Source organism: Bombina bombina, chromosome 2 (genome assembly GCF_027579735.1).
Source record: "Bombina bombina isolate aBomBom1 chromosome 2, aBomBom1.pri, whole genome shotgun sequence".
Classification (NCBI taxonomy): Eukaryota; Metazoa; Chordata; class Amphibia; order Anura; family Bombinatoridae; genus Bombina; species Bombina bombina.
This window is the reverse complement of record NC_069500.1, coordinates 921,573,608-921,645,696: the sequence shown is the minus strand read 5'-3', so window position 1 is coordinate 921,645,696 and position 72,089 is coordinate 921,573,608.

Below are 72,089 nucleotides of genomic sequence, written 5' to 3'. Positions count from 1 at the left end.
AGGAACTCTCACAGCACACTAGTGTGCCGCGGCACACTGGTTGAAAAACACTGCACTGGATTATGAAGTAATATAACCATCTGTAATAATATGAATCATTTGCATGACTAGGCACCACAGTGATGTTTTCAGAGCTTCTATCGCCCTCATGACATCTACCTGTTGATTCTACTGAATATGAAAAATGTATTCCAAAGGAGCCCCTTTAGCCTAATGATGCACCTACATACATAACATTTGTCATATGAAAGTGAGATTATTCCTGTTTTACATGCCTCATTTCAGGTGCTTGATTCTTTTTTTTTATACAGGTCAGAGCACTATAAATATTACCCAATAGATAGCAATCACTAGCTAGGCTTGGTACACTAATCTTACTTTAATATCCATCAATCAAAAGATGAAAATGAGTTTAATTTGGACAATGAGCTCACTTATTTGCAATCCTAATTCATTAATCAGATTATCCACTCAGTATTGCCTCTCTTTTTTTTTTTACTTTAAATATCAGGGAAGCACGTTTATGAGTACAAAAGAGCATGGAATTAAGATGCCAAAATATGCTGAGAAAAGAAAATCTTTTGTCTGTCATTAAGGTAAGTGGATTTTAAATTTAATTATTGAGAGTTTTTATTACATTTCAAATGTAATTATATTGTTTAATGTGCTTCATTCTCTTGCTATCCTTTGTTGAAAAAACAGCAATGCACACGGGTGAGCCAATAACAAGAGACATTCATTTGCAGCCACCAAATTTAGCAGCTCCTGAGCCTACCTAGGTATGCTTTTTAAAAAAAGGATACAAAGAGAACAAAACAAATTAGATAACTGAAGTCAACTGGAAAGTTGTTTAAAATTGCATGCTCTCTCTGAATCATGAAAGGAAAAAAAATTAGGGTTTTATGTCCCTTTAAACGGGGTTCATGAGGTGTAGAATTTTAAAAGAGCTAGTTTGATTAAGGGGGTATCTTATGATGGGTTGTAAAAGCTTATCTTGGTTGGGGATTGTGGTCGGTTAATTAAATTGAAGCATCTAGTTATTTTGTTGAGGAGTCATTGTGTTGGGGGACAATGCCCATAACTTGCCCAGCATCCTAAACCTTAACACCTAGATTTAGAGTTTGGCGTTAGCCGTCAAAAGCAGCGTTAAGGGGTCCAAACGCAGCTTTTTACTGCCCGCTGGTATTTAGAGTCAGGCAGGAAAGGGTCTTCCGCTCACTTCCCTACCGCGACTCCAGGCTACCGCAGATCCCCTTACGTCAATTGCGTATCCTATCTTTTCAATGGGATCTGCCTAACGCCGGTATTTGGAGTCTTGGAAGAAGTGAGTGGTAGACCCTCTACCGTCAAGACTCCTACCGACAAAAAAGTCAGTAGTTAAGAGCTTTATGGGCTAACGCGTGAATATAAAGCTCTTAACTACTGTGCTACAAAGTACGCTAACACCCATAAACTACCTATGTACCCCTTAACCGAGGCCCCCCCCACATCGCCGCAACTATAATAAAAATGTTTAACCCTTAATCTGCCGACCGGACACCGCCGCCACCTACATTATACCTATAAACCCCTAATCTGCTGCCCATAATATCGCCGACCCCTATATTATATTTATTAACCCCTAATCTGCCCCCCAACGTCGCCGCCACCTACCTACACTTATTAACCCCTAATCTCCCGACCGGACCTCGCCGCTACTATAATAAAGTTATTAACCCCTAAACCTAACTCTAACTCTAACCCTAACACTCCCCTAACATAAATATAATTTAAATTAAACAAAATAATATTCCTAAAATTAACTAAATTAATCCTATTGAAAACTAAGTACTTACCTAGAAAATAAACCCTAATATAGCTACAATATAACTAATAATTACATTGTAGCTATTTTAGGATTTATATTTATTTTACAGGCAACTTTGTATTTATTTTAACTAGGTACAATAGCTATTAAATAGTTAATAACTATTTAATAGCTTCCTTGTTAAAATAAGTACAAAATTACCTGTAAAATAAATCCTAACCTAAGGTACAAATACACCTAACACTACACTATCATTAAACTAATTAAATAAATTACCTACAATTAGCTAAACTAAAATACAATAAAATAAACTATTCTATAATACAAAAAACAAACACAGAATTGCAAGAAGTTTAAACTAATTACACCTAATCGAAGCCCCCTAATAAAATTAAAAAGCCCCCCAAAATAAAAAATTCCCTACCCTATTCTAAACTACCAAAGTAATCAGCTCTTTTACCAGCCCTTAAAAGGGCTTTTTGTGGGGCATTGCCCCAAAGTAATCAGCTCTTTTACCTGTAAATAAAAATACAATACCCCCCCCCCACATTACAACCCACCACCCACATACCCCTACTCTAACCCACCCAAACCCACTTAAAAAAACCTATCGCTAACCCCCTGAAGATCAACCTACCTTGAGTCGTCTTCACTCAGCCGAGCCAAATTCTTCATCCAAGGTGCGCAGAGGAGGTCCTTGATTCGGTAGAAGTCTTCATCCAAGCGGGGCAAGAAGAGGTCCTCCATCTGGTAGAAGTGTTCATCCAGGCGGCGTCTTCAATCTTCATCCATCCGGAGTGGAGCCATCTTCAACTGAGCCAACGCAGAGCCATCCTCTTCAACTGACGACTTCCCGACGAATGAAGGTTCCTTTAAGGGACGTCATCCAAGATGGCGTCCCTTCAATTCCGATTGGCTGATAGAATTCTATCAGCCAATCGGAATTAAGGTAGAAAAAATCTGATTGGCTGATGCAATCAGCCAATCAGATTGAAGTTCAATCCGATAGGCTGATCCAATCAGCAAATCGTATTGAACTCGCATTCTATTGGCTGATCGGAACATTTAATTTAAATTATATTTATTTTAGGGGGGTGTTAGGGTTAGAGTTAGGTTTAGGGGTTAATAACTTTATTATAGTAGCGGCGACGGTGCGGGCGGGAGATTAGGGGTTAATAATTCTAGGTAGATGGTGGCGATGTTAGGGAGGGCAGATTAGGGGTTAATTACATTTATTCTAATGTTTGCGAGGCGGGAGTGCGGCGGTTTAGGGGTTAATACATTTATTATAGTGGCGGGCGAGGTCCGGTCAGCAGATTAGGGGTTAATAAATATGATATAGGGGTCGGCGGTGTTAGGGGCAGCAGATTAGGGGTTCATAGGAATAATGTAGGTTGCGGCGGTGTCCGGAGCGGCAGATTAGGGGTTAATAATATAATGCAGGTGTCAGCGATAGCGGGGGCGGCAGGCTAGGGGTTAATAAGTGCAAGATTAGGGGTGTTTAGACTCGGGGTTCATGTTAGGGTGTTAGGTGCAGACTTTGAGAGTGTTTCCCCATAGGAAACAATGTGGCTGCGTTAGGAGCTGAACGCTGCTTTTTCGCAGGTGTTAGTTTTTTTTTCAGCCCAAACTGCCCCATTGTTTCCTATGGGGATATCTGGACGAGCACGTTTTTCCAGCTTACCGCTACCGTAAGCAATGCTGGTATTGAGGGTTGAAGTGGAGCTAAATTAGGCTCAACGCACCCTTTTTTTAGCCTAACGCAGCCCCTCAGACAACTCTAAATACCAGCGTTGCTTGAAGGGTGCGCTGGGAAAAAAAGCAGTGTTAGCTACGCGGGTTTTTACCGATAAAACTCTAAATCTAGCGGTAAGACTTTCTACTGTTAAATGATTATCTGCAAAGGCACTAAGTAAATGCGCTCATCTTCAGGAAGTGCAAAGTCCTGGGTCTTCAGGTCTCATTTCTCTGTTTTTAGTGATGCTATGAACCTCTGTGGGTACAAACAAATGACTTACCCTTAAACCTTCACAAGTTAAGGATAAAATGAATGCTGACTGTAAGAGGATTATTGAGTAAAATCCAAACAATTAAGTTGTATGTCAATAGGGGTACTTAAGTATGGTGTCAGTGTTTCCCTTACACATCAATCTGGTGCCATCATCATAAAGCAATTCTATTAATTTACAACTTAATTACCTAAAGAAATAATTTACAGGTAACAGTCCCATTTATCTTTGTAAGTGTTGGGGGGGGGGGGGGGATAGTTATTATTACCTATAGTGGTTGAATCACAGTTCCATATTATTCAGATGTAGAGTGGTTAGTTTTAATGGGCTATGATATAGATGCAGCTAATTAAGAAGCTTTCTGGTAGCTGGCTATATATGAGTGGATTACACTATTACTTAGTTACAATGTGCCAAATAAATATTGTATATAGCTGGCTGCGGTAAACAGGCCTGTAAGAAGCATCTGACTCATCCTCAATGACGCTAGAACCTAAAGGATGTTGGTGTTAGAAGTACAGTAACATTAAGTGAACCTTTTACCAGTATAATAAACCTTAAATGTTACCTTCAATCACAAAAATACCCTGATTCTGATTACCTGTTAAAAAATAGCCCTGGTTCCCAACTGCAACTAGCCTCAAACTGCAATAAACTTTAATTGCAAACCAACATCTCTGCACAATAAACCTTTAACCATGTCCCCTTAATACATAATCAAATACTAGCTACAAAGGTAAGAATAAGGATATGGAGGTCCATTTATCATTGTGCGGACAGACATGATCCGCTATAGCGAACAATGTCCGCTGCACATCGATAGCGTATGCTGAAGCATATGCCGTCGGCATTTATCATTGCACCAGCAGTTCTTGTGAACTGCTGGTGCAACGCCACCCCCTGCAGATTCACGGCCATCAGCAGGGGGTGTCAATCAACCCGATCATATTCGATCGGGTTGATTTCCGGTGATGTCTGTCTGCATGCATCAGAGCAGGCGGACAAGTTATGGAGCAGCGCTCTTTAGACCTGAAGGCTCGCCAGAAACACAGGGCATCAAGCTCCATTCGGAGCTTGATAAATAAACCCCATGAAGTGCAAAATAATATTAACAAGTCCAAGAATGTGTAACCATGTAATGAGTGCTCATACTAAGGAGGTAGTGATATAAGATAATGTGTGACTTGTCATATTTTTGGGGAATCAAATCAATAATGACAATCTGGTCTGGTTTTAGGGTGTTGGGGTGGGAGGGTGTAAAATATGTGTTTATTTCTAATGGAACTTAATTTGCAAGCATTGATCTGCTGTGCCGTATGAGCTTAGGTTGTGAGTTAATAGAGAGTTTCAAACAGGGCTGCCATCAGGGGGTGAAAGAGGGCACTGGCTTAAGGGGAACCATGGGCATGAGCCCTCACTGCCCACTAGAGTAGCGCACAGTTTGATCTTTATTGTGAATTTGTTTCCCACCCGCCATTTCAGATGTGTGTTGGGAAACCTTGTTGCCACTATAAATCACCTTAATTGTAACGAATGGGTGAAGAAAGTGACAGCCCATGCTATTCCCTCTCTGTAAGCACATTTGATTAGGGACAGTCTCAATGTGTGCTACAATCCCAAAATAGTAATATCAAATTAAACAAAAGCAAGGTAGGAGCCATTGGCGCTCTACAAATAACCGATAATAATAATAATAGGAAGACATTTTTCACATTTCTGCAGTATATAATCACATTTCAGCAGTATATAATTAAGGCTATCCATGAGCTGAAGCTCATTTGAGGACAGATTATCTTAAGCTCTATGGAAATGTTGCCTGAATAATTAAGCCCCTGTCTTAATTCTCACATTTTTTACATTAAGAACAATGTGTCTCACAATGGCAGATTTCCTGCATTTAAATACGTGAAAGCGATGCATACATTATAATAGGACTCATAAAAAATATATAATATAAAATTAATAAATTAAATATTGAAATAAAAATATGCAGTAAGAAATTGTATGGTTACCACTCTTATTTTATTTTGGGTCTATGGCTGGCTGGCCGGCCATTGCTTAAATAATGAATGATGTCAGTGTATGTACAAAATGCATCAGAATGTTATTCTACTTTTCCCAGCATATAATGTTTTACATTTTTCAATAAATCAAGTGTATTTAATTTTCCCAGCCCCTGGAGGGCCAGAATTATTTGTGTCTTTATTAAAAAATTGTATTGTTAAATCATACTAAGAAATAGGGTATCAAGATCCCAAATACATTTTGCCTCTTTATATAGTAAATTTCTAATTCTATCACCACCCCTTATTTTCTTGTTTACCTGGTCAAGAACCATTAATCTACAAATAACAACAAATTATTGTTAAAAAACAAGCAATTAAATAAAAACAAAAACAAGGATGCTTCAAGGATATGTGAGAAATGTTGTGGATCAGTCCCAATCAGAGGTAATGTTGATAACTTCCAGGGATTTCACCTCAAAGAAAACAAACAAATGCTGCAAATGGTAAAGTCCTTTTATAAATTCAGGTAGGAAATATATGTAAGCAATATACTCACATATTCTAGATCTTCACATCAAGCTCTAGATATAAATGCCCATTGGAGACTCCTAATGGAAATATTAAAGTGAAGGCTGGATATTCATAAAACAATACCCTTGTATTAAAACAATCACAAGGCTTATGGGAGGACAAACCAAGCAAAGAACCTCAACTAATATAGCATTTATATCTAGAGCTATATGTGAAGCTCTGGAATATGTGAGTATATTGCTTACATATATTTCCTACCTGAATTTATAACAGGACTTCATCATTTGCAGCATTTGTTTGTTTTTTCTGTGGTGCAATCTCTGGAAGTTATCAACATTACCTCTGATTGGGACTGATCCCCAACATTTCTAACATATCCATGAATCTAAGTTGACTAACTTAATGTCCCATTTATGAAAGTGAGCAGAGACAGGCAGATGTCTAAATTCTCGGTTTCTAATGTTGGATTTGTGTTGGCCTATGCGGTTTTTCATGTTTTTTGTCGTCTCTCCAAGATAAAGTGACCCGCATATGCAATTTAACGCATGCACCACATATGTGGAGTTGAATGTAAAGTATCCCTTGATTTTAAATTTATTCCTGGTATAAGGGTGACTAATCTTCCCTCCTTTAATCACACTATGACAATGTACACATCCAAGGAATGGGAAAGTGCCATCTTTTGGTTTGCCAAATAAAGGTTATTAGATAGTACTTCTCCTCTAACCAATCTCTTACGATAAGTGGAACCTTTACGGTAAGTGGCCATTAGTAATTGTCTAAATTAATCAATGTCAGGACAAGTCTCTTAATATACCAATTTATTTTTAAGATCTTATAAATATCATTACTAAATGTATTGTAAGTGCTGACAAACAACTTTATTTTACAAATATTCTCATTGTGACCCTGTCTTTTACACAGGACATTTTTAATGTGTTCCAGTTTATCTCTGTTGTATCCTTTTTCTTCAAATTTGCATTGCATTTCTTAGATCCTAATGTTTTTGTACAGGATCAGAAACTATAATTTCAACTCAAAGAGCTGGGACTTTGGAATACTTATAAAAACCCTAGGTGGGTGGAAACTCTCTTTTTTTCTAAATAAATATCGCCTAGATTTAGAGTTCTGCATTAGCCGTCAAAACCAGCGTTAAGGGGTCCTAACGCTGGTTTTGTCTGCCCGCTGGTATTTAGAGTCAGTCAGGAAAGGGTCTAACGCTCACTTTCCAGCCGCGACTTTTCCATACTGCAGATCCCCTTACGCCAATTGCGTATCCTATCTTTTCAATGGGATCTTCCTAATGCCGGTATTTAGAGTCTTGGCTGAAGTGAGCGTTAGAACTCTAACGACAAAACTCCTACCACCTATGGAAAGGCTGTAGTTAAGAGCTTTATGGGCTAACGCCGGTTTATAAAGCTCTTAACTACTGTGCTCTAAAGTACACTAACACAAATAAACTACCTATGTACCCCTAAACCGAGGTACCCCCACATTGCTGCCACTCTAATAAAAAAATGTAACCCCTAATCTGCCGACCGCACACCGCCGCCACATACATTATCCCTATGTACCCCTAATCTGCTGCCCCTAACACCGCCGACCCCTATATTATATTTATTAACCCCTAATCTGCCCCCCCCCATGTTGCCGACACCTACCTTCACTTATTAACCCCTAATCTGCCGACCGGACCTCGCTGCTACTCTAATAAATGTATTAACCCCTAAAGCTAAGTCTAACCCTAACCCTAACACCCCCAATAACAATATAATTTAAATCTAACAAAATAAATTATTTCTTATTAAATAAATTAATCCTATTTAAAGCTAAATACTTACCTGTAAAATAAACCATAATATAGCTACAATATAACGAATAATTATATTGTAGCTATTTTAGGATTTATATTTATTTTACAGGCAACTTTGTATTTATTTTAACTAGGTACAATAGCTATTAAATAGTTATTTACTATTTAATAGCTACCTAGTTAAAATAATTACAAAATTACCTGTAAAATAAATCCTAACCTAAGTTACAATTAAACCTAACACTACACTATCAATAAATATTGGCTGTTCCGATCAGCCAATAGAATGCGAGCTCAATCTGATTGGCTGATTGGATCAGCCAATCCGATTGAACTTGAATCTGATTGGCTGATTCAATCAGCCAATCAGATTTTTCCTACCTTAATTCCGATTGGCTGATAGAATCCTATCAGCCAATCGGAATTCGAGGGACGCCATCTTGGATGACGTCATTTAAAGGAACCTTCATTTGGACTTAGGACATCGTTAGAAGAAGATGGATCCGCGCCGGCTGCTTCAAGATGGACCCGCTCCGGATGTAAGAAGATAGAAGATGCCGCATGGATGAAGACTTTGGGCCCTCTGGAGGACTTCTTCTTGCCGGATAGGATGAAGACTTCGGACCCTCTGGAGGACATCTTCTTGCCGGATAGAATGAAGACTTCGGACCCTCTTCTGGACGGATCGGTGATACCCTGCTGGGTTAATACAAGGTAGGGAGATCTTCAGGGGCTTAGTGTTAGGTTTTTTAAGGGGGGTTTGGGTGGGTTATATTAGGGGTATATGGGTGGTGGGTTGTAATGTTGGGGGGGTATTGTATGTTTTTTTTACAGGCAAAAGAGCTGATTTATTTGGGGCATGCCCCGCAAAAAGCCCTTTTAAGGGCTGGTAAGGTAATAGAAATGTTTTTTTTATTTTGGGTTTTTTTTTATTTTTTTAGGGGGCTTAGAGTAGGTGTAATTAGTTTAAAATGCTTGTAATCTTTTTTTTTTTTTTTTTTTTTATTAATATTTTTATTGAGGCGATAAAACCATACACAAAACAATTACATGCTGAAGGGCAGCAACACAAGTACAGTAATGCAAGATACATTGATTACATAGTTAAATATCCCCAGTACTAGGAAATTACATCTCGCCTAGTCGGTTCCAAATTTTACCCTGCAACATTTCACCTCATTTTATTGATAAATCTTCATGGCATCCTCAATGGAACAGAGATCCACACAAGGGATCTGAAATCTAGGATATAGTCGAGGACACATTATTAATATAATAGCATCGTATGGAAAGTCAGGAAAAACTACGGACTCAAACTGATCCCGGCTAAGCATCTACAGTAAAAGTTAAACATAACACAGTATAACAAGATAACATGCATGATCTATAAGTAGTATAATGGTACAAGTTGGTCCTGCATGGGTGTCATGAATTAATCTGAGTACTAAAATAGTTGACAATAGAGTTATTCACTTTACCATTACTGTATCAGGCACAGAGTAACAAAAAAGGAATCTTGACCATCACAGCCTCAGCTCATATATTATAGTGAATAGATAGATAGGGTAAAAGTTATGTTGTAAATTAAGAGTTATAGGGATAGACAAGCTTCAGGTATTGAGACACGTAGGAGTATTCATAGTGGAATTATCAGTAATAAGATCCGGCGAGCCATCTGCACACTACTATAAGTACAAGCTAAGACCAAGGCTCTACGGACAGAGCAGAGAATACTTCACTCTGCCAAAAGGGAGTATGGGGGACAAATTATTTATCCCTTACCACACAAATGTGTGGGGGGGCGGATCCAGACCTGTTAATGACTATCCCTTCATTAAAGAGGTTGTACAAATTAAGATACTTATATCATAAATATGCTCTCTCACAAATTAACAAATATATATTTTCTGGAGGGGACTACAGTAGTGCCAAGGGAACATTCTCATTTACCATCGCATATAGCCGAGAGCTTCAAAATGTCACTTAAAATTAACTTTAGGGACATTAAATCTAGTATATGGCTATTTGTGCATAATAGTAGTTGGTTGGAATGCTAGCTAAATGTAATATAAACTACGTACGGGACATATCGCTTAAAGAGTTAAATACACATCTCTATTTAATTCCTAAACACCCTATTTGTATGGTCCACTTAATATATATTAGAGTATACAATAATCCAGTCAGTGTCCCCGTTAATGCACTGATATTAGAAAACTTTCTAACATAGGATAGGTAGCTTTTACATATTAAGTAGGTAAAACTATTTTAGGGCTGCAAGTAAGCAAGACACATACAAAGGATGGGTACAAATTCTACATAGACTCAAATAGTTCCCCACCTAAGTGCAGGGTCCCCAATGTAAAACTTATTAGTTAACACATAACTACCAAAGACATGGTGCAGTAACAAGAAGACATATGATACTGAAAAGTCACTGAATGTTCATCAAGTGTTGATCACTCTCCTGATCTCAAGCTCCTCACAGAAGCTCCTTCTCAGTGTCTCGGAAAGCAGTGTTATTTAAAGTCAGGAGAGTGGGAGAAACAATCTGTTCTGGTGGTGTATGTGGTGTCAAAAAACCAGAGAATTTATCCCTAGAGTGTTCAAGTAGTTAATTCTTAAATTTACTGTTACGGTACCAACAGGATACCAAGGTTAATACCAGATGAACAATGTCCTGCATAGGGAATCAGCAATTCACAACCCAGCCAGTTTCAGGTTTAAAACAGAATGACATTTATTAAAGGCTAGATGCCTAGTATTTATACAGGTTTGACACCCCCCCCCCAGATGGGGGTTGAAAGACTGTTGTACATTACATGGAGGGAACAAGCCCTTTGACATGATACAATAGAATTATATTACTTAAACACTTCAACCACAAGACACTCTTGGCCCTTCTTATCACTTAGGCGTTTTCTCTCTGGAGGTGATCAAACAATAGAATGCTTAGCACTAATTAGATTATAGCTGGAGCCAGCAACTCTGTCTTTAGAAATTAGTTTCTTAGCTAAACACAATTAACTCCTTCAATCCTGACAGAAGGGTCTGTCACATATCTCCCCCGTTGTGGAACACTCCGGCAGACCCGGCTTGACCCTTTGGCGGGTCAACCTGGGGATGACCGGACTAGGAGGTGGTAGGCATGTCAGTTTGCCAGGACAATCCATCTGTATTCCCGTTATGAGAGAGAATTCCTGTCCATACAAAGAAGGGTTCAACTTCCTCAGTGCCCAGACTAGGGCTAAACAGTCCTTCAAAATCCCATCAGCTTCTTTACGAGTTTTCTGTACCTGCTCTTTATAGGTATCCACAATCCCTTCATACTGACATAGGGTGCCCTTGAGTTGCTGCACCTCACTATGAGCCAGCGTCAGCTTCTCCTCAAGTGTCGCTAAGTTTGTCTTTAAGGTTTCATATCCCACTCTCAAGCTGGTGTTTTCTGCAGTCTGTCGGTGCAGCTTGTCTAGCAGAGATTCACGTTCTAAACGTGCTTTTTCCTCTGCGCTCCTCTTCTCCTTCATCAGCGCATTGTAACGGGACCTCCACATATCAATAGCGGATAGAGATTTACTGAGCTCAGCGTCCTGGGGCTTAGCAGCAGGTGGGTCAGTCTCTGCTGCACGGATCTGGGCACGGGTAGTCACAGAGTTAACATCAGCGGGACCCATAGGAGCGTAGGCAGAAACAAGGGGGGCCAAGTCATTTCCAAGAAGAACATCAGCAGGTAAGTCCTTCTTGACCCCCACATTCACAGGTCTAGCGCCCACTCCCCAATCCAAATGTACCCTGGCAACAGGTAGGCTGAACACATCGCCCCTTGCTACCCTCACAGCCACAGTGTCTCCAGTGTACTGTTTCTCAGACACCAAGTTCTTTTGAAGCAAGGTCATGGTAGCACCAGTATCCCGTAGACCACTGACCTTCTTCCCATTCACTTTAACCAGTTGCTGGTTATTCCGGTGGGCAGCTTGCACAAGGTCTGCCTCATGTAGGATGCTCCAGCATTCTTGCGCCTCTACGTAGCGGGCCGCAGGCTGAGGATTACGTGGGATTCCGCCGGCAGGTCTTCTCCAGGACTGCGCTTGGTTCGCTGCGTTTAGGGGACACTCTGGTCTTTTGTGCCCTAGTTGCTTACATTCAAAGCATCGAATCGGTTGTGAGTAGCCCCGCAAATTGAACAGGGCTCTCTGAGGGTAGTTCGTGGCCGGAGGCCGTGTGGTATATCGGTGCGCCGGGGTTTGGTAACTGGCAGCTGCTGGGGTGACTGGGGGTCTGTACTCCACTCTAGCAGGGGGCTTAGTGGTAGCAGTGTCCAGTTTGCGGGCATCCATATACTCATCTGCCAAGCGAGCCGCTTCCTGCAGGGTGGAGGGTTTACGGTCCCGAACCCACTCTCGAACTCCTGCGGGTAACTTGTCGAAGCAATGTTCCAACAGGAATAGCTGCAGCACCTCTTCCCCAGATATGGCTTGGCACCCCGCTATCCAGTGAGCTGCTGTGCGGTGCACCTTACATGCCCACTCAAGGTAGGAATCTCCAGCTAATTTTACAGTGTCTCTGAACCGCCTCCGGTATGCCTCCGGTGTAACCGCATACCTGGAGAGCAGAGCCTCTTTTACCGTATTATAATCCCTGACTTCCTCATCTGGAATGGCCCGAAAAGCCTCTCTGGCCCGGCCGGATAATTTTCCAGATAATATCGTGACCCAGTCCTCTGCGGGTACCTTGTGTAGTGCACATTGCCTCTCAAAATCCGCAAGGTACCCATCAATCTCTCCTTCTGTTTCCAGGAAGTTTTTAAAAGCTGCAAAATTTACTTTTCTCTTTTCCATCTTAGTCAGTATTGTAATAATCCCCCTCTTCCTGAGGTTACTGGCTTGTGTAGTTGCTCTTCTGGGCGATAAGGTTCATTCCGTCGCTTGCCACCAATTGTTACGGTACCAACAGGATACCAAGGTTAATACCAGATGAACAATGTCCTGCATAGGGAATCAGCAATTCACAACCCAGCCAGTTTCAGGTTTAAAACAGAATGACATTTATTAAAGGCTAGATGCCTAGTATTTATACAGGTTTGACACCCCCCCCCCCAGATGGGGGTTGAAAGACTGTTGTACATTACATGGAGGGAACAAGCCCTTTGACATGATACAATAGAATTATATTACTTAAACACTTCAACCACAAGACACTCTTGGCCCTTCTTATCACTTAGGCGTTTTCTCTCTGGAGGTGATCAAACAATAGAATGCTTAGCACTAATTAGATTATAGCTGGAGCCAGCAACTCTGTCTTTAGAAATTAGTTTCTTAGCTAAACACAATTAACTCCTTCAATCCTGACAGAAGGGTCTGTCACATTTACAAACATATTTTAAAATATAGACTAGGCCTCTGGCCTAGTCTTTGTCTAAGAAGGACACTCCCATATAGCCTTTTGATTGGTGAATGGTAGGACACACCTTAAGTGAATTAAGTATACAATGGGAGCCAACAGTTAGTATACACACTTTTTTTATCTTCCTCACCTCCTGGAAGCAACTGATGAGAGAGAGAGCATTGGAGGACTGAACTGGCTGAGTATATTAGCATTCTTATACATTTACTTTGGGATAAATTCTCTTGTTCACTATGTTTAGTTAATATTGCTTAATCTGGGTTTGTTTAAAATAGAGTTGCCCCATATAATTAGGACTGTAATTTATGTTTGTAGCTCTTGGTATTTCTTGAGACTTGTTTTATATTTTGTAGCCTATAGATAATTGTTAATCTTCATACCTATATTATTTGTCTTCCAATAAAATAATTTTAAAAAGTGGACAACCCCTTTGGTTTTATATTCTGGTAATTATTACCACCACAGTGTACATTGCGTGAGATTTGTTGCCTGCATTCTCGCAAGGTGCGAGGAAAGCTAGCCTACTCCAGTTTTCCTATAGGGGAGGCCCTGAGTAAGTGTGGCCCACTAATCCCTCCCCAGCCCCTGGGAAACAATACATGCATATGAACAGCAAAGCGGGTACCCTGGAAATCAGCAGAACGGTGGGAAGAATGAGGCCATCTGGTATGGTAAGAACGCCACAGTGACAGATCAATCAGATGCGCAATAAGGTGGCTGCACTGCAGATCTAGGTAGCGGCAGCAAGGGGCCCATTTTGCAAGATAGCCTGCCTCTGCAGTCGCAGTCATCTGTGCTGACAGAGCCCTGGACCTTTCTCCAGTCCCCTCTGTGACCTCCGGTGTGGCTCCTCTCTCATCTTTTTCTTTGTGTGCTAGTGCCGCTTCTGAGGAACAGGCTAACTCCAACAGAGGATGGTGAGCTGGAGTCTCCTGATTAACCTCCACGTGTGTGTCGGGTGTCGCCACCATATGCTTACAGGGTTCAGCACTGTCCTCTTCCACCTCCCGGTGTCCAACAGCCAAGATAAGCCGATCCAGTTTACTTATCAATGCATGGTGGTGGTCCTCAAAAAGGGCTAAGATAGGCCGCACCAGCTGCCCCGACAGTGGGCTGTGTAGACGCTACCAGAGCTTTCACAAATCTTTATAGCAGTGTTATAGGCAAGGGTTTAGAGTAGTTCTCCCACTCTCCATAGGATATCAGGTCAGAAGCACCTCTTAAATATCTGATAAAGCCGGGAGCTATTGTAGTGTGCGACTAGTTCCTTCAGCGGTTAGCTCCACCCCCCCTTGTAATCTTTTTTTATTTTTTGTAATTTAGTGGGTTTTTTTTTTTTGTAATTTAGTTTAGTTGATTTACTTGTAGGTAATTGTAGGTAGTTTAGTTAATTAATTTATTGATAGTGTAGTGTTAGGTTTAATTGTAACTTAGGTTAGGATTTATTTTACAGGTAATTTTGTAATTATTTTAACTAGGTAGCTATTAAATAGTAAATAACTATTTAATAGCTATTGTACCTAGTTAAAATAAATACAAAGTTGCCTGTAAAATAAATATAAATCCTAAAATAGCTACAATATAATTATTCGTTATATTGTAGCTATATTATGGTTTATTTTACATGTAAGTATTTAGCTTTAAATAGGATTAATTTATTTAATAAGAAATAATTTATTTTGTTAGATTTAAATTATATTTAACTTAGGGGGGTGTTAGGGTTAGACTTAGCTTTAGGGGTTAATACATTTATTAGAGTAGCGGCGAGGTCTGGTCGGCAGATTAGGGGTTAATAAGTGTAGGTAAGTGTCGGCGACGTTGGGGGGGGCAGATTAGGGGTTAAAAAATATAATATAGGGGTCGGCGGTGTTTGGGGCAGCAGATTAGGGGTTCATAGGGATAACGTAGGTTGCGGCGGTGTCCGGAGCGGAAGATTAGGGGTTAATAATATAATGCAGGGGTCAGCGATCACGGGGGCGGCAGATTAGGGGTTAATAAGTGTAAGGTTAGGGGTGTTTAGAGGTTCATGTTAGGGTGTTAGGTGCAGACTTAGGAAGTGTTTCCCCAAAGGAAACAATGGGGCTGCGTTAGGAGCTGAACACTGCTTTTTTGCAGGTGTTAGGTTTTTTTTCAGCTCAAACTGCCCCATTGTTTACTATGGGGAAATCGTGCACAAGCACGTTTTTTCAAGCTGGCCGCTACCATTAGCAAAGCTGGCGGTAAATTATGCTCTACGCTCCCTTTTTGGAGCCTAACGCAGCCCTTCAGAGAACTCTAAATACCAGCGTTATTTAAAAGGTGCGGAAAAAAAAACATGCATAGCTAATGCACCCCTTTGGCCGCAAAACTCTAAATCTAGGTGTTAGTTTTTAAAACATTACCTTGTTTGATGACTACAGTATCTAAAATTAAATCTCATTCTTATCACATTTAGAGGTAAATTTTGTTTAAAGTTTGTTCAATATTTGTTTTAAGTTCATTTAATAGCATTAAAGGACCTCGCCACAAGATAAACAAATCCACTATGAAGTGGGGCCAGGCAATACAATGTTGTGCAAAATATGGATGTTTATACACTACACTTTCCTCAACATTGTCCATAACAGACATGCATATGATGGAACCACATTGTTTTGGAGGAAAAATGCCCCATTAAAAATAAAGTAATTAGAAGCAAGGATAATTTCGAACAGATCTATCATAAATGAAACCTACTGCATCTCATATTTTCCACAGGATACCAGATATTTTTTGATAACCTCAATGCCTATATCATGGGGATGAACAAGGCACATCCCAGGTGACCAATGGGATATCAATATTAATATCAGTAATGGTTTTAATTATATCAAAAAAATCATCTGTATCTTTAATATAGAATTTGCCCTTCCTATATCACTTTGTGCAAGAATTTAGCTGCATTGCTCAAAATGGAGTCAATTCCAGCTACTATAGGGAAACCATGTGTTTTCTTGGAGCTATTTATGTATTTTAGGGTTGACATAAAAAGCTTTCCAAAGTCATATCCAAAGATACTCAAGGAATTACCTACTAATAATGATATTCTTAAGGGCATGGTCTAACAAGGTCTGAAACTTTTTTTTTATTGAACCAGTAGGATCATACATATTTTTTTTCATAAATTAAACCATTCTGCAGTTGCCAGTTTACCTCAGTCTTATATGCTGAGGTTTCCATAATTAAGAAGATAATTTAATACCCCGTTCACAGCTCTAGTAAGATTGCATTTAGTATAGTGTGTTTAGTGATAATTGTCTTTATTAATCAAATTTTTAAACTGGTGTTCAACAACCTTAAAGGGACACTGAACCCAAAATTGTTCTTTCATGATTCAGATAGAGCATGCAATTTTAAGCAATTTACTAATTTACTCCTATTATCATTTTTTCTTCGTTCTCTTGCTATCATTATTTGAAAAATAAGGCATCTAAGCTTTTTTTCTTTTAGTTCAGTACTCTGGACAGCACTTTTTTATTGGTGGATGAATTTATCCACCAATCAGCAAGGACAACTCAGGTTGTTCACCAAAAATGGGCCGGCATCTAAACTTACATTCTTGCATTTCAAATAAAGATACCAAGAGAATAAAGAAAATTTGATAGTAGGAGTAAATTAGAAAGTTGCTTAAAATTTCATGCTCTATCTGAATCACAAAAGAAAAAATTTGGGTTCAGTGTCCCTTTAACCCCTTAACGACCGACGACGTATGCCATACGTCCTCAAAAAAAAAGCACTTAACGACCGAGGACGTATGGCATACGTCGTCGGTTTAACAGAGCACTGGAAGCGATCGAAATCGCTTCCAGCTGCTCTAACAGTATTGCAGGCTTGCCTTGAGGTCTAGGCATCCTGCAATACTGTTCCCGAGTGCCGGGACCGGATTGATCACTCCCCCACGAGTGATCACTTCCGGTTTCGCTCCACGTGGAGCCCGGCAGTGTTTCAGAGCATCGGAAGCGATCGGACACGCTTCCGATGCTCTGCTTGTGTGCTAAGTGCCTCGGTGGGTCGAAGCACTTAGTTGGTTATTAAATAAAATTAAAAATAAAAAAAAATAAAAACGAATTAAATAAAAAAAAAGCCCTAAATAGCCCCCCCCTCCCCCTTCACTAGGCATCCAAGATGGCGATGCCCAGTGCATCATGGGGCCTCTGGGGGTGTCCCTAGCCTGCATCATCATAGGGGCAAGCTAGGGTCACCCAATCTGAGCCTCCCACCCTAAAAAAAAAAATAATAATAAAATACCCCATTTGTCTGATCATGTCAATATTTGTAAATATTGACTATGATCAGTGTGGATCTCCCTCCCTCTCCTCACTTGCCATTTTGTTGGAGAGAGAGAGAGAGACCTGTATTTAGCAGAGAGAGAGATTTATTTCTTTTATTTGTTAAAAAATATAGAACCAAAGGCTCTTTTCAGAGCCATTAACCCCTAGCTTGCCAGTGATCACTATATATCACTGGCAGTAACATAGGTGCACTTTTTTTTGCTGCATTTTGCTGTCTGTGCATTTTTTTAGGGGTTAATTTTGTTGTTGTAATTTTTTAAAAACCCAAAGGCTCTTTTCAGAAACATTTAGTTAATTTAATTTAATTTTCAGAGCCATTAACCCCTAGCTTGCCAGTGATCGCTATAAATCACTGGCAGTTGCATAGCTGTACTTTTTTGCTGTCTGCGCATTTTTTTAGGGGTTAATTTTGTTGTTGTAATTTTTTAAAAACCCAAAGGCTCTTTTCAGAAACATTTAGTTAATTTAATTTAATTTTCAGAGCCATTAACCCCTAGCTTGCCAGTGATCACTATATATCACTGGCAGTAGCATAGGTACACTTTTTTTTGCTGCATTTTGCTGTCTGTGCATTTTTTTAGGGGTTAATTTTGTTGTTGTAATTTTTTAAAAACCCAAAGGCTCTTTTCAGAAACATTTAGTTAATTTAATTTAATTTTCAGAGCCATTAACCCCTAGCTTGCCAGTGATCGCTATAAATCACTGGCAGTTGCATAGCTGTACTTTTTTGCTGTCTGCGCATTTTTTTAGGGGTTAATTTTGTTGTTGTAATTTTTTAAAAACCCAAAGGCTCTTTTCAGAAACATTTAGTTAATTTAATTTAATTTTCAGAGCCATTAACCCCTAGCTTGCCAGTGATCGCTATAAATCACTGGCAGTAGCATAGCTGTACTTTTTTGCTAGTTAATTTAGTAAATTAATTTAGTTAATTTAATTTAATTTTCAGAACCATTAACCCCTAGCTTGCCAGTGATCGCAATAAATCACTGGCAGTTACATAGCTGTACTTTTTTGCTGTCTGTGCATTTTTTTAGGGGTTAATTTTGTTGTTGTAATTTTTTAAAAACCCAAAGGCTCTTTTCAGAAACATTTAGTTAATTTAATTTAATTTTCAGAGCCATTAACCCCTAGCTTGCCAGTGATCGCTATAAATCACTGGCAGTAGCATAGCTGTACTTTTTTGCTAGTTAATTTAGTTAATACATTTAGTTAATTTAATTTTTTTTAGTAATTGTTTTCTGTGACAGATACAAAAATGTCACAGAAAAGATATAGTGCTGAGGAGGCGTATGCCATCCTTGCGTCAGAGTCAGATGCCTCTATTTCTGACTCAGACCCCAATTTTGACCCTGCCATGTGCTCAGATACATCACTAGATGCAGTCTCAACTGATAGTGATGTATCTGTGGCTGCTAGCCCCCCTGCCAGCCCCCCTGCTACCCCCCCTGCCAGCACCCCTGCCAGAAGGAGGCGTGTTGCTGCCATTGCTGCTGAAGAGTGGGTAACGCCTCATCTCCAGAGGCCAGATATCCCACCCTTCACAGCAAATGCTGGCATAAATATAGATGTGGCAGGTTTTAGCCCCCAGCAGTTTCTGGAAGTGTTTCTGGGCGATGATATATTGGGGAACATTGTCGCCCAAACTAATTTATATGCCCATCAGTTCCGTGCTGCAAAGCCTGGAACATATTTGGCAAAGCAGCAATGGGCCCCCATCAATGTGCCAGAATTCAAAAAATTCTGGGCATTGACTATGCTGATGGGCATCATAAAGAAACCCTCCATTCGCTCCTACTGGAGTACTAGCCCCATCTGCTCTACCCCCATTTTCTCCCAGACTATGTCGAGGAAGAGGTATGAAATGATTCTGCATTTCATGCACTTTAGCGACAACAGCCTGTGCCCCCCTAGGGAGCATCCCCAATTTGACAGGCTGTATAAAATCCGCCCCCTGATAACCCACTTTTCTGCCAGGTTTGCAGAGGCTTATACACCTGGAAGGAATATATGCGTTGATGAATCCCTAATGAAGTATAAGGGAAGGCTGGGATTCAAGCAGTATATTCCTTCCAAACGCTCCAGATATGGGGTAAAGGTGTATAAGCTCTGTGACAGCGAGACTGGGTATACTCAGGCCTTCCGGGTGTATGAGGGAAAGGATAGCCACCTTGACCCTCCAGGTTGCCCAGAACATATGGGAACCACTGGCAAGATTGTCTGGGACCTGATATTACCCCTAATGAACAAAGGGTATCACTTGTACTTAGACAATTTTTATACAAGTGTCCTTTTGTTCAAGCTACTGTATTGCTTTGATACAGTAGCTTGCGGTACAATTAAAAAGAACCGCGCAGGTTTCCCAGGACAGCTTGTACGCACCCGGCTACGAAGGGGGGAGACCTCAGCTCTGCGCCAAGAGGAGCTGTTGGCACTGAAGTACAGAGACAAGAAGGATGTATACCTTCTTACCACCATCCACACAGAGAGGACGGTGGCGGTTTCTGTACGTGGCAGAGCTGAGATCATAAGGAAGCCAGTGTGCATCAAGTCTTATAACCGGCATATGGGTGGGGTTGATCTGGCTGATCAGCTGCTGCAGCCCTACCTAATTATGCGGAAGACAAGGGCCTGGTACAAAAAGGTTGCAATTTACCTAATGCAGATTGCAACCCACAACGCTTTTTTGTTGTTCAAAAAAGCAAACCCCAGAGTTAAAAAGACTTTTTTACAGTTTCAGCTCCAGATTATTACGGGGATTTTGTACCATGATGCACCTGCTCCCCGGGCGGTGATGGGAGAGAGCAGAGTTGGGGCTACCCATTTTATTTTTAAAATCCCCCCTACTGCCACAAAGCAGAAACCACAAAAAAAATGCAGAGTCTGTACCAAGAGGGGGAAGAGAAGGGACACCATATATTACTGTCCTGATTGCCCTGGACAGCCTGCACTCTGCATTGGGGACTGCTTCAAGCGGTACCATACAATGGTCAATTTTTAAAAAAATAAATACATTTGCTGTTACATATATATATTTTTTTTTTGGTTATGTTTACAGTTAGATGTTTTTTTGTTTTTTTTACTTTTACTGTGCCAGATTTTTACATTTCACTACTCTATTTTTTTCTAAAATTGGGCCTGTTTTTTTTTTTAACCAAAACCCCTGTCAAACCTATGCATGGGGGACATAGGTGTTCTCAGGGTGCCTTGCAGAAAACAACCTGAAGTATGTTTTTGTAATAACTTACAACAGTCTCTCCTAAATTATAGTCAAAAAGCAATGTGTCTGTAAAAATGAAAATTGAAAAATTACCACCATACACTTTCTCCAATTTTTTGGGCTAAAACGGTTGCTTCAAAGGCATCAAAGCACACCATATACAATACCTTGGGGTGTCAACATTTAAAAAATATACACTTTGAATGCAATAAATAAAAGTGGGGTATGCGATAGGCCCCAAACTAAAGATAGGCCTATCAGAAGAAATACTCTCATTTTTAATAACTAAAATCACAAGTCATAAAATTGTAACATAACCTTCCCAAAATCCTGGCAAACCTATGCATGGGGGGCATAGGTGTACTCAGGGTGCCTTGCAGAAAACAACCTGAAGTATTCTTTTGCAATAACTTACAACAATCTCTCCTAAATCATAGTCAAAAAGCAATGTGTCTGTAAAAATGAAAATTGAAAAATTACCACCATATACTTTCTCCAATTTTTTTGGCTAAAACGGTTGCTTCAAAGGCATCAAAGCACACCATATACAATACCTTGGGGTGTCAACATTTAAAAAATATACACTTTGAATGCAATAAATAAAAGTGGGGTATGTGATAGGCCCCAAACTAAAGATAGGCCTATCAGAAGAAATACTCTCATTTTTAATAACTAAAATCATGTAACATAACCTTCCCAAAATCCTGGCAAACCTATGCATGGGGGGCATTGGTGTACTCAGGGTGCCTTGCAGAAAACAACCTGAAGTATTCTTTTGCAATAACTTACAACAATCTCTCCTAAATCATAGTAAAAAAGCAATGTGTCTGTAACAATGAAAATTGAAAAATTACCACCATATACTTTCTCCAATTTTTTGGGCTAAAACGGTTGCTTCAAAGGCATCAAAGCACACCATATACAATACCTTGGGGTGTCAACATTTAAAAAATATACACTTTGAATGCAATAAATAAAAGTGGGGTATGTGATAGGCCCCAAACTAAAGATAGGCCTATCAGAAGAAATACTCTCATTTTTAATAACTAAAATCACAAGTCATAAAATTGTAACATAACCTTCCCAAAATCCTGGCAAACCTATGCATGGGGGGCATAGGTGTACTCAGGGTGCCTTGCAGAAAACAACCTGAAGTATTCTTTTGCAATAACTTACAACAGTCTCTCCTAAATCATAGTAAAAAAGCAATGTGTCTGTAACAATGAAAATTGAAAAATTATCACCATATACTTTCTCCAATTTTTTGGGCTAAAACGGTTGCATCAAAGTCATCAAACCACTCCATGTATAATACCTTGGGGGGTCAACTTTTTAAATATAATCACATTTATGGAAAACAAATAAATTGGGGTATGTTAAAAGACCCCCAAAAAAAGACGATAGGCAAAGAAAATATGTTAAATGTGAAAAAAAATCACAAACACATGTCAGACATTTGGCATTCCACCGCCCAAACAAGCCACCAAACCTATGCATAGGTGGTATCACTGAACTCAGGAGATGTTGGTGACCACATATTGGTGTCTTCTTTGGTAGTAACACATAACAGGAGCTGTGAATCCATGTCTAAAGTACAATGTATGTGAAAAATAACACAAAGAAATGAATGCCCAATAGTTTGACAAAGACTAGTGGTTGAATTAGTGTATGGAAAGTGTTAAAACACCTGCATTTGAAATACCCTAGGATGTCTACTTTTCAAAAATATATGGTTTTATGGGGGTAAATTACATTGGCCGGCTTCAGAAATGTCTTAAATAGAACATGGGTGCATGGGATGTGAAAATGGGAAGTGTAAAAAATGGAATGCGCTTCCTAAAAATAAGGCCTTCTAGCCCCCAGAGAACCCAACACACCTATACATGGGTGGTATCACTGTACTCAGGGGGTGTTGTTGAACACATATTGAGGTGTTTTTTGGCAGTAAACACATAACAGGAACTGAGAATCCATGCCTAAAGTACAATGTGTGTGAAAAATAACACAAAAAAATGACTACCCAAAAGTTTGACAAAGACTGGTGGTTAAATAAGTTCATGGAAAGTGTGAAAATACCAGCATTTCAAATACCCTAGGGGGTCTACTTCTCAAAAATATATGGTTTTATGGGGGTAAATTTCATTGACCAGCTTCAGAAATGTCCCAAATAGGACATGGGTGCATGATGACCGATGTGAAAATTCCAAGTTGAAAAACTGGAATGCGCTTCCTAAAAATAAGGCCTTCTAGCCCCCAGAGAACCCAACACACCTATACATGGGTGGTATCACTGTACTCAGGAGATGTTGTTGAACACATATTGAGGTGTTTTTTGGCAGTAACACATAACAGGAACTGAGAATCCATGCCTAAAGTACAATGTGTGTGAAAAATAACACAAAAAAATGACTACCCAAAAGTTTGACAAAGACTGGTGGTTGAATTAGTGCATGGAAAGTGTTAAAATACCAGCATTTGAAATACCCTAGGGTGTCTACTTTTCAAAAATATATGGTTTGATGGGGGTAAATTCCATTGGCCAGCTTCAGAAATGTCCCAAATAGGACATGGGTGCATGATGACCGATGTGAAAATTCCAAGTTGAAAAACTGGAATGCGCTTCCTAAAATTAAGGCCTTTTAGCCCCCAGAGAACCTGACACACCTATACATGGGTGGTATCACTGTACTCAGGAGATGTTGTTGAACACATATTGAGGGTTTTTTTTGGCAGTAACACATAACAGGAACTGAGAATCCATGCCTAAAGTACAATGTGTGTGAAAAATAACACAAAATAATGACTACCCAAAAGTTTGACAAAGACTGGTGGTTGAATTAGTGCATGGAAAGTGTTAAAATACAAGCATTTGAAATACCCTAGGGTGTCTACTTTTCAAAAATATATGGATTGATGGGGGTAAATTCCATTGACCAGCTTCAGAAATGTCCCAAATAGGACATGGGTGCATGATGACCGATGTGAAAATTCCAAGTTGAAAAACTGGAATGCGCTTCCTAAAATTAAGGCCTTTTAGCCCCCAGAGAACCCGACACACCTATACAAGGGTGGTATCACTGTACTCAGGAGATGTTGTTGAACACATATTGAGGTTTTTTTTGGCAGTAACACATAACAAGAACTGAGAATCCATGCCTAAAGTACAATGTGTGTGAAAAATAACACAAAATAATGACTACCCAAAAGTTTGACAAAGACTGGTGGTTGAATTAGTGCATGGAAAGTGTTAAAATACAAGCATTTGAAATACCCTAGGGTGTCTACTTTTCAAAAATATATGGTTTGATGGGGGTAAATTCCATTGACCAGCTTCAGAAATGTCCCAAATAGGACATGGGTGCATGATGACCGATGTGAAAATTCCAAGTTGAAAAACTGGAATGCGCTTCCTAAAATTAAGGCCTTTTAGCCCCCAGAGAACCCGACACACCTATACATGGGTGGTATCACTGTACTCAGGAGATGTTGTTGAACACATATTGAGGGTTTTTTTGGCAGTAACACATAACAGGAACTCAGAATCCATGCCTAAAGTACAATGTGTGTGAAAAATAACACAAAATAATGACTACCCAAAAGTTTGACAAAGACTGGTGGTTGAATTAGTGCATGGAAAGTGTTAAAATACAAGCATTTGAAATACCCTAGGGTGTCTACTTTTCAAAAATATATGGTTTGATGGGGGTAAATTCCATTGACCAGCTTCAGAAATGTCCCAAATAGGACATGGGTGCATGATGACCGATGTGAAAATTCCAAGTTGAAAAACTGGAATGCGCTTCCTAAAATTAAGGCCTTTTAGCCCCCAGAGAACCCGACACACCTATACATGGGTGGTATCACTGTACTCAGGAGATGTTGTTGAACACATATTGAGGGTTTTTTTGGCAGTAACACATAACAGGAACTGAGAATCCATGCCTAAAGTACAATGTGTGTGAAAAATAACACAAAATAATGACTACCCAAAAGTTTGACAAAGACTGGTGGTTGAATTAGTGCATGGAAAGTGTTAAAATACAAGCATTTGAAATACCCTAGGGTGTCTACTTTTCAAAAATATATGGTTTGATGGGGGAAAATTCCATTGACCAGCTTCAGAAATGTCCCAAATAGGACATGGGTGCATGATGACCGATGTGAAAATTCCAAGTTGAAAAACTGGAATGCGCTTCCTAAAATTAAGGCCTTTTAGCCCCCAGAGAACCCGACACACCTATACATGGGTGGTATCACTGTACTCAGGAGATGTTGTTGAACACATATTGAGGTGTTTTTTGGCAGTAACACATAACAGGAACTGAGAATCCATGCCTAAAGTACAATGTGTGTGAAAAATAACACAAAATAATGACTACCCAAAAGCTTGACAAAGACTGGTGGTTGAATTAGTGCATGGAAAGTGTTAAAATACAAGCATTTGAAATACCCTAGGGTGTCTACTTTTCAAAAATATATGGTTTGATGGGGGTAAATTCCATTGACCAGCTTCAGAAATGTCCCAAATAGGACATGGGTGCATGATGACCGATGTGAAAATTCCAAGTTGAAAAACTGGAATGCGCTCCCTAAAAATAAGAGCTTTTAGCCCCCTGAGAACCCGACACACCTATACATGGGTGGTATCACTGTACCCAGGAGATGCTGCTGAAGACATATGAGGGTGTTATTTGGCAGTAACCCTTAATATTATCAGTAAATGTATTCTTAAATTGCTATTTTGTCAAAAAATCAAATTATTTTTTCCCCCCCCCCAAACTTTGGCATAGATTGGTGGTAAAATGGTTGCATGAAAAAAGTCAAAATACCCCAAGTTTAATACCTTAGGTTGTCATCTTTTAAAAAATATATACATTTGAAGGGTTATTCAGGGGTTCATGACAGATATTGGTGTTACAATGTAACTATCGCCAATTTTGAAAATACATGGTTTTGAAATAGCAAAGTGCTACTTGTACTTATTGCCCTATAACTTGCAAAAAAAGCAAAGAACATGTAAACATTGGGTATTTATAAACTCAGGACAAAATTTAGAAACTGTTTAGCATTGGTATTTTATGGTGGTTGTAGATGTGTAAGAGATTTTGGGGCTCAAAGTTAGAAAAAGTGCATTTTTTTTAATTTTTTCCTCATATTTTATATTTTTTTTTATAGTAAATTATAAGATATGATGAAAATAATCATATCTTTAGAAAGTCCATTTAGAGGCGAGAAAAACAGTATATAATATGTGTGGGTACAGTAAATGAGTAAGAGGAAAATTACAGTTAAACACAAACATCGCAGAAATGCAAAAATAGCCTTGGTCCCAGATGGTCAACAAATTGAAAAGTGGTCTGGTCACTAAGGGGTTAATAAAAGTTTTTTTCCTTATATCATTATGTGGAGGACAAAAGTAACTTTTTTGATAGAGTCTAAAGTCCTTAATGTTCAATGTGTTAACATAAGGGTCATGACTTGGTTCACAAACAATATTAGCGGTGTTAGGTTCAGACATCTGATGTCCAAAAAATGCTTTTAATCTCAACAGTCTGGTAAACTGTGCCAAGTCAACTTGCAATTAGAACGAATTAGGCCATTCAGTGGGGCAAAATGAAAGTCCCTTATTCAAAACTTGGATCTCAAACTCATTCGAGGATATAGATTAATCACATTTACCTCCTCTTTCTGAGCCGGGAGCACAATTTTGTTTTGGTGTTTCACCTCCACCGGCTATGCAGCGTTGTCCTCCTTTTCCTGTTACCATTTAACTAGTGCATGGAGCGTATGTGAGGGGAACGTCATAAGGGAGGGGCTGCTTGGAGAGAACAAAGGGTGATCTAGGTGTGCCAGGTGTGGGGGTTGAGGCAGAGATAAGGAGAGCAGGCATTGGTCAGGAGTAGAGACAGGGGTGGAGCTGGAGGTAAAGGTGTTATAAGGAAGGGGACTGCAGGAAGGAGTCACTAACCTTTTTTCTTTGTTGCAGAGAAGAAGTTTCAAGATGACCGCAAGGAACAGGAGAATCCCAAGGAGATACTTGGATGAAGGTGAGACAGTCTGGAAGACCAGGGCGATCCAGGCTCAGAAGAAGATCAAGAGGATGGAGAAAAGCAGGAAGGAGCAGCAGACAGTCCAAGGAGGTACGGTGGAGGTTGGTGCGGTGTCGGCCGTACAGGTAAGCCAGGAGGGGGTTAGCACCCCATGCAGGGGGAGCACAGGAGCAGTTACAGGGCCGCTGGCCAGTGTTTCTAGTTCGGTGGAGGGACTAGGCGTATCCCCTGGGGGTAGCGGGGGTAGTCCATGGTTGTTCAGGGGGAGTCCCGCATCTAGCGCCATGTCCATTCCGCTGGGACAAGGGGGCGGCTGCAGCACACACATTTTTCCTGCAGTCATTAGGGACGCAAGCGAGCCTCATAGCCCCATAATTGTAGTGCAGCGAGCAGGCCCAATTGACGTCACCGTGGCTAGGAGGGGCCCCGGTGACGATAGGTTAAGGGGTGGTCACATGGGTCGCGACGTACGCGCGTGTGCACCCGGCGAGCGTGGGGTGGAAGTTCCTCAATGGGGGCGGCCATCTTGGGAACAGGGTGTATTGGGCGGTGGCGCTTACGCGGCGGGTGGTAACGGGTGGGGCAGAGGCCCATTCTCAATGGGAGCAGCACAGCAGGGATACGGGTGGGGGGGATACAGGACAGAGGAAGATTTTGGCGGTCCCGGTGGGCCGAGGGAGCACCTGTGGGGGATAAGAAACGGGCCAAGGGAGTGGAGGGAGGGAGCATGGGAAAACTGGGGGCAGGGGAATAACTGGAGACAGGGAGCTGAGAGGGGAGCATGGGCAGCGAGGGGGGGCTATGGGGAGCCCAGTAGGATAGAGGTATTTAGGAGAGGGGGGGAGGAAGGCATTAGGCCACAGAAGAGAGCTAGAGGAATGGGGGGGGAGCCATGGGAGACAGGAGGGTGATCAGGGGGAATAGCTATAGGTTAGTAGAGGAGGAGGCAGAAATAAGGGAGATGGAAATGGGAGAGGGACAAATGAGGGAGGCAGAAAGAGGGAGGGGGGTCAGGGGGCAGGACGAGGTAGGAATTTCTGACGCCAGTAGGAATTAGAGAATGGTACAAGCACCGGGAGCACAGGAAGAAAGAAGGAATATTAATGTTTCTATGTTATCCCCACATGGCACCAAAAAGGAGGTATGCCTACCGGAGCGAGCATGGCAGCAGGAGCCAACGGAAGTACCCAGCAGCAATGCGGGGGAAAACGTTGTGGTAGCAGAAACAACCCCAGTAAGGGAACTGGAAACAGGAGCAGCAAAACAGGTGGCAGCAACTGGTGCAGCAAGCGGTGAACAAGGGGCAAAGCAAGGTAAGAAACTATTGTGCTTGAACAGTTATGTGTCAGATAGTTCATCTGAGTTTGACTCGGAAGATGAGAATGTAAAAGGGGAAGGGGAGAAGTGGATATTAAAGATAGTAAGGAAAATATATGCAAAGCAAGGAAAAGGCGCAAGGAAGGGGCTAACAGAGCAAGAGCAGGAGGAGACAGGAGAAGTGTTTAATGGATGATGAGGTAACGGGAACATTGTTAATGCCACTAACAACGCATTTAAAAGCAAACATAATTGCCAGGGCGCAGAAAGGGAAATATGTGGACATATTCGAAATTACTAGGGACGCAGCGGCTGTTAAATCCAGGGGCGAGGATGGTAAAGGGAAGAAGGGGAAGCAAACATTTACAGAGTGGGTGAAAGGGATACTCATATACGCAGAGTGTTTTTTAACTGCCAACCCGGGGAAAGTGAAGGGCATGTTAAGGTACATCCATTTTATTGCAGAATGTTACACGACATATGGGGGGTTTGCATGGAAGGACTACGACACAGAGTTTAGAAAGGGTAACCTGCAATTAGGAGACAAAGGAAGGAGGGACTTTGGTATAAAGATATTAGACCTATACACCAGGGTAATGAGGGTACAGGATGGCCCCCACGGGGTGCGGGGCGCAACGTTTAATACAAATAAGAGCGGGAGAACTGACAACAAAGAGTGCTGGGCATACAATGAGAAAAAGGGGGGGCGCATGCAGGTTCAGGCACATTTGCAGATACTGTGGCGGGGCGCACCCTGGGGTAGACTGCAGAAAAAACGGGGGTAACATCGAGTATGGGAAGCAGTCCTTTCGGAGCCAAGGAAACGCGGGTGGAGGACAAGTTGGGGGGATTAGCGCCAACCCCTCTGAGAATAGATAGACTGGTTCGCGAGTTGCAAGCATACCCTATCATAGAGGATAGAGATTTATTAATTGAAGGGTTAAGTAAAGGTTTTACAGTTCCAGTAAAAGGGGTGGTAGCGGGTGCGATGAAAGCTAGAAACCTAAAGTCAGCAGCGGAACTCCCGGGGGTACTGAAGGAGAAGCTAGGGAAGGAGGTAGAATGTGGGAGGATGGCGGGGCCATTCGCAGAAAAGCCAATAGCAGAGCTAGTCATTTCCCCCTTGGGGGTGGTGCCCAAGAAGGAGGAAGGGAAATATCACATGATACATCACTTATCATACCCAAAGGGTAGGTCGGTAAATGATGCTATCGATAAAGTGGAAGCAGCGGTGCAGTACCAATCGTTTGACAGTGCAGTGCAGTTGGTAAGGAATGCGGGGAGAGGGGCCATGATGGCAAAAATAGACATTGAATCAGCTTTTTGGCTACTGCCGCTTAATCCTGATAGTTTTAAACTGATGGGGTGCAAATTCGAAGGGCAGTTCTATGTGGATAAATGCCTTCCAATGGGGTGCTCTATATCATGCTAATTTTTTGAGAAGTTTAGCACTTTTCTGCACTGGTTAGCGGTAGCAAGGCAAAAGAGAGACTCAATAGTCCACTACCTGGACGATTTCATGGTAGTAGGGAGGGCGGGCACTGACAGGTGCGAAAGCATGAAAAAGGGACTGATAGGTTTGTTCGAAGAAATGGGGGTCCCGGTGGCAGACAAAAAGATGGAGGGCCCTTGTGCGAGACTTGCTTTCCTAGGCATAACAATAGATTCGCTGAAAGGGCAATGTGAGCTACCCGAGGATAAGGTAGAAAAAGCTAGGGAGATGATAGCATGGATGGCGACGCATAAAAAAGTAACACTAAGGGAGATGCAGAAAACTTTGGGGGTATTAAACTTTGCATGTAAGGTAATACCAGTAGGGAGGATTTTCAAAAGGCGATTGGAAATTAGCACAAAGGGCGCAAAAAGGCCGGAGCATATGATTAGGGTAACAAAGGAGATGAGGGACGACCTGAAAGTATGGGACCAGTTTTTGCAGAAATTCAATGGGGTACGCATATGGCAGGAGGTAGCGTCCGCGGTAGATTTGGAACTATACACGGACGCGGCAGGGGGAAAGGGTTACGGAGCATATTTCCAAGGGAGGTGGTGTGCAGGAGAATGGCCAGAGAGCTGGAAGGAAATGGGGTGGGTTAAGAATTTGGTGCTGCTGGAACTATTTCCCATAGTGGTGGCCATGGAGCTATGGGGTGGGGAGCTAGCGAATAGGACAATAATATGCTGGTCCGACAGCATGGGGGTGGTCGAAATCATCAATCAGCTATCAGCATCATCAATGCCAGTAGTTAGGTACCTAAGGTACTTGGTTTTGAAATGTTTAAAGCATAATATATGTGTCAGAGCCAAGCATATTCTGGGGTTCAGAAACATAGTTACTGACGCGCTATCCCGTTTTAAGTGGAAGGAGTTTAGGGAGCTTGCACCCAATGCCAGACAGGAAGGTGAATGTTGCCCTATGCTTCTTTGGCAGATTGGCAGCGGATAGAAGGAATCGAGGAACTGGTAGAGAAAGCCTTGGCACCAAGCACATGGGCAGTGTACAGGAAATATTGGGGACAATGGTGCAAGCATAGGGAGGAGGCGAAAGGAGGGGAGGAAGGAAGATTTTTAGAATGGTTGATGGCGCTGCGGAGGGAAGGTGTAAAAAAGGGGAGATTGAACGCAGTGTTAGCAGGGATTTCATACTGTTCGCAGCTATACGGGGGAGTAGATTGGTCCAGGAAGTTTATAGTAAAGAAAATCGCAAGGGCATGGGGAAGAGGGGAAGAGAAGGAAGTGGATAAAAGGGAACCAATAACTGAGGTCAGATTACAGAAAATGATAGGGGCACTAGAAGGGGTATGTGCAAACAGGGACGAGGCGCTTATTTTCAGAACAGCTTTTGTAGTGGCATTTCACGGAGCAATAAGGATAGGGGAGCTGTTACCAAAAAACAGAAAAATAGGTAAAGGGGGTGTAGAGACAGGGGATGCAAGATGGGGTGAAGAAGCCATGCTAATATTGGTAAGACGATCTAAAATAGACAAGGAAGGAAAAGGGGCATGGCTAAATATGGCTAAAACAGGGGGAGCACTGTGCCCGGTGGCCTGTGTTAAAGAGTACCTGATAGCAAGGAGGAAAGGGGGCCGCACATTTCTGAGGCATGCAGATGGCTCGGATGTAACAATCTTGCAGTTTAAAAGCATAATACAAAGGGTAGTTAAGAAATTGGGGTGGAAAGATGCACACCTCGCGCTGCATTCGTTCAGAATAGGAGCAGCGACCGCCGCAGCGGGTAGGGGTTGTTCAGAGGAACAAATTAAAAAATTAGGGAGATGGAAATCCGCAGCGTACAAATCATACATAAGAGTGCAAAAGGAGTAAGGCCTCAATAAAAATGTTCTAACGGTTTAATTGTTTTTTTGTTTTACAGGCAAAGCGTTAAGGGTGTGGATAGTAGGGCATTCCTACGTCTATTGGGCACAGGTTAGGGCAGCAGCATCGGCGCAGGGAGTAAATTTGGGGCTATCGCACAAGGAAGTTAGCATTAGATGGGTAGGAAAAAGAGGCATGATGTGGGACGAGTTAGTGCCAACAATACAGCAGGCAAGGAGAAGATGGGGGTGTCCGGACACCATAATTATACATCTGGGGGGGAACGACATAGGCGCTTACACACTTAGAGAGCTAGAAGAGAAAGTTGCAGGAACAATGAGATGGTTGAAGGTGGCATGGCCATCAGTGAGGGCGATATGGTCCAATATAGTTTCAAGGATATACTGGCGGAACTCGTACACGAGCAAACCAGGATATAGATCGAGGAGAAAAGTGAACCAGGTAGCAGCAAAGGTTATGAAGGAAATAGGGGGTAGAGTGGTGGAGCACCCACTGATAGCAGCGAAAAAGGAGGAGCTATTCAGACGGGATGGAGTGCACCTAACGGATGAGGGGAATGACCAGCTGCTGGTGGACATCAGAGGGATGTGCCAAGAGTTGGTAAAGGTAAGGAAAGGTCACGAATGGTGGAAAGAGTTGGCCAAAAGAGGGGCTCTTTTTGGTGGCGGTGAAGTTTGTGCACGACACGTGGGCGGGGCAGAAGGGGAGGTGGGAGGATCCCGCGGCATACCCAGCCCTGAGGAGTGATCCGGTGGTCTATCTAGGGGGAGGGCTATGCCGTGGGTTCTCCCTTCTCCAAGCTGCCCTGCCAGGGGGGGGGGGGGGTAGTTGTTACACCCCCCTAGGCGTGGTTCCCAAAATTCTTGTTTTAATGCAAGGGCATTATTTGGTGTTTATTTTGAGTTGATTTATGGCTGAATTTTGCAAGATATAGTTTAAAGGTGGCAAAATTCAATTAAGTAATAAAATCGTGACCTTTCCACATTTCGCCATAACTACTGTGTCTGTGTTTTTATTTTAGATAAGAATTAGATAAGAGAAATGGGGATCGGGGGGTTATGGTTTTTTGGGTGTTATACATGTATTGGGCAAGGGAATGCAGCCTCCTCACCTTAAACTAGTGCATGGAGCGTATGTGAGGGGAACGTCATAAGGGAGGGGCTGCTGGGAGAGAACAAAGGGTGATCTAGGTGTGCCAGGTGTGGGGGTTGAGGCAGAGATAAGGAGAGCAGGCATTGGTCAAGAGTAGAGACAGGGGTGGAGCTGGAGGTAAAGGTGTTATAAGGAAGGGGACTGCAGGAAGGAGTCACTAACCTTTTTTCTTTGTTTCCCACCCTCCCACCCTAGACGCAGCAGAGCACGATGCAATAACCGGAGAGGTCACGTGAGAAGGCAGTACTTGCACGGCTAAGGGCAGGACGTTGACTAATTGGTTGAGTCGCAGTAAGACAGCCCGTGCTCCTCAATAAGGGGAAGAACACAGCGCAACCGAAGGGCAGCAGGTGACCTGGCGGTCTACGCTGACTGGAGGATAGAAAACAGCAGCTGTTTTTGACATAGTATTGAGCATACAATCGCAGCAAGCGGTGAAGTTTGTGCACGACAAGTGGGCGGGGCAGAAGGGGAGGTGGGAGGATCCCGCGGCATACCCAGCCCTGAGGGGTGATCCGGTGGTCTATCTAGGGGGAGGGCTATGCCGTGGGTTCTCCCTTCTCCAAGCTGCCCTGCCAGGGGGGGGGGGGGGATAGTTGTTACACCCCCCTAGGCGTGGTTCCCAAAATTCTGGTTTTAATGCACGGGCATTATTTGGTGTTTATTTTGAGTTGATTTATGGCTGAATTTTGCAAGATATAGTTTAAAGGTGGCAAAATTCAATTAAGTAATAAAATTGTGACCTTTCCACATTTCGCCATAACTACTGTGTCTGTGTTTTTATTTTAGATAAGAATTAGATAAGAGAAATGGGGATCGGGGGGGTTATGGTTTTTTGGGTGTTATACATGTATTGGGCAAGGGAATGCAGCCTCCTCACCTTATGATTTGTGTTAAAAAAAGAGGCGGGGTCACCGGCATGTCTAGCAGAGGTGGAGTGATCAAACACAGTAGATGATCATGGGTCTGAATCAGAATCGTGGGGTCTTACCTGGATTACAGCTCACATTAATGCCACACACATTAAATTTTCTACTGCAGTTCCAGCAGTAAACCTTACCAACCGTATAATCTTTTTAATCACACCTAAAATTGCGGTGCTTTTGGTCCTCCACATCTTTTTTAAAATTGTCCACACCATCTTTAATTTTTTGAGTGTTGTATTGAACGATTGGCAAACTTTATACAAAATCAAACTTTCCATTGAACTCTTCCTATTTCCTAATATTTTGTGCAGAACTTTGCAACATCAGAACAAAACAGTTGGCTGTAATGCATCCCCCTTAGGATGAGTTTAACTCTGTAGTTTTCTGCCAAAGTGGAGGAATGGAAGGTAGATTTACCTGCCTTTGCATCAATTTCTCTATCTCCCTTCTTTGGAAGTCCTTGTCTGGGGCAGTGAGAAATTCTCTGGAGCCCAATGTGAAAATAACAGTTTGTGCATCTTCTTCGTCTGTAAATTAAAACAGACCTGTTTAATTTGCCATAGTGTACATAATATGAGTTCATATAAAAAAGGATCAAAGAGTCCCCATAGAGGTGCGCTTGTGTGGAACAAACAATCTTCAGACGAATACAATAAGTTCAGGCCGCACTTCCATAGAAATATCCCAGATGGACTCCTGTGTACAATGGAGAGAAAAGAAGAGAGGTGCCAACCATAAAATAGTATTGTTGGGATTCTTAAGGCGCAGCTAGAGCCCTCTCCCCACAAAAGCAGTATACTCACAAACGGAGCGGCACGATCAGAGTGCCCGAAATAACGAGTCGGGACTGATAGGGGTTGCCCGACAGACACGCTGTGGCCAAATATGTCACAGAGATTCCTCCAATCGATGCATACGCTGCTCCAGAATACCTGGCTGCAGGATCTCAATATGTGGCTACAAAGTTGTATAACCAGATACAACTAACTTACATGTAAAATAATGATGGTGATATATAAAATCACAGAGCAAGCGTAGGTGTAAAAATAGCAAATAGTTTTATTAGATAAACAACAGCAACGCGTTTCTCGGCTGGTGGCCGTTTCATCAGACTGTACATCACATAACATTTGCTCACACTAAATACCCTATGCTCACCTATCAGAAGGCACCTATCAGAAGGCGGTCTCAATTACACACCTATCTGACGAGGATGGAATTTAACTGTTTAGGGGATCAACCTCCATTCAGAGCTTGATGAATCGGCCCCTTTTGAGTGCAGTTAGCAGGAGAGCAAAAAAACTATTTAGGGCGCCACTTTCAATCTGGCCCTAAGCCAATAACATATTTTTTTAACCTTTACTTGTAATATCTATTGAAAATGAATTAAGCAAATATTAAGCAACTGTATATTTTTAAAATAAAGTATATTTGGTGCAGAAAAAAGTTTGTTACAACATTTACAGAAAAAAACTGTAAATCCTAGTTTAATCCAACTTAGATGAATGTGTCTCTTTTAAAAATAGTGATTCATACATCAACTGAAATGTGAATAGGAAAGAAAAAAAGAATTAGTACAAAACAAATATATATAACAAAAAAATAAGATTTTCTTAAGTATTACTGCAAAAATCAATCAATATAAAACCGAAGAACTTGGTTTTATTCCTGCTTTATAACTAAAAAATAAAACAATTTTTTATTTTATTTTATTCCTTTTGAGAGTTGTGTGCAGGCTTAGCATGATAACACTTTGGAATCAAAGTATATCACAGATGTCAATGCTTCCTTGTTCTGAAAATAATTGTAAAGGTGCATTCAAAGACTGTTTATCAGTCTGGTCTGGTCGGGTCTCGCTTTTAAACCCTGCTTGATTTATTTATCGTAATGATACTGTCAAATGTAACAAACAAATATCAACTTCATACTTATTAAAAAGTAAATTACTAAACATATTAATCTGAGTATGTATATATATATATATATATATATATATATATATATATATATATATATATATAAATCAATGTATATATTTGCATAGAAAATTAGTACATCTAAGCAAGTATCCCCGCTTGCTTTTCCCCAGAAATTCTTAATATGCAATGTTTCCAATGCACAAGAGAATTGTGGGTAAGATATGCAAATTAGGTATGCAAATTCTCAAAAAATACTGTTTTAACACAGCGATACTGTTTTAACACAGTATTTCTCAAAAATACTGTTTTAACACAGCGATCCTTTTAAACAGGAATATGACAGCAAACCAGATATCACTCACTATACAAGCCTGTTTCGTTCTTTTTAGAACTCATCAGTAGGAGATAGATTTCTGGTTGCTGTATTGGAAAAGCTATTTTCATGGTTAAACCAAAATTCATTAAAATTATGGGGGGGGGGGGGAGATAAAAAACTGAAATTAAAATCCTCCATGTCTCAAAATTAAATCAATGTATATATTTGCATAGGAAATTACTACATCTAAGCAAGTATCCCCGCTTGCTTTCCCCCAGAAATTCTTAATATGCAATGTTTCCAATGCACAAGAGATTTGTGGGTAAGATATGCAAATTAGGTATGAAAATTCTCAGTTTTTTTTGCTTCAAAAATACTGTTTTAACACAGCGATCCTTTTAAACAGGAATATGACAGCAAACCAGAAATCACTCACTATACAAGCCTGTTTCGTTCTTTTTAGAACTCATCAGTAGGAGATAGATTTCTGGTTGCTGTATTGGAAAAGCTATTTTCATGGTTAAACCAAAATTCATTAAAATTATGGGGGGGAGATAAAAAACTGAAATTAAAATCCTCCATGTCTCAAAATTAAATCAATGTATATATTTGCTTAGGAAATTAGTACATCTAAGCAAGTATCCCCGCTTGCTTTCCCCCAGAAATTCTTAATATGCAATGTTTCCAATGCACAAGAGAATTGTGGGTAAGATATGCAAATTAGGTATGCAAATTCTCAGTTTTTTTGCTTCAAAGATACTGTTTTAACACAGTGATTTTTTTAAACAGGAATATGACAGCAAACCAGAAATCACTCACTATACAAGCCTGTTTTGTTCTTTTTAGAACTCATCAGTAGGAGATAGATTTCTGGTTGCTGTATTGGAAAAGCTATTTTCATGGTTAAACCAAAATTCATTAAAATTATGGGGGGGGGGGGAGATAAAAAACTGAAATTAAAATCCTCCATGTCTCAAAATTAAATCAATGTATATATTTGAATAGGAAATTAGTACATCTAAGCAAAGTATCCCCGCTTGCTTTCCCCCAGAAATTCTTAATATGCAATGTTTCCAATGCACAAGAGAATTGTGGGTAAGATATGCAAATTAGGTATGCAAATTCTCAGTTTTTTGCTTCAAAAATACTGTTTTAACACAGCGATCCTTTTAAACAGGAATATGACAGCAAACCAGAAATCACTCACTATACAAGCCTGTTTCGTTCTTTTTAGAACTCATCAGTAGGAGATAGATTCATATTCCTGTTTAAAAGAACGAAACAGGCTTGTATAGTGAGTGATTTCTGGTTTGCTGTCATATTCCTGTTTAAAAGGATCACTGTGTTAAAACAGTATTTTTGAAGCAAAAACACTGAGAATTTGCATACCTAATTTGCATATCTTACCCACAATTCTCTTGTGCATTGGAAACATTGCATATTAAGAATTTCTGGGGGAAAGCAAGCGGGGATACTTGCTTAGATGTACTAATTTCCTATGCAAATATATACATTGATTTAATTTTGAGACATGGAGGATTTTAATTTCAGTTTTTTATCTCCCCCCCCCCATAATTGTAATGAATTTTATATATATATATATACAGTATATATATATTTACAATTTTAGGTACCATATGATACACATTTGCTATCACAATTAACCACATACGAACTAATGTGGTACAAGTAGTAACGGATAATAATGTATCCATTATTTAATGGTATTATTTAATGGTATCACTCAATAAATAATACATATCTATAATGATTTATAGTACATTCACCAATAATATATATACTGAAAGTTATGTTTACTAATGTAATACTAACACAGAAATATAACTTTTACTTACCAATAAGTACCAATACACAGTAAGTTTATCTCTAAAGCCTACTCCAAATAAAACATATTCGGCTAGATTACAAGTTTTGCGTTAGGCTTAAAAAGCAGCGTTAGCCGGTCCTAACACTGCTTTTTAATGCCCGCTGGTATTACGAGTCTTGCAGGTACAGGTGTACCTCTCACTTTTTTGGCCAGACTTGGAAATACCGCAAATCCACTTACGTAAATTGCGTATCCTCTTTTTTCAATGGGACTTGCATAGCGCCGGTATTACGAGTCTGCCAAAAAGTGAGCGGTACACCCTCTCCTGTCAAGACTGGTACCGCATTTTAAAGTCAGTATTTAAGAGTTTTACACTACAAAGCTGTAGCATAAAACTCTTAACTAAAGTGCTAAAAAGTACACTAACACCCATAAACTACCTATTAACCCCTAAACCAAGGCCCTCCCACATCGCAAACACTAAAAGAAAATGTTTAACCCCTAATCTGCCGAACCGAATATCGCCGCCACTATAATAAATATATTAACCCCTAAACCGCCTCACTCCCGTCTCGCAAAAACACTAGTTAAATATTATTAACCCCTAATCTGCCGTCCCTAACATCGCCGCCACCTACCTGCATTTATTAACCCCTAATCAGCCGCCCCCAACATCACCGCAACTATATTAAAGTTATTAACCCCTAAATCTAAGTCTAACCCTAACCCTAACACCCCCTAACTTAAATATAATTAAAAGAAATCTAACTAAAAATTCCTATCATTAACTAAATTATTCCTATTTAAAACTAAATACTTACCTGTAAAATAAACCCCAAGATAGCTACAATATAACTAATAGTTACATTGTAGCATTCTTAGGGTTTATTTTTATTTTACAAGCAAGTTTGTATTTATTTTAACTAGGTAGAATAGTTATGAAATAGTTATTAACTATTTAATAAATTCCTAGCTAAAATAAACACAAAAGTACCTGTAAAATAAAACCCTAACCTAAGATACAATTACACCCAACACTACACTATAATTAAATAAATTAACTAAATTAAATACAGTTAAATACATTACATACAAGTACCTAAATTAAATTAAATTAGTACAAGAAAAAACAAACACTAAATTACAGAAAATAATAAACAAATTACAGAAATTTAAACTAATTACACCTAATCTAATAGCCCAATTAAAATACCCCCCCCCCAAAAAAAAAAAACCCTAGCCTAAACTAAACTACCAATAGCCCTTAAAAGGGCCTTTTGCGGGGCATTGCCCCAAAGTAATCAGCTCTTTTACCTGTAAAAAAAAATTCAAACAACCCCCCCAACAGTAAAACCCACCACCCACACAACCAACCCCCCAAATAAAAACCTATCTAAAAAAACCTAAGCTCCCCATTGCTCTGAAAAGGGCATTTGGATGGGCATTGCCCTTAAAAAGGGCAGTTAGCTATTTTGCCGCCCAAAGTCCCTAACCTAAAAATAAACCCACCCAATACAGCCTTAAAAAAGCCTAACACTAACCCCCTGAAGATCAACTTACCAGGAGACGTCTTCATCCAAGCAGGGCGAAGTAGTCCTCCAGATGGGCAGAAGTCTTCATCCAAGCCGGGCAGAAGTGGTCCTCCAGATGGGCAGAAGTCTTCATCGAGACGGCATCTTCTATCTTCATCCATCTGGCGCGGAGCGGGTCCATCTTCAAGACATCTGACGCGGAGCATCCTCTTCATCCAATGACTAACACAGAATGAAGGTACCTTTAAGTGATTGAGCTTAGGATTGAGCTTGCATTCTATTGGCTGACTGGAACAGCCAATAGAATGCGAGCTCAATCCTATTGGCTGATGGGATCAGCAAATAGGATCGAACTTCAATACTATTGGCTGATTGCATCAGCCAATAGGATTTTTTCTACCTTAATTCCGATTGGCTGAAAGAATTCTATCAGCCAATCGGAATCTAAGGGACGCCATCTTGGATGACGTCACTTAAAGGTACCTTTATTCTGTGTTAGTCGTCGGATGAAGAGGATGCTCCGCATCGGATGTTTTGAAGATGGACCCGCTCCGCGCCGGATGGATAAAGATAGAAGACATGGCGGCGATGTTGGGGGCGGCAGATTAGGGGTTAATAAATGTAGGTAGGTGGCGGCGATGTTAGGGACGGCAGATTAGGGGTTAATAATATTTAACTAATGTTTGCAAGGTGGGAGTGTGACGGTTTAGGGGTTAATATGTTTATTATAGTGGCGGTGACGTTGGGGGCGGCAGATTAGGGGTTAATAAGTGTAGGTAGGTGACGGTGACATGTGGGGCGGCAGAGTAGGGGTTAATAAATATAATGTAGGGTTCGACGATGTTGGGGGCAGCAGATTAGGGGTTCATAAGTATAATGTAGGTGGCGGCTGTGTCCAGAGCAGCAGATTAGGGGTTAATAATTATAATTTAGGTGTTGGCGATGTCGGGGGCAGCAGATTAGGGGTTAATAAGTGTAAGATTAGGGGTGTTTAGACTCGGGGTTCATGTTAGGGTGTTAGGTGTAAACATAAATTTTATTTTCCCATAGGAATCAATGGGGCTACGTTAATGAGTTTTACGCTGCTTTTTTGCAGGTGTTAGACTTTTTTTCAGCCGGCTCTCCCCGTTGATTCCTATGGGGAAATCGTGCACGAGCACGTTACACCAGCTCACCGCTGACTTAAGCAGCGCTGGTATTGGAGTGTGGTAATGAGCAAAATTTTGCTCAACGCTCACTTCTTGTCTTTTAACGACGGGTTTGTAAAAACTCAGAATACCAGTGCTGCAGGTAAGTGAGCGGTGAGAGAGAGAAAACTGCTCGTTAGCACCGCATAGCCTCTAACGCAAAACTCGTAATCTGGACCATTGTAAGTTTTTGCTACTGCCAGTTTATGACCTTTGTTAATTATGAATAATAAAAAAAGATGATTGTATTTGGTATATATATATTCTGGAGATCCTGAATAGTTTATTTAGCTGACCTTTGAATCATTGGATTGAGTTGGTTAAAATAGAAAGTGTAACAGAAGAATCCAATTCACAAAAAAGATCAGACCTCCCTCCAGGTTGATGAACAAGAACAGATAAAGACCACTCAATGGGGCATATTTTTCAGGCTCTGTATGGAGCTTGAGGCCCTATGAAGGCTCGCCGGAAACATAAGTATGACGTAGTGGTCTAAAACTGCTGCTCTTTAACTTGTTCGCCTGCTCTGAGTAGGCGGACAGAAATCAACCCGATCAGGTTTATTGACACCCCCCTGCTAGCGTCCGATTGGCCTTGAATTTGCAGGGTGCAATGATAAATGCCGATAGCATATGCTGTTGTCATTTATCGATGTGCAGCGGACATGATACGCTACTTAGTATCATATCCGCTCGCACATTAATACATATGCCCCAATATCTCCCAAAACATTATTTTTACTTCCTATCTTCCGGTCAAGGTTCTATTGCTTTGGGGCATTTTCCAAAATTTTTTCATATCACGCAAAAGAAAATATTTTTGATTAAAAAACTCATATATGTAGATCTGAAAAGAACATTTTAGTTTATTCAGCACAGGAACATTGAAATAAATGGTAACCACTAAACAAGAACGTGTACTGCATTTACACTGAACAAAGGCACAGGATATAATTAGCACTATCGCTGGACAAAGTGCATGGTAAATCAGTTTTACCAGAGAAGGTTTAGTACAGCTGACATCACTCTTGCACAATGATTATTTTCAATGAATATTGTGTCCACGCTAAATAGTGCTGATCTTATAAGCTGAAAGTTAAGGGTTGCATTCGAGTGAAAGCCCAAATAGCGCTAGAATAATTAGAGTGACTTTAGACCTGACAAAACACATCTAAAACATATTAAAATGAATTACACTCATATATACAGTAAATACTTTTTATTAATAAAAAATATAATATGGGAAGGGCTCTTAAGTGTGCAGAGGGAGAGAAACAGAGAGAGAGAGAGAGAGAGAGAGAGAGAAAGAGATTAAAATCCGAATGTCCCCTGATGCCCCTGTTTCCGCACGAGCCTTCAGGCTCACCGATAAAGCAGTTATGAAGAAGCGGTCTTGTGAGCTGCTGGTGCAATGCTGAATACGGCGAGCGTATTGCTCGCCATATTCAGCGAGGCCTGGCGGACCTGACCCGCACTGTCGGATCAGGTCCACCAGACCTTGATAACTATGGGCCACTGTGTGCAGCCTTGTCCTTCTTTAGCAAGGTTTTTTTTTTATCCATGCTCTGTCCTTTTTTTTGAGTGGGTTATTAATGCTTGGGATGGCTAGCACCTATGTTAAGGGAATATTACTTTATACCGTGTGCACCCTTTTGATGTGTTTTTTTCAATATGTATATATATATATATATATATATATATATATATATATATATATATATATATGTGTGTGCAGTAAAGAAGAAGAGACATCAAAATGTGGTATCCAGTATAAAAGGTAGAACTTTAATCAAAAATCTTTAAAAGCATACATACATACATATATACCTTCCTAAATATGTATATGTGAGTATGTATACATATCTGTGTATGTGTATACATGTGCATTTATGTGTTTATATGTGTAATTATGTATAAGCACATATACATACAGTATATAAACACATATATACACATATATAGCCCTATTTATAAACTTCTGAGTCCTTCCAAGACAAATACCTTGAAATATGCTATATAATGTTTTAACAATTTTAATATGCTACAATGTTTTATGTAATAGTGGTACCATATCAGCTTTATGCCATTCCTGGGGTACTAGGCCTGAGGATAATGAGCCTTGAAAATGTAAGAGTAGAGGTTTGGATATAATAGTGCTAAGTTCCATTAGAACTCTAGGTTGCATTCCATCTTTGAGTAACTACACGCAGCTTTTGGAGAGCTATGATTGACAACAGTGGGCGGAGCTGTTTTGTCAGTAGTAGAGTAGTGGAGGCCTGAATCTGAGCGAGAGGACCAGAAAAAGATTACCTTGTGTTTGAAGAAGAGGTGGTCCGGTTTACTCCATGTTGAGCAGGATGGACAGGACCAAGTCTTGGTCTTAAGTTTCAGCTTGGAGTTTCCTCTGAATGGTTCTTTTCACACCCAGTATCCAATGCCTTTCTCCAATATTATGCTTCACATATGAGCAGCTTACAGCAATTAGTTTACTGAGATTTTAATTAGGGCTACTTTATCAGCCCCACTTTTGAGAGCTATTTTATGGGATGAGTATTTATGTGCATTCCATCTGTGCCTTTTATTTAACTTAATAATACCTTTATTCAGATATCATCTAGAGATAACCCACTCATTGGTATGAGCTTGTATCTTCTAGTTTGTTTCAAAATCTCTCCCATTGGTTCCTCTCCTGTGTATAGTGAAGAAAAGAAACTACTTTTATATACTTCGAAAAACCTTGTAGGCTTGGATTTAGAATCTTTTGCAATTTATCTTTATTTCTTATACATTTGCGACAATTTTCTGCACAGTTCTCTTTGAATAAATTGAATGCCAACACAAATATGTGTTTTTATTTTGGTGTAGTTAAAAATCTCTCATATTTATCAACCCTCTAAGATAACTGCCCAGTCATGTGAATCATCCCACTATGTTTAAGTTATACTTATAATATCTTATCCCTCTTCTGCTGCTAAGAGTTTAAGTTCCCCAAGTTTACCTGCCATGCTTCTTGAATATATTGAGATACATTAAATTTTCATGTCCTTTCTTTTGCTAATTTGCTTTAAAATATTCCAGGTGTATCATATTCCCAGACTAATCTTTCAGTTCTATTATGTTTGGACTGACCCTCCACCCCTTACCTAGTTTAAAATATTATCTAAGCATGCTACCATCCTCTCCCTGAACACACCTGCACCAATTTAATTCAGTTGCACTTCATCCTTACTGTACAAATTGTACTCAAGTGAAAAGTCAACCCAGTGCTCGAAAAAGCCGAACCCCTCATTTTTACACCAAGTTTTAAACCAGAAATGAACTGCCCTTAGCTCCTTCTGCCTTACTGGGTTAGCACATGGCACTGGTAATATCTAAAAATACTAAATTGGAGGTCCTTGCTTTAAAGGGACAGTGTACTGTAAATTTGTTTTTCCCTTAATGTATTTCTAATGACTTATTATAGTGTACTGTAAATTTGTTTTTCCCTTAATGTATTTCTAATGACTTATTATACCAGCTGCAGAGTATAAAATGTATGAGAAATTTCATTTTCATGTTTGTGTATATGAAGTTGTTGGTTTTGTGTTTTGAAACCACAGCTTATGGAAATGGGTTGAGCTTGCAAGTAAATTGAGATCTCATTATGTTATCAATTTGTGTACACACACTTTCTTCGTTATCTTATATCTGTTTGTAAACCCTTACTTCTTTACTCCCTGAAGTATTTTTAGGACACTTCATTGCCTTCTAACTCTGTTATTAGTACCAATATGCACCAGGCACAGATCCCTCTAACAATGTATCAATATGCTTCTCAATATGTCTAACTGGAGCCCCTGGAAGACAGCAAACTGTTCTATTTAAGGAATCTAGAGGACAAATCTTTCTAATAAAAGAGACTCCTTGGACCCTAATGTGTATGTCCCTTTTTCTTGAGTAAAATACTGTTCACTGGATTCTTAGCCATTTCTGACACTGCACCCCGAACCAATATTCCTAAAATCTTACTTTACCTTCTGTGAGAGGAAATTGGCTTCAATCAAGCGCGGCCCACATGGTATGGCATGGTGTTGCAAAATGCTTGACAGATGGTGTCAAGCACTCCCCCATCATATTTTTATTTGGTCTGCATCTCAAGAATGTTCTTCTTTGTGATCCGAACACTTTAAACTTATAATTGTCTGTCCATAACACTTTTTTTTCAATCTTCCTTTGTCCAGAGTCTGTGTTCTTTTGCCCGTCTTAATCTTTTCTTTTTACTGGCCATTCTGAGATATGGCTTTTTCTTTGCATCTCTGCCTAAAAGGCCAGAATCCAGGATTTACATTTCCGATTATTCCGTACTGCACATCTTAGATTAGTTACCAAAACAGATATCAAATTCACAATGTTTATGCACAGATAATTAGGTCTAGAATTATGATAATGTTCTTTAATTTTAACTGAAGTGTTTTTATGGTAGTAGTAAGCTGGTGCGCCGCCATCAGGTTTTTTTTTTTTTTTCCTACTAGGCGCCTGCAGCACATGACGCTGGCTACTGCACAGTTTCCCTCTCAACCGCATAGCGCCTGCCTCAATTTGTATTAGTGCAAAGGGAGTGGGCGAACTTGGCAGCTGAATTATTGCAAAGGAGATGTTTATTTATCAGGGATAAAACAATCTATTTTTATACATTTTTGTGTCAACATAATAGACTCTAAAACAAGCTAGAATAATAGCCTTTGGGTCTTATTACCAAATACGTTTCCACATTGCAGCTAGCAGCCAAAGTTGTAGGTTAGAATTGTGTTTTGACAAATACCATAAGTGTCATTATACACCTATTTGTATAGCAATTCATCAGATTTGCCTATGACTAAATAACCTATCCCTATACTCCATTACTTGCTAATCATGGTAATATCCCTATTATATTACTGCACTTAATCTTTTTATATACTTAACTGAAAGTTTTTCCTAGTTTATTTATTATTAAGATTAGTTCACTTTTTGGCCACTAAATGTCCCCATTAGCAATGATATTTCTTTCACAACTATATATATATGCAATGGGCCAAATTTCTTATTACAATTAATACAAATGATATTTTCCATTATAATGCCATTATATTTATAATGTTTATAGTTGTTAATACTATTAGAAAGCTATTTTAGCATAGTGCTGTTCTATATACTTTTTTTGTATCCAGTCATTGTTTTTGTATCTCAATTTTCTAAATATTGTTACTAGTATAGCTTTATATTTATCTTGGATGCAACTTTGAATGCTACATTATATTTATGTTTCTTCTCGCTTATATTAACCCTTGGTTCACAAATTATTTTTATATCACAGGTCCAAGAGTAACCTATATAAATAAGTAAAGGGGAGAAAAAATACGGACTGTAATCTTGTATGTATAATTCATATTATTAGATATGACGTGAATATTCAACGCAATTATTGTACTTCTTAATGTATGCCCATTACTTTGTCCTCAATTAAACTATTAAATAAAAAATAAAAACAATAATGTCCTGTTACAATAGTAACAATGTCCACACTGATCAATTCAGTTGGATGTTATTTTAATGGACAAAAAAAAAATTGCTTTTCTTTTGAAAATAAGAAACTTTCTAAGTAACCCTAAACTTTTGAACACTAGTGCATATATGCAGTATATTTATAATGGGCCAGATTACGAGTGGAGTGCCAAATTGCGCTTTTGCAAGTGCAATATTTGCGCTCCACCAATAATACCAGAGCACGCAATTTTGCGCAGGTATTTGAAGTGGCCCGTAATGTGAACACGACAGATATAAACACATATATACACACATACATATATACACACATACATATATACACACATACATACATACACACATACATATATACAGTACATACATATATATACACACACATATTGTCATACTCCTCGTAGGATCAGGTTCAGGTGATGGGAGCTGTTGTGCAGAGTTGTCAGGTTCTGAGGGTAAAGATGTTTGGTGTCTGCGTGAGTCTATCCTTTTAGACATAATGAAACTGGTACAAGGTATTAAGGAATAAAAGTAAAGGGTTTATTGAACAGATTAATTAGCAGTGCAGATAAATGCAAACTAGAAGAAAGGCAAAGGGGTAGATTTAACAAGCAGCGGATGATGCTTTCTACCCTCAAAGTTTCCAGGCTCGCCGGAAACATAAGTTAAGAAGCAGCTGTCATAAGAACGCTGATCCTTAACTTGTCCGCTACCTTTTAGGTGGCGGACTGCAATCATCCCGATTGGATCGGGATGATTGACACTACCTGCTAGCGGCCGACTGGCTGTGAATGTGCAGGGAGCGGCATTGCATGAAATGCTTGTGCAGTGTTAAATGCTGACAGCATATGCTGTCGGCATTTAGCGAGGTTGGGTGGACATGATTCGCTACAGCAAATCATGTCCGCTCACCTCTTGTTAAATTGACCCCAAACTCTCTGTGCAGACAAGTATGCAAGGTTGGTAACTCAGTTCAGACCGTCTCAAAGCAGATAAGATTTGTAAATAAGCTGTAGACAGGGAACTCTGTAATGGCAGGCAGGATACGTAGATATGCTGTAGACAAGTAAGTACATTTTTTTAGTGCGCCCCATCGAAGTCTATGGGGAGAAGTTAGTGAGGTTGCAACTTGCAACATTCGAATTCTTCAAATTAGTGTGCCTTGGTCTTTTACTCTCGAGCTAACTTTTTACTTTTAACTTGCAATATGAAAAGAAAAAAAAAATAGGGGGGTATTTGTAATCTGGCCGAATATTCCCAAACTTGCCACAGATTCCTGAAGTTCTTGCTCCAGTGTAGCAAACATGTGACAAGTTGGACACTAAATTAGATTTTCTCACATGCTTACTTAAAAGGGCTTAACTTGAAATTATTAAATATTTATAGTAACCCTTAATTATAATTACTCGAACCCTTTAGTTGTTCTACCTCGTGTAGTGCTCAAACTCTATATTTAAACAGAGAAACTAACTTTAACAGGGAAACATAGCAGCAAGTTTACACGAGCAAGCTCACTGTTACATTTAAAGAGCTTATTGGGAACCACACAGGTGAAAATAATACCTCCTTAATACTCACACACAATGAAGAAGGTAGGAGAGGAAAAAACAAACAACCCCCCCCCCAAAAAAAAAAAAAAACCCAAACAGGAAGCAGTTTAAAGGCAAGCATAAATTAGAGTTAAATATAAAGTTTAAAGCTTTGCAACCCTTTATGCAACAAACAATCTCCATATGTGCTCACTATACTTAAACAGAGAAACTTTCTTTAACAGGGAAAAAGATTGCAGCAAGCTTTAGATATTGCAAATGACAATTATTGAAGATACTAACCACCTTGTTAAAATAAATACAAACTTACCTGTAAAATAAAACCTATCCTAAGTTACAATAACACCTAACACTACATTATAATTAAATAAATTCCCTATATTAAATACAATTAAATTAATTTAATTAAATTAGCTAAATCACAAAAACAAACAAACACTAAATTACTGAAACTAAAAAAAAAATTACAAGATATTTAAACTAATTACACCTAATCTAAGAGCCCTACCAAAATAAAAAAAAAACTATCCTAAACTAAACTACCAATAGCCCTTAAAAGGGCCTTTTGCGGGCATTGCCCCAAAGTAATTAGCTCTTTTACCTGTAAAGAAAAATACAAACACCCCCCCAACAGTAAGACTCACCACCCACACAACCAACCCCCCAAATAAAATACTATTGAAAAAAACCTAAACTTCCCATTGCCCTGACAAGGGCATTTGGATGGGCATTGCCCTTAAAAGGGCAGTTAGCTCTTTTGCGGCCCAAACTCTAATCTAAAAAATAAAACCGACCCAATGCACATTTAAAAAAACCTAACACTAACCCCCTGAAGATCGACTTACTGTTCCAATCAGCCAATAGAATGCGAGCTCAATCCTATTGGGTGATTGGATCAGCCAATAGGATTGAACTTCAATCCTATTGGCTGATTGCATCAGCCAATAGGATTTTTTCTACCTTAATTCTGATTGGCTGATAGAATTCTATCAGACAATCGGAATCTAAGGGACGCCATCATGGATGACGTCACTTAAAGGAACCGTCATTCAGTAAGAAGGCTCCGGATGAAGAGAATGCTCCGCGTCGGATTCTTGAAGATGGAGCCGCTCCGCGTCGGATGGATGAAGATAGAAGATTCCGTCTGGATGAAGACTTCTGCCCGCCTTGAGGACCACTTGGCCGGCTTGGATGAAAACTTCTCTCGGCTTCGTTGAGGACTTTGGCCCGGTTAGATGAAGACTTCTGCTGCTTCCTTTAGGATGGATGTCCGGTCTTCAGAACAGTAAGTCGATCTTCAGGGGGCTAGTGTTAGGTTTTTTTAAGGGTGTATTTGGTGGGTTTTATTTTTTAGATTAGGGTTTGGGCCGCAAAAGAGATAACTGCCCTTTTAAGGGCAATGCCCATCCAAATGCCCTTTTCAGGGCAATGGGGAGCTTAGGTTTTTTTTTAGATAGTATTTTATTTGAGGGGTTGTTTGTGTGGGTGGTGGGTTTTACTTTTGGGGTGTATTCGTATTTTTTTTTACAGGTAAAAGAGCTGATTACTTTGGGGCAATGCCCCGCAAAAGGCACTTTTAAGGGCTATTGGTAGTTTAGTTTAGGCTAGGTTTTTTTATTTTGGGGGGCTTTTTTTTATTTTGATAGGGCTCTTAGATTAGGTGTAATTAGTTTAAATATCTTGTAATTTTTTTTCCAGTAATATAGTGTTCTTTTTGTGTGATTTAGTTAATTTAATTTAATTTATTTAATTGTATTTAATGTAGGGAATTGATTTAATTATAGTTTAGAGTTAGGTGTTATTGTAACTTAGGTTAGGTTTTATTTTACAGGTAAGTTTGTATTTATTTTAACTAGGTGGTTAATAAATAGTTAAGGGACAATCTCCCCTTCCTCAGACCAACCTGAAGTGTTTGAAAACACAAACTTCTATGTATGAAAATTACTCCCAAACCAAATGTCATTGTAACCCAATCTACACAAATATAGTTAATACAGACCCAACAAAGTTCAATTAATGAAGTGTATTCCAAAACCATTTATATTTGCAGCCATATGATCTGCAATAGGGAGGGCTACAACACAGACACAGGTGTGTCCTAGATAATAGTAATTATTTTTTTTACCATGGTTGTAGAGTACATATGGATGAACTGTCCATGTTCTTCTTTTACATTTCTAAAGTGGATCAGTGAGTTATATCATCACCTTTTTTAATTCTCCTAACCTCTTTTATTTTACTTTGTTCTTTTCCTTCTTTCTGTCAACTTAAACTCATTGCACTGTAATAGATATTGCTATAGAAATTGTTATTCCTACACATTCATACATTTACGTTCCAGTTATAAACCTTCGCTAAGAAATATTTACACACATGTACAGTACCTTAATCCACGATATAGACAATTTATAAGGTGTGGTGATGGCAATCCGTAAAAAATAGAGTATTGCACACAGTAACATTAAAGGGATATTTTTTCTTTCATTAATCAGATATAGGGGCTTAATTAACATTGTGCGAGCGGATATGATCTGATATTGCGGATCATGTCCGCTGCACATCAATAAATGCTGACTGCATACGCTCTCGGCATTTATTATTGCATTATTGTGAACTGCTGGTGCAATGTTGCCCCCTGCAGATTTGTGGCAAATTATCTGCTAGCAGGGGGTGTCAATCAACCGAATTGTATTCGATCGGGTTGATTTCTGGAGATTTCTGTCTGCGGCCTCAGAGCAGGCGAACAGGTTATGGAGCAGTGGTCTTTAGACTGCTACTTCATAGCTTGTGTTTCCGGCGAGCCTGCCCCATAGCATGCAATGTTCAGCAACTTTCTAATTTACTCCTATTACCAATTTTTCTTCGTTCTCTTGGTATCTTTACTTGAGAAGCAGGATTGTAAACTTAGGAGACAACCCATTTTTGGTTCAGTACCGAAGTTGTTTGTTATACGATTGCCCTATACTAATGGGTATTGATTACATTTTAATACTATGTTTGAACCGCCTTGACCGCATTAAGATCAAATCCTTAGATGAATAGTAATCTATTTGTTTAAATGTTTTTTTTCTTTTACCATGAGGCTAATAAGCTATATCTCGCTATAACACACACGTCAATATATGACTTTGTTATCTAAGTATGATACTTTTTATGCCTGGTGCTATTCACTAGATATGTGCAAGTCGGTTTGGTTCGGAAAATTCGGCGATTCGGATCGAACCGAATTTCCAAATTAAAATACTGTTGAATTTCGCGAATAAATCCGAATTACTTCGGATTTATTTGGTAAATTCGGATGGCCATGCATTACACTAGTATTGTACAGTATATTAGGTTAGTGCTTCAAGACTATACAGATTATGTCAGAGAAGCACAGAATATTCTTCATAACACAGAATATTATAGAAAACTAGAGGTGGACCCCACACAAACCTTTTTGAAAAAACTATTGCGGATACTGGAAGATGGTGGTAGTGATGGAATACTTAATTCTAAAGAAAGGAAATATCTTACTCCTTCACATCCCTCTATCCCTTACTACTACCATCTTCCAAAAATCCATAAGAACCCTGCACAACCCCCAGGAAGGCCCATTATCGCAGGCATGAATAGCCTTACGGATAAATTATCAGGATATATAGATAGCTACTTACAGAAATATGTTCAAAATCTTTCATCATATATTCGTGATACCACAGATTTATTACAAAAACTTGAAGGGGTTAAATGTGATAAAGATTCTATTTGGGTTACTGCAGATGTGAGTGCTTTATACTCAAACATATCTCATGAATTAGGCATATCTACAGTGAGACATTTTTTGGAGGATGACTTATACATGCCTGCCAAACAAAAGGAATATTTGCTTAGTCTTATTGAATTTATTTTAAAACATAATTATTTTAAGTTTTTAGATGAATTTTACCTACAAATTAAAGGTACGGCCATGGGCACCAGGTTTGCCCCCAGTTTCGCAAATCTTTTTATGGGTTATTTTGAAAATAGATACATATATAACTCTAACTGGTGGGGCAACCTGGTGTACTATGGCCGCTACATAGATGACCTTTTATTTGTTTTTAAAGGGACCATTGATGATGCACACTGTTTTTGTACATTTTTAAACAACAATGATATGGGCATCCAGTTCACTTCCAATGTGCAACCAGACAGAATTGAATTTTTAGATCTTAACCTTTCTTTTGATAGAAATCATGATATCTGTACTTGTACATATTTTAAGACTGTGGATTGCAATAATTTTTTACATTACTCTAGTAACCATTATTCACAATGGAAGAATAATATTCCGTTCAGTCAGTTTTGCCGTATAAAACGGAACTGTAGTTCAGACGATACATTTCATGAGCAGTCACAAATTCTAATAGAAAGATTCAGAGAAAAAGGGTACCCCCTAGAAGTCATTAACAATGGATATAGGAAGGCTTGTGAGAGAGATAGGGTTTCAATACTTAATTCCAATAAAAATCACAACAATATTCAGACACCAAAGGTAAATAATATGAAAGAACAACCCCTGTTCGTTACTCAATTTAACTCTAATCATAAACTTATAAGAAAGACATTACAAAAACACTGGCCCATTTTACTTAAAGATCCTATACTGAAAAGAAACTTAAATCCTACCCCTAGCATTGTATATAGGAGAGCGCCTAACATTAAGCAATCATTAGCGCCCAGTAAAGTGGTCATCTCCAAAAAAGCAATTAAAGATACATCGAATAATAGAAATAATAACAATAGAAAAATGGGCCATAATGGTGTTTTTAGATGTGGCAAATCAAGATGCTATATGTGTCAATATATAACCCATGGAGCAAAAAAGATTACAGCACATACGACAGGAAGGTCATATCAGATAGGACAATACCTCACATGTAGCTCATCTTTTGTCATCTATGTGTTATCCTGCAAATGTGGGATACAGTACCTAGGGCGCACAATACGTAACATCCGCACCAGATGGAGTGAACATTTCAGAAACATTCGACATGAATCTGATAAACATAGTGTCTCAAGACACCACATACAAGAACATAAGGGGGAACCATGTAGTTTCAAAATCGCCCCCATTGAAAGTATTTTACCCTCCAACAAATATAATAGATTCATTAAGCTTCGTCAAAGAGAGACTTTCTGGATCCATAAATTTGGAACACTTTTTCCAGATGGTCTCAACGAAGTCATTGACTCTGCTGCTTTTTAATTTTAATTCATATATTATTTTAGTAATTTCATGGTTACATTCACCTCTTTTTTATTGATGTTGGTATCCCCCCATATACTCTATCATTATTACATATATATTATAGATCTAGATTGGGGACAAGTCCTATATTAGTTACACACATAGAAGTACATATATTAGTTCACATTATCAATAATTCTAGGAAATGTACACAGTATTTATATTTTATTATATACACACCTTGTATATCAGTATCACACATATAAGGTTAATTATTACTTGTAGCAGTATTAGGTAGATACACCTCACACATCATTGTTATTATTTGATTATCTATATATTCACACATTAGAAACCATTGGTTATTTTGAAATCACAACTTATATTTTTAGCACTTTGATCATTAATGGTCTTTTACTTCATATTGTATTTTTACATAAGACACACTTTTTTCTACACATATTATATTTTTATATAAGACACACTATTCTTCTACACTGATGGGTAGGAATATTATTTATAGTACCATGACCATAGTCTATATATATTTTTTTTTTTGGAATTTAGGAGGGAACTCTATTCACTAGTAATTGGGGTTACAGAATTAGTATTATTCACAAAATGTTCACTGTATATATCACTATTTAAGTGTATAATTGTTACAATAAATTAATGTTTTATTTCAGTATAGGATTTAGATACATATTATATGTATATAATTAGAATGCAGACACTGAATCTAAATATCGTATTAAGAGTTGTAAAAAATCTCTTTAATTGTAGAGTACATCGCAGTGTGGATACCATCATTATAGAGATGGTTGCACTTAGAAACAACATGTATAGGATTTACACCTCTAAAGAGATATAGAAAATAGGAACGGAATAGTTCGCCAAACTGATTCAGATAGTGCAATAGAGTTTATTTTAAAATATGCAGGTTTTAGTCATTCCTTATTTATGATGTATTAATCTTTAGAATAAACCTTTTTAATATTATATTCAGTATATTCATTTTACACATATTCTTATCATTAGATATATAGTGTTAACAAAAGCAAAGAATTTCATTTAGGAGTAGTACAAATAAATTTATTCATAATAGCGTTGTTACGACAGGAGGTCCCTTTAATAAATTAAAATGAGAAAATCGTATATCATTTCGAGAATATATATATCATCTAGATAGATACTTAATGCATCATATCCAAGTATTTGATAGTGGAAATTTAATTTCATATGAAGCCCATTATCAATATATATAGGTCCTATTTAGTTCTTAGCTTGGTTACACATTGGAAGCGAAATCGAGAGATTTTATTAATCGCTATCTCTTGGAGGCCCGTTTTGAGGAGGATATGTACAGGAAGTTCGCAATATTAAGTAGACAACTATATTGTTACGTTTTATGATTATACCATTGTTTTTTATGATTATACCATTGTTTGTAACTTGTTGGATACATGTATCTATTCAAATTATGTTACTAAGTATCAGCTGGATGTGTTTCAACAGCCAATGGCTGACAGCTACACGCCTATTGGGTCTGATGGGGGGAGGGAGGATTTGGTAATGAGCGGCAATATATAGCCGATTCAAATGTTTATACAAATATGCCTGAAGAAACGGCCCATAAGCAGCCGAGAAACGCGTAGCAAAGAATATATACCTGATATCTATTTGTGGAATCTGTATGGTTGTTGTTTTTAACACTGATTAAAATCTATTTTTTATACCATCGCATATGATTCCATGATAAGTATATCCTCATTACCAATCCTTGGGAGCTAGTCTGTTACCAGTTCCTGCTGGTGCTGGAGATCAGCACTAAAAAGACACAGCGGCTCAGACTTTGACGATTACCACAGCGAGAGAGTGCACCGGAGAGAGCTAGCTGGCTTGCTCTGATAGCCAGTCTGCGCCTACCAGCACATTGGTGTGCTAAGTCAAAGTGTGAGTACCCTGGGCATAGTATACTTGTACAGGGGGGTTTATATCACACTGGATACACACATTTGTCGCTTCTGTTTCCCCTCCAAACCCTATAGATCTGCCTCCGGTCACTTAGGAACTAAGAGGGCATTCACAGGAGGACAGTACAGCACCATCGGCAGCAACTGGTGTTGCTTATATCATTTGGACATTATATATATGGACATTACACATTCTTTTGGGACAGAATATTAATTGTTGCATCGTCTGTATGGTGAGAGTCCATGATCCGTTCATAACCATTCGTATACATTGCTTGTCATTGTCTACATTATTAACTATTTTTTGTTTTGTATTACTTAGTTGTCATAGCGCCCTCTTGTGTGTCTATCACACGTATATTAGGTTATATCACTCTGCTATGGGTTACACCTAATATACAGTACATAATACTATTCTAATCCCACCTAACACTTACCGAAATTCTGAATTTCCGAACCGAACCGAATCCAGTCGAATTTCTTCGAATCTGAATGAATCCGAAACGAATCCGAAACGAATCGATTCAAAATTTTCCGAATTTGAATAGATCCGAACCGAACTTCTAAAAATTCTGAATCGATCCGAACCGAACCGAATTTTTTCGCCATGCACATGTCTACTATTCACACAGAAATAATCCTAATATCCATATTCAATTATTTTGTCTGTTTTGCATATATTGATACTCCATGTGTGCATGTGGTTTTGGAATACTCTTCATTAATTGCTCTTGGTCTGTATAACTATGGGGCATATTTAACAATTTGCGAGTGGACATGATACAAAGTAACGTATCATGTCCACTGCACATCGCTGCCCATTGATAAATGCCGACAGCATATGCTGTCGACATTTATCATTGCACCAGAAGTTCTTGTGAACTGCTGGTGCAATGCCACCCCCTGCAGATTCGTAGCAGGGGCTGTCAATCAACCCGATCGAATTCGATCAGGTTGATTTCTGTCCGCCGCCTGATAACGTCTGAAACAAGGGGCCTCACGCTCCATACGGAGCTTGATAAATATGCCACATTGAGTGGTCTTTCCCTGTTCTTGTTCATCAACCTGGAGGGAGGTCTGATCTTTTTTGTGAATTGGATTCTTCTGTTACACTTCCTATTTTAATCAACTTGGGTTACCATGACAACCTTTGGTTTGGGCACAATTTTCAGAGGTGGGGGGGGACTTACTAGCATTTTTAAGTTTGTGTTTTCAAACACTTCTGATTGGTCTGAGGAAGGGGAGATTGTTCAAGAAATGTCACCTGCAATAAAGGATTGATGAACACTTCATGACATCTAGTGAGTGCAGTCTGTATTGCTTTTGTATAACTGTTATTATGTCCAGCACCCTGGTTGTTGTTTATTTTATGTTAGTAAGAGTGCAAATCCCTACTTACCCTATATATATATTAAAATATAGTTTAAGACTTTGAAAAGGAAATGCTCTTTCTTCTTTTTATTTTTTTTAAGTGTGCATTCTGCTTAATGCACCTTCAGGTTAGTACTTGAGCAAAAGCCAGGATCTGAATTTTATAGCATGCCCCATCAAAATTACTAGCTAAAGGGGTTGAGTGTGGTTGCACTATCCAACCGTGTTAGCATGCACTAGGCTTTTGCTCAGCACTACCATTTTATTGGGGGGTTATGGCTTGGGGTCTAACGATATTAGCGCACTATAGCGCTCACATTTTTATGCTCCACTTGTAATCTAGGCCTATATATTTTTAAATAAACTAATACACATGTACAGGGTTAAAAAAAAAAGAGCACATTTTAAATTGTATTTTAAAGTCCAATGTTAAGTTCAGTTGAAGGTATAGAAAATGGTAATCCAATTTTCTACATTATAATGAAATTTCTATTTTTGGGTCTACTTACATTTAATATAGTTTCTAGCAAACTGAGCAACTCAATAGGCAGAAAAATCAGAACATCGGATTATGCAATTTTACATAAATGTAGCTTGTGAATCATTTTAGGATTGAACTGATTAGTTACTAGGTAGGATTAAGTCAATGAATTTATATGAACTTTATATTTAAATTATATATTGAGACCATCTCATCAGAAATCAACTGTAATACTTTAAAAATGTAACTTTTGACATTAATGTTAAACTTTATTGAGTTTCAGCTGAGATTGAGCTTCACAAATTACTATGTAAAGAATGCTCAAGTAAATGCATTACCAAAAGAAGTTCTTATATTTTGAATTTCTTAAAGTTATTTTGGTTCAATTTTTTTTAAGTATGATGATTTGCCAGTGTATCTGCATATCTCTAATTCTTTTTTACTAAAATTGACATCAAACTCAACATTTCAACAATGCATAAAAATGTTTCATTATTACAAGTTAAACAGTTTTGCAATATACATTCATTATTTACTTTTGCTGTAAAATACATTTGAAATTTGTAGTTCTTCCACTTTTTCCCAGTACGAGTTAATACTTTTAGCTAATTTATCTGTGAGCTTTTGATTATCCCGCTCCTTCCTATCCTTCTATGTAGTCATTTGTTCTTTTACACTGGATTATCAGTTTTGCATCAACAATTGTTGTGTATGTATATAATTTGAATTTGAACATTACAATCAGCCAATAGGAATGCAAGGATAGCCCTATAAATAAGGGGTACCTAGCATTCCAAACTAGACTGGTGACTAGTGATGTCGCAAACTTAAAATTTTCCGTTCACGAACGGCGGACTCGAACTTCTGCAACTGTTCACGAACGGGCGAACCGCCATTGACTTCAATAGGCAGGTGAATTTTAAAACCCACAGGGACTCTTTCTGGCCACAATAGTGATGGAAAAGTTGTTTCAAGGGGACTAACACCTGGACTGTGGCATGCCGGAGGGGGATCCATGGCAAAACTCCCACGGAAAATTACATAGTTGATGCAGAGTCTGGTTTTAATCCATAAAGGGCATAAATCACATAACATTCCTAAATTGTTTGGAACAACGTGCTTTAAAACATCAGGTATGATGTTGTATCGATCAGGTAGTGTAAGGGTTACGTCCGCTTCACAGTGACAGACCAAACTCCCCGTTTAACGCACCGCAAACAACCGCAAACAGTCCATTTGCACAACCACGAGATCGATATATTTGATAGATAGATACATAGATTACATAGATCAATATATGCAATATACATTTGATAGATACAAATTACATAGAGCAAAAGATGCAATATACATTTGATAGATACGAATTACATAGATCAAAAGATGCAATTTACATTTGATAGATATGAATTACATAGATTAAAAGATGCAATATACATTTGATAGATACGAATTACATGGATCAAAAGATGCAATATACATTTGATAGGTACGAATTACATCAATAGATGCAATATACATTTGATAGATACGAATTACATAGATCAAAAGATGCAATTTACATTTGATAGATATGAATTACATAGATCAATAGATGCAATATACATTTGATAGATACAAATTCCATAGATCAATACATGCAATATACATTTGATAGATACAAATTGCATAGATCAATAGATGCAATATACATTTGATAGATACAAATTACATAGATCAATAGATGCAATATACATTTGATAGATACGAATTCCATAGATCAATAGATGCAATATACATTTGATAGATATGAATTGCATAGAGCAATAGATGCAATATACATTTGATCGATACGAATTGCATAGATCAATAGATGCAATAAACATTTGATAGATACGATTGATAGTTAGATAGGTTTGATAGATAAATAGCTAATTTGAAAGATATATAATTTCCCAGGCAGAGAATTACAAAGACGTGCGTTTTGGGACCCATGGTAAGGTTACTTTCTTTTGCACAATCGAGTATACCAGTTGCAGAGGTTCTCACCCTGCATTCTGGCTGCACCTCTCCATGCAAGAGAGATCTGTTACAGAGTCTGTGGGCCTCTATGCAAAAAGCTGGCCTGCCTGAAAGGAGCAGCAAGGCAGATCAAAAGATGCAATATACATTTGATAGGTACGAATAACATAGATCAAAAGATGCAATATACATTTGATTGATACGAATTACAGAGATCAATAGATGCAATATATATTTGATTGATACGATTGATAGTTATCTAATTTCCCTGACAGAGTATAACAATAAAACATGCAGTCTGGGACCCGTGGTGTGTTAAGCACTAAGTAGTACTATTCTTAGCAGTTTAATACCTGTTACTCCCCCTATCGGGGGAGGTCTATATGGCCTAGATTTTCGGAACAGGGAGATGGAAGAAGATGCTTGGTCTGTCCTCCTACTTCAAATTTGGCAGAAACACAAGTTGCTGTCACAAAACAGTCCGGCCACGAGATCGATAGATTTGATATATAGATCCATAGATTACATAGATCAATAGATGCAATATACATTGGATAGGTACGAATAACATAGATCAAAAGATGCAATATACATTTGATCGATACGAATTACAGAGATCAAAAGATGCAATATACATTTGATAGATACGAATTACATGGATCAAAAGATGCAATATACATTTGATAGGTACTAATTACATAGATCAAAAGATGAAATATACATTTGATAGGTACGAATAACATAGATCAAAAGATGCAATATACATTTGATCGATACGAATTACAGAGATCAATAGATGCAATATATATTTGATTGATACAATTGATAGTTATATAATTCGCTGACAGAGTATAACAATAAAACATGTGGTCTGTGACCCGTGGTGTGTTAAGCACTAAGTTGTACTATTCTTAGCAGTTTAATACCTGTTACCCCCGCTATCGGGGGTGGTCTATATGGCCTTGATTTTCGGAACAGGGGGATGGAAGAAGATGCTTGGTCTGTCCTCCTACTTCAAATTTGCTGTCACAAAACAGTCTGGCCACAAGATTGATAGATTTGATAGATAGATCCATAGATTACATAGATCAATAGATGCAATATACATTTGATAGGTACGAATAACATAGATCAAAAGATGCAATATACATTTGATCGATACGAATTACAGAGATCAAAAGATGCAATATACATTTGATAGATACGAATTACATGGATCAAAAGATGCAATATACATTTGATAGGTACGAATTACATCAATAGATGCAATATACATTTGATAGATAAAAATTACATAGATCTAAAGATGCTATATACATTTGATAGATACGAATTACAGAGATCAATAGATGTAATATATAGTTGATTGATACGAATCATAGTTATATAATTTCCCTGACAGAGTATAACAATAAAACATGCGGTCTGCGACCCATGGTAAGGTTACTTCCTTTTGCACAATCGAATACAGGTTGGGGTCCGGGATTGCCTTTTTGTGCTGTCTGATTCTTTCAGGTACACCAGTTTTGAGCTTCTGACCCTGCATTCTGTTACAGAGTCTGGTGGCCTGTATGCAAAGAGCTGGCCTGCCTGAAAGGAGCAGCAAGGCAGAGGGATCGATTCCTGCCTATAAGAAACCAGAGGGCACGCTACCTGCTGGAAGTGTGCAGTGAGGCAGAGGGATCTATTCCTGCCTAGAAGCAGACAGGCAGAGGGGACACTACCTGTCTGGAAGCCCACTGAGACCAGCCCAGCTGGGGGAGATACAGCCGCTGTCTTGACCCTGGTCTCAGCCACGATAGCCCTGGTCCCACTATTTGGAGGCAAAGGGAGCTATTCCTGCCAAGAAGCAGCCTGGTGGGGGAATTATTCCTGCCTAGAAGCAGACAGGCAGAGGGGACGCTACCTGCCTGGGAGCCCACTGAGACCAGCCCAGCTGGGGAAGATACAGCCACTGGCTTGACCCTTGTCTCAGCCACGATAGCCCTGGTCCCACTATTTGGAGGCATAGGGAGCTATTCCTGCCTAGAAGCAGACAGGCAGAGGGGACGATACCTGCCAATAAAGAGCTGCAGGGCAGAGAGGACGCTACCTGACTGGGAGTCCACTGAGACCAGCCCAGCTTAACCCTGGTCTTGAGAACTATATCTCTGGTCCCACTACCCGGTGGCCACCCCTGGGTTTGGACAGAAGAAGGGAGACCCCCTAGTGGAGTACCGCTACATCCGGGAGATGGAAAAAGATGTTTGGACACCCAGTACAGGTCGTTCTCCTTCAGCCTTTTTATACAAGGGTCCCTGACCCTCAACGGGCACAACAGCATGAAATACCACATATGTCATCCTTTTGCACAATCCAGTACAGGTATGGCATCGATTTTAGGAACCCGGAGATCATTTTTAGGAACCAGGAGATGGAAAAAGATGCTTGGACACCCAGTACAGGTCGTTCTCCTTCAGCCTTTCTATACTTGGGTCCCAGACCCTCAACAGGCACAACAGCATGAAATACCACATATGCCATCCTTTTGCACAATAGAGTACAGGTATGGCATCGATTTTAGGAACCCGGAGATAAATTTTAGGAACCGGGAGATGGAAAAAGATGCTTGGACACCCAGTACAGGTCGTTCTCCTTCAGCCTTTTTATACGAGGGTCCCCAACCCTCAATAGAAACAACAGCATGAAACACCACATATTCCATCCTTTTGCACAATAGAGTACAGGTATGGCATCGATTTTAGGAACCCAGAGATAATTTTTAGGAACCGGGAGATGCAAAAAGATGCTTGGACACCCAGTACAGGTCATCCTCCTTCAGCCTTTTTATACTTGGGTCCCCAACCCTTAACAGGCACAACCGCATGAAATACCACATATGCCATTCTTTTGCACAATAGAGTACAGGTATAGCATCGATTTTAGGAACCCGGAGATAATTTTTAGAAACCGGGAAATGGAAAAAGATGCTTGGACACCCAGTACAGGTCGTTCTCTTTCAGCCTTTTTATACTTAGGTCCCCGACCCTCAACAGGCACAACAGCATGAAATACCACATATGCCATCCTTTTGCACAATAGAGTACAGGTATGGCATCAATTTTAGGAACCCAGAGATAATTTTTAGGAACCGGGAGATGGAAAAAGATGCTTGGACACCCAGTACAGGTCTTCTCCTTCAGCCTTTTTATACAAGGGTCCCCGACCCTCAACAGGCACAACAGCATGAAATACCACATATGCCATCCTTTTGCACAATCGAGTACAGGTATGGCATCGATTTTAGGAACCCGCAGATGGAAAAAGATGCTTGGACACCCAGTACAGGTCGTTCTCCTTCAGCCTTTTTATACGATGGTCCCCGACCCTCAACAGGCACAACAGCATGAAATACCACATATGCCATCCTTTTGCACGATCCATTAAAGGAATGGCATCGATTTTAGGAACCCAGAGATAATTTTTAAGAACCGGGAAATTGAAAAAATATGCTTGGACACCCAGTACAGGTCGTTCTCCTTCAGCCTTTTTATACGAGGGTCAACGACCCTCAACAGAAACAACAGAATGAAACACCACATATGCCATCCTTTTGCACAATAGAGTACAGGTATGGCATCGATTTTAGGAACCCGGAGATAATTTTTAGAAACCGGGAAATGGAAAAAGATGCTTGGACACCCAGTACAGGTCGTTCTCTTTCAGCCTTTTTATACTTAGGTCCCCGACCCTCAACAGGCACAACAGCATGAAATACCACATATGCCATCCTTTTGCACAATAGAGTACAGGTATGGCATCAATTTTAGGAACCCAGAGATAATTTTTAGGAACCGGGAGATGGAAAAAGATGCTTGGACACCCAGTACAGGTCTTCTCCTTCAGCCTTTTTATACAAGGGTCCCCGACCCTCAACAGGCACAACAGCATGAAATACCACATATGCCATCCTTTTGCACAATCGAGTACAGGTATGGCATCGATTTTAGGAACCCGCAGATGGAAAAAGATGCTTGGACACCCAGTACAGGTCGTTCTCCTTCAGCCTTTTTATACGATGGTCCCCGACCCTCAACAGGCACAACAGCATGAAATACCACATATGCCATCCTTTTGCACGATCCATTAAAGGAATGGCATCGATTTTAGGAACCCAGAGATAATTTTTAAGAACCGGGAAATTGAAAAAATATGCTTGGACACCCAGTACAGGTCGTTCTCCTTCAGCCTTTTTATACGAGGGTCAACGACCCTCAACAGAAACAACAGAATGAAACACCACATATGCCATCCTTTTGCACAATAGAGTACAGGTATGGCATCGATTTTAGGAACCCGGAGATAATTTTTAGGAACCGGGAGATGGAAAAAGATGCTTGGACACCCAGTACAGGTCGTTCTCCTTCAGCCTTTTTATACGAGGGTCCCCGACCCTCAATAGAAACAACAGCATGAAACACCACATATGCCATCCTTTTACACAATCGAGTACAGGTATGGCATCGATTTTAAGAACCCGGAGATGGAAAAAGATGCTTGGACACCCAGTACAGGTCGTTCTCCTTCAGCCTTTTTATACGAGGGTCCATGACCCTCAACAGAAACAACAGAATGAAACACCACATATGCATCCTTTTGCACAATAGAGTACAGGTGTGGCATCGATTTTAGGAACCCAGAGATAATTTTTAGGAACCGGGAGATGGAAAAAGATGCTTGGACACCCAGTACAGGTCGTTCTTCTTCAGCCTTTTTATACAAGGGTACCAGACCCTCAACAGGCACAACAGCATGAAATACCACATATGCCATCCTTTTGCACAATTGAGTACAGGTATGGCATCGATTTTAGGAACCCGGAGATAATTTTTAGGAACCGGGAGATGGAAAAAGATGCTTGGACACCCAGTACAGGTCGTTCTCCTTCAGCCTTTTTATTCGAGGGTCCCCAACCCTCAACAGAAACAACAGCATGAAACACCACATATGCCATCCTTTTGCACAATCCAGTACAGGTATGGCATCGATTTTAGGAACCCGGAGATAATTTTTAGGAACCGGGAGATGGAAAAAGATGCTTGGACACCCAGTACAGGTCGTTCACCTTCAGCCTTTTTATACGAGGGTCCCCGACCCTCAACAGAAACAACAGCATGAAACACCACACATGCCATCCTTTTGCACAATAGAGTACAGGTATGGCATCGATTTTAGGAACCCGGAGATAATTTTTAGGAACTGGGATATGGAAAAAGATGTTTGGTCGGTAATCCTACTTCAAATTTGGGGCACTGCGCGTGCAATGTACTGTGCCACCAGATATGAGTGGTGTGTTAAGTAGTAATATTCTTAACAGTTTAATCACTGTTATGTGCCTTTTATTTGGTTTGGATTTTGTAGCCACAGTGCAGCACCAAAGGCCAGAAAAATTAGGCATGTAAAACTGCCTGAAAAATTAAGTATCGTTGCAGCCGCTGCTGTAGCAGTGGCCAGAAAAATTGATGTTTGTTTGACAGTTAGAAAGTGCCCTAAAACATTGCGGCTTGAACCCTAGTTGTTGGCGGGTAAGTCACGCAAGTCATCCGCCATTCGAAGATAAAATACAGCAGTGTGTGTACCATTTGTAGCCCAAGGCAGCTCATCTCATCAGGCCTTTTTTACTCTAATGTATCGCACAATGTCAGTCCCTTCGGGATCCATCCCTCATTCATTTTAATAAAGTTGAGATAATCAAGACTTTTTTAACCTAGGCGACTTCTCTTCTCAGTGACAATACCGCCTGCTGCACTGAAGGTCCTTTCTGACAGGACACTTGAAGCGGGGCAGGCCAGAAGTTCGATTGCAAATTGGGATAGCTCAAGCCACAGGTCAAGCCTGCACACCCAGTAGTCAAGGGCTCCATCGCTCCTTAGAGTGTCGAGATCCGCAGTTAATGCAAGGTAGTCTGCTACCTGTCGGTTGAGTCTTTCTCTGAGGCTGGATCCCGAAGGGCTGTGACGATGCATAGGAGTTAAAAAGGTCCGCATGTCCTCTATCAACAACACGTCTGTAAAGCGTCCTGTCCTTGCCGGCATGGTCGTGGGAGGAGGATTACTTTCATCTCTTCCCCTGTTAGATTCCCGTTGTGCTGTGACATCACCCGTATACGCAGTGTAAAGCATACTTTTTCATTTATTTTGGAACTACTCCATCCTTTCCGATTTGTGTGAATTCAGTAACATTTCAGTAACTTTATGCTTATCCCGGGGATCTAGTAGCATGGACACCCAGTACAGGTCGTTCTCCTTCAGCTTTTTATATGAGGGTCCCTCAACAGGCAGGACAGCATGAAAGACCCCATTTGCACAAAGTTGGATGCCAAGCTAATCATGTCCCGTTCCTCGTCCTCACTGATCTCACTGAAGGTATCTTCTTCCCCCCAGCCACGTACAACACCACGGGTACCAGATAGGTGAAAACAACGAGCACCCTTGGATGCCTGTTGTGCTTGGTCTTCCTCCTCCTCCTCCTCCTCAAAGCCACATTCCTCCTCTGACTCCTCTTCCTCACAATCCTCTTCCTGTGTTGCCGCTGGTCCAGCAAGCAATGCTGATAAGGCTGTTTCTGGTGGTGATGGAGACCACAACTCTTCCTCTTCCTCTTCACGCTCATCTACGGCCTGATCCAGCACTCTTCTCAGGGCACGCTCCAGGAAGAAAACAAATGGTATGATGTCACTGATGGTGCCTTCAGTGTGACTGACTAGGTTTGTCACCTCCTCAAAAGGACGCATAAGCCTACAGGCATTGCGCATGAGTGTCCAGTAACGTGGCAAATAAATCCCCAGCTCCCCAGAGGCTGTCCTAGCATCCCGGTCATACAAATACTCGTTAACAGCTTTTTCTTGTTGTAGCAGGCAGTTGAGCACTAGGAGTGTTGAATTCCACCGTGTCGGGCTGTCGCAAATCAAGTCCCTCACTGGCAGGTTGTTTCACCGCTGTATATCGGACAAGTGCGCCATGGCCGTGTAGGAACACCTGAAATGGCCACACACCTTCCTGGCCTGCTTCAGGACGTCCTGTAAGCCTGGGTACTTATGCACAAAGTGTTGTACAATCAGATTACACACATGTGCCATGCATGGCACATGTGTCAACTTGCCCAATTTCAATGCCGCCAATCAATTACTTCCATTATCAGAAACAACTTTGCCAATCTCCAAATGGTGCGGAGTCAGCCACTGATCCACCTGTGCATTCAGGATGGATAGGAGTGCTGGTGCAGTGTGACTCTCGGCTTTCAGGCAAGTCAACCCCAAGACGGCGTGACACTGCCGTATCCGCGATGTTGAATAGTACCTGGGGAGCTGGGGGGTGCCATTGATGTGGAGCAAGACGCAGCAGCAGAAGAGGACTCAGCCAAGGAAGAGGTTATGGAAGAGGATGGAGTAGGAGGAGTAGAGGTGGTAGCAGCAGGCCTGCTTGCATGTTGTGGCGGTGTCACCAACTCCTCTGCAGAGCCACGCATTCCATGCTTGTCAGCCATCAGCAGGTTTACCCAATGCGCAGTGTAGGTGATATACCTGCCCTGACCATGCTTTGCAGACCAGCTATCAGTGGTCAGATGGACCCTTGCCCCAACGCTGTGTGCCAGACATGCCATTACTTCCTTTCGCACAATCGAGTACAGGTTGGGGATTGCCTTTTGTGAAAAGAAATTTCAGCTGGGTACCTTCCACTGCGGTGTCCCAATAGATACAAATTTTTTGAACGCCTCAGACTCCACCAGCTTGTATTGTAAAAGCTGGCGGGCTAAGAGTTCAGACAAGCCAGCTGTCAGACGCCGGGCAAGGGGGTGACTTTGGGAAATTGGCTTCTTACACTCAAACATGTCCTTGACAGACACCTGACTGTGGGCAGATGACCAGGAACTGCTACGTAAGAGAGACTGAGTGGCGGATGGTTGAGAGGGGGCAAGGAGGACAGCATTGGTTGACGTGGCTGAAGATGCTGGACCAGGAGGAGGATGGCGGCTTTGAGTTTGTGTGCTGCTTCTACTCATGTGTTCATCCCATCGGCGTTTGTGATGTGAGACCATGTGCCTTCGCAAAGCAGTTGTACCTAGGTGGGTGTTGGACTTCCCACGACTCAGTTCTTTTGGCACAGGTTGCAAATGGCATCGCTGTTGTCAGAGGCAGACACACAAAAAAATGCCACACTGCTGAGCGCTGCGATGACGGCATTCTGGTGGTGGCAACAGCATGCATTGATTGGCGTGCTGTCTGGCTGACCCCGGGTGCCGATGCATGCTGTCTGACTGTGCCACTAGCTCCTTGCGACGACCTCCCCCTGCTTCCTACTCGTCTCCTCCTCCTCTCTGTCTCCCTATCTGAACTTTCCCCCTCTTCTTCTTCTCTTCTTACGGGCACCCACGTGACATCCATGTCTGTAATGCTGCCTGACTGAGACATATCACTGTTATCTAAATCCTCTGTCAATGATGGTTGCGCATCACTCATTTCTGACAACTGATGTGTCAATAACTCCTCTGACAGATCAAGTGAAGCGGCTGTGGTGCTAGTGTTGGTGGTGGCGGCAGGCGGGCGAGTGGCACTGGTTACTTGAGAGGTGCCCGCAGCTAAGCTGGAGGTGGATGGTACGTCAAGGTTAGGAGCGGAAGCTGTAGAAGATTGGGTGTCCTGTGTTAGCCATTCAACTAGGTCCTCCTCAGAACTTTTTGCGTTCATGGCACGTGGCCTCTGAACACTGTGCATAGTTGTAGGGTCTAAGGGAATCACAGCACCACGACCATGACGGCACCTGTGGGGTGGCCTGCCTCTGCCTGTCATTTATTTTAAAATGTACACTTACACTACTATTAAACAAAATATGAGTGGTGCCACTGGGCAAGTGAGCACAGTATACGCTGTGAGCCTGACACAAAAAAGCAGACTGATATTTCACAGTCAAAAATGTTTATTTTTTAAATATTTAAACTACTGTTACAACAAATATGAGTGGTGCCACTAACTTGGCAAGTGGGCCTGGCACACACGCTGGCAGGCAGGCAAATGCAATAAGATTACAATAGCAGACTGATGTTTCACAGTCCAAATTTTTTTTAATTTAAATATTTACACTACTGATTGGTGGCACTAGTTGGCAAGTGGGCCTGGCACACACGCTGGCAGGCAGGCAGGCAACTTCAATTAGATTACACTAGCAGACTGATGTTTCACAGTCAATTTTTTTTTAAAAAATATTTACACTACTGTTACAACAAATATGAGTGGTGGCACTAGTTGGCAAGTGGGCCTGGCACACAGGCTGGCAGGCAGGCAGGCAGGCAAATGCAATTAGATTACACTAGCTGACTGATGTTTCACAGTCAAATATTTTTTTTTAAAATATTTACAATACTGTTATAACAAATATGATTGGTGGCACTAGTTGGCAAGTGGGTCTGGCACACACACTGACAGGCAGGCAGGCAGGCAACTGCAATTCAATTGCACTAGCAGACTGATGATTCACAGTCAAAAAGTTTTTATTTTAAATATTTACACTACTGTTACAACAAATATGAGTGGTGCCACTAACTTGGCAAAAGTGGGCCTGGCACACACGCTGGCAGGCAACTACAATTAGATTACACTAACAGACTGATGTTTCACAGTCAAAAAAGTTTTTATTTAAAATATTTACACTACTGTTATAACAAATATGATTCGTGGCACTAGTTGGAAAGTGTGCCTGGCACACACACTTGCAGACAGGCAACTGCAATTAAATAACACTAGCAGACTGATGTAAAAATTTTTTTTTAAAACTTACACTAATGTGAAGCGGAGCTTGGCCGCGCTAGCTGATGGCCGCATTTTGAGTTAGCTCTGAAGCCTCAGTAACCTTATGATAAGATAAAGTAACCCACAGCCAGTCGGAACCTTTATAAAATTAAACACTGCTCCTAAGAACCAAGTGGACACAGATATTTGCTCCTTGGACCTGTCTGCAGCACCAGAAGCCCCATTGTGAAGGGGTGCGTAGTGAGGCCTGAAGGGGAACGGAGTAAAGTATGCCGCAACTGAACTGCTGACAAGCCCTAATACAGTAGGCACACTGACCCGGACCCCAAGCTTGATCGTTGATTTATAGAAGCTGCGCACCTCACCTGGGGACATGGATCTTGTGACCACGCTGCAGTGGTATATTATTTTGGGCCGCACCTTTAACGGGGCACAGTGGTCGCTTAGCAGCCTCCTGCACTAGGCCCGGAACGGCCGTCTGCTATCAGCCCGGGAGACTCACCAGCATACAGGGCAAGGTCCGGGTGAGGAGATTTTGGGCTCCATAGTGGCTGCAGGAGATCGGATGACTCCGGTGACGTAGTCGAATTGAGAACCAACTTGGAGACCTACAACTAAGGAGTGGGTGAGCACATGGGGTAAACTTTGGGACCTAACCTGATATATCTGATCAAGGATAAAGCAGGCACACTAGACAATCAGCTAAAAACACAGGTGCCCCTGTTACATTAAAGTTTAAAACAGCTCCACTAAATTGAAACAGCGACATTCACCTGATATAAGGGAGGGCACTAGAGCAATCACCCTTGTAGTGGCCACTAGCCTGGGAATTAAGCAGGACATTAGCGCTTACCAGTATCTATTCACTGGAGCCACTCTCCCTTCAGAGACAATTAATTGCGGTACGGAACAGACCTCTGCGGCTTCATAAGCCCTTAACATGGCCAATAGACGCATATCTAAGCCCCTCAAAGGGTCCCAGACCTCCAATATGGAAAATTATCTTATTGTGGCAGACGCAGCTCCAAGTGCTAGCAGGGACACCACTGAACCCAGCAGACAAACCGCAGCAGTACAGACAGCCAATCTAGACCCCTTACTAAATAACTATATCACTAAGGAGTATATTAGACATCTCTCGTCCAAAAATGATATTAAGGAGGCCATGTTAGATGTGAAATTACTGTTTGGCGAGATAAAAAAGGACATTGCTGCTATTGACAACAGGGTTTCACAGATGGAGGAGGTGCAGGAGGTTATACGATCAGACCTTCAACATCAGGCAAGTTGCATATAATTGCAGGATGCAACAGTGCAAAACCTCACTGATAGAATCGAGGATCTTGAAAATAGGAGCAGGCGCAACAACCTGAGGCTACGTGGGGTGCCTGAGACGGTGACCCCGCCTGACATAAGCCACTATGTACAGGAGCTATTCAAATTCCTCAAAAATGCCCCTAATGCAGCTGAAATCCCAGTGGAAAGAGCACATCGTGCCCTTAGGCCCAAACCACCAGCAAGAGCCCCACCTAGGGACATTATCATTAAGCTGTTATCCTACAAAGACAAGGAGGAAATTCTACGACACTCTAGAAACAAACACCCCCTCACCTTTGAGGGCTCTGAAATCCAAGTCTACACGGATCTATGTCCAGCAACCCTCCAGAAATGGAGGGATTTATGCTACATCACCTCTATACTTAAGGAGCAACAAATCCAATACAGATGGGGCTTCCCCACCTGCATCATTGCCTCCAAAGATGGTACCTCGGCAATCTTCAGATCACCGGCTGATCCCCCTACTTTCAACCAGGCCTTTGGCCTACAGATAAGAACACCGGGAGCTGCAGCAGCACCACCACAGCCTGGACCTGAGGAAGCGTGAATGGAAAATGATCACTGATCTCAACAAAACTTAAGAGCACGCGGGGTCCTGACTCAGACACATCTCACCCTGTCTGGTAGACCCCAGAAGAAGGATGCTTTTTTTGCCCAACTTCAGCAGCCCAGCTATTCTCCTAGACAGATAAGATTTATAATTACCTACCCATCTTTATAATTGTTGTCTTGATGTTTATTTCCCATAAAAATTAGTCAGAGACTTACCCAACTGAACACTAAGGTTCAAAACTATCACACTACATTACTTTGACGCAGTTGCCGATAAGACAGATTGACTCTGTGGCTATTTGCAAGCCCTGTCCTCAAGCTGAACTTGTCCTCATTGGTGGAACAATTGGCTGACATTTTATATGTATCATTGGAGCACTTTTTTTTTTTTTTACATAATCCTATCTAACAGCTATCTTGATCTCATCTAAGTAGGCCAGTGAGCAGATTGGCTACAACAGATTAATGGGACAGGTTATCTCCAACCACAGCCAACTTAACATCATACAAAACGCACATCTTTAGTTTGTGTGTATTGCAGCTTGGTGGGTTGGGAATCCTGTGTTGCTCAATATATTTCAATGTGGGCCATGTTCTATTGTTTGCCTTTAAAGTTGTTCACTATTAGTTCACATGCAAGTTCTAACAATGAATGTATGCAATGTTTTCGGGTTACTTTGTCTACAAAGTTTAATATTTTCATTATAATTCTACATAAGGGCACTGAGGTTACTACCTCCTATTGTTTACTCACATTTGTTATTATAGATTGTCTTTATTCTTTTTACCATCTCTAACCCCTAGATCCAACTAACCCAACTGAGATAGCAGGAAGGAGCTCTGACTCCAGCTTTCTAGGCTCCTTGAGGATCTCTTTACATATTCCCCTATCTCTACCCCTCTATTTCTTTGTTCACCCTCTGTAACCCCCTCTCTATTACTTATCCCTTATCTCCCTCTACACAAGACTTACCCTCTCCTCCCCCCTCCCCCCCCCCTTTTTTTTTTTTTTTAAACATGGGTCCTCGGATCAGGAATCACACCCTTGATCTTGTTACAGTAAACGTCAAGGGTCTCAACAGCCCGGAGAAACATTCAATTGTTGCCCGAGATTTGCGTAGACTGGGTGGTGATATTATATTCATTCAGGAAACCCATTTCTCGAAGCTGAGAGAGCCCAAGTGGTTCAACAGACAATACCCAGTAGCCCATTTTGCTTCTGGACCCTCTAAAATGAACGGAGTTGGGATACTGTTTTGTCATACTGTACCATTCCAACTTGAGCAGACACTAAAGGACCCCAACGGGAGGTACATAATATTGACAGGCACACTTTATGGGAGACCCATGACCCTGGCCAATCTTTATTTCCCAAATAGAGCACAAGACCTATTTTTTAAAAATATAGCACTTAAACTTTTAGAGATGCAGAAGGGAACACTCTATGTAGGAGGCAATTTTAATGTCTCTCTGAATCCTGTCCTAGACACCTCGGATGGCCACTCCAGCTCTCCCTGCAGGGTGCTAAAACACTTGGTTTGATCCTTTAAGGATCTGGTCCTCCACAATATCCCCCTCCGACTTTGCCAAAGAGACCTTGAGCGACCCGACTCTAGCCCCTTACCGAGATCAATAGGTGCTGAAGCCCAGGG